Raw genomic sequence first — 72,089 nt, forward strand, 5'->3', positions numbered from 1 at the left:
GTTTCAATAATCAATCCAACATGTCTATTCATCAATTTACAATAAGATTTTGCTGTTGATACAATCATTTTGAAAAGTGTTTATTCAAATCATAATGTATATATTCATCAAAAGTATATTAAACTCGATCTAAAATATATCTTATTTAAGGTGGGTTTAAAAAAAAAAAATCTATAATCGTATTTTTTCATAGATAAGATAACCATAACGCACTATATTTATATCTATATCTATATCTATATCTGAATGACTATATAGTTGAATACCTGTATCGAAGTTAATGGGAAATCTTATTCTGATGACGTATTTTAAAGAGCAGTTAATAACATATTGCAATATTTAATCAAAAGGAGGGATAATTGAGAGCCTTAATTCATTATCCTATTTTTTCAAATTTTAAATAAGTAAAAAATTTGAATATATATGTTGTTTTTAAAAAACAAAAAAAAGACAAAAAAATCAATATTTTCTTTATTTAAAAATGAAAAACACAATTAAAAAGATGAAATAAAATTTCAAACACTGTTCAACTGAAAAGAGTAAAACCCAGCATAATTAATAAAAAAATCCTAGTTTTGAAAATCTTAAATGATACAATCAATGAAATAACTATTGGTCTCCAATACATTATTTTCAACAATATAATACCAATTAATAAAATAACTATTTTTCTTCGATATATTAATCACCCAAATTAAATAAAAAATATCTTATTTAGATAATCTTACACTATAGCAATTAATAAAATGCAACTTTTGAAATATTTTTCAAATGCCATTAGATAGAAAATAGTTAATTCATGGATTCATAATAAATGATCTTTACAAAAATAAGGCGGAAAATGACAAAAGAAGGAAATTTTGTTTTCCAAAATTTTATGCAAGTCAATTTGTATTTATTCAAAAGTAGTATAAAATTAAAGTCTCTGCAAGAAAGAAGTGTTATAAGAAAGAAACTTCATTTGAAATTCACAACTGTATTCATCGAACCAAATTAAGAGGGGGAATTCTATATAAACAAGTGCATAATAGCAATTAACAAAATTGCAGATTTTCTAATAAATATTTACTTTATATGTCATGAAATAATGTTACTCAGTATTTATCAAAAGAAGGTAACTTCTGACTTCCTTTTATGAACTCTGAGAAAATCACAAACATAAATTTTTAGAGGCATGATATTAGTAATAGTAGTAGAATCTATTAGCAATGGCCAAAAAAATCTAAAAACAAATATGGCATTGTGATTTATGAAGGGAAAAAAATATCATCCTTATAGAAGATATGGAACTAGATTGAAAATTAAAGGGGCAAAGTCCAATTTCTAAGAAAAGAAAAAGCTGACAAATGAGAAAAAGTTAAAGGGCATTAACAAACAATTATTATTATTTATTACTTAAAAAATGTAACAAAAGCCATTAAAGTAATACACATGCAGAAACCTAAGCTATTGATGTGCGTTGATCATTCTAAAAATTTTCAGATATTCAAAAATGATTGGAAACTAAAAACACAGAACACTGGTTAGAGAGCATAAATCATTCATCAAACAAAGAGAATAGCGTGTGAGGGAGAATTAGAGAGCGCAAAGAGAAGGAGAAAAAAAGAACAACATTAGGGGGCAATGACTCGTGGTGGTGCCACGTGGCAGTGTGAGAGTGGAAGAGTGGCTTTTTGGGGTTGAACAAACAAGAATAAGAACAGCAACAACATCAACATTCAACAACTCTTTCTCTCTCTCTCTCTCTCTAAAAAAATTTTAATTTATAAAAAAAGATTCAATTTTTATCTTCTCTCTCTTCTGCCATGTCAGAGGGTAACCCCGTCCTATGACCCCGGCGAATCCGTATTTGTGTGTGTCTTTCTCTCTCTAAAATACACACACCAAAAAACACACACACTCTCTCTCTACAAAGACAACATCAACAAACAACAACAACAGCTATCTATCTTTCTCTCTCTATCTATTTATTCATTTGTCTGCCCCCATTCTCTCTCTCTCTTTCTCTCGCCTCGTATCTCTCATCTTCCTTGCTTCCCATGCCCTAATACCCCCTTTTCTGCACACCCACTTCTCTCCTTCAATCTCATGCAAATCGTGTCCCTATTGCTATTTGATCCGTCATCGAGATTGGTACGCTTCTTAATTTCTATTGTTTCTGCTCCTTTTTTTCTTATTCTGTGGCTTCTTGCTGGGAATTTTGGGTTCTTGGGGTTTTGTGGGTATGTGTTGTGTGCTTGTTCCAATTTGGTGCGGTTTGTATGTGTTGTTCCCTTGATGCTTGGGCCCATTTGGTCTGTGATTGTGATTCTTGCTGCAAAGTTTGTAAATTTCGTGTGTTTTGACACTTGGGTCTTGAACTGGTTTCTGAGCTCACTTGTTTCTTGAATGGGGATTCTGGGTCTTGGTTTGAGCTGAATGTGCATAATGCTTGACTGGTTGGAAGTAGATTGCTGAAATTTGAGTTTGTTCTTTGTGATTTTGTGGTATGCTGAAATGTGCTGTGGCTTGTTGTTCTATGTGTATGCTTTGTTAGATTCAGCACAATAATTCTTGTAAATGACACTGTCCTTTTTGGTTGCGCGTCTATGCTGTTATGGATAATCTGATCTTGCTTAGACTCTCAAATGAATGTGGCTTGTGGTTCTGTATATATGCTTCACGAAATTCAACGCATTCAATGGCTGTATGTAACGGTGTACTATTTGATTGTATATCTATGCTGGTATGGATAATCTGATCCTGCTTTGTCAATCTGTAGTATCCGAACTAATTTACCACCTGTTGTACCTGTTGTTTCCATATTCATTTATTGGGAACATTGCAAGTCTTTTTATGTCATATTCTTTGAAGTGTTATTCATTTATCATGCTGTGGCCTAACATTTGAAATTGGATCATGTAGGCAATCGATTCCTTGTTTCTTAAGAGAATGCAACGCTATTATTCATTTTAAACTCTTCTGCAATACTGACCTAGGTAATGCTATTCAAGTTCTTTCTTGAATCAAATTTGTTTGCTTCCATGTTAGGGAGATTTGATGCCTTTGGCTTTAGTATGTTTAACAGATAATGAGGAACACTTAATCTTGGAATAATGGAACCATGTATACTCTGAATAAGTTATGAGAATGCTTCATTAGTTTGGCAAACTTCTATTATTTTCTTGTAATGGTTAGTTAAACTTTACTCACATCTGTTGAGAGAAATATGCTTATGGTCAATGTTTTGATTGTTTATGTAGGAGGCATATGAATAATGAAGGAAAACAATTCATCAGCACCGACAATGATTAACAGTAAATGGGTTTTAAAGCGTAAGCGGAGAAAGCTCCCTTTAGGACAGGATCAATCCTCTGGTAAAGATGAATCCAATGGTAAAGAGCAGCCCAATTGTAAAGAGCAATCCAACGGTAAAGAACAATCAAATGGTAAAGATGACAATTCAGCCACATCTGAATCATCTAGGAGTGCTTCGGTCAAACGCATGCTAAAGACTGAAGTAGCGACTGATCAATCTTCGTCCAAGAAGAAAGGACATGACGGGGTGAGTTACTTTTTTATATATGCCTGATTTGGTGTCAATGAGTTTACTTTAAGTTAGCCCTTCACTAAGATAAGTGCTATGAGTGAGATTATTTATAATAATCGGAATACTTCACTTCTAATGTCAAGTTTTGCAAACCCAACCAGTAAAGAGCAAAGGGGAAGCATGCATATTGTTATGTAAATACATCATGGCCGTCAGGGCCATTTAATTATGTTCACATGTGCAAAATCATTTATATATTTTTTTATAATCGGAAATATGATTGATGAGGATGGAAGAATACAAGAGACAGGGCAAGATATCCTCTGAATGGAGTCAATGGACAACAAAAGGAAAGGGCAACTTGGTGCAAAGCATCCCACATTACATAGGGTCTAAGAAAGGGCTTGGGGTGCAATGTAATCAACCTAATCTGATGCAAGCATCAATGTTTTGAATCTGTGATGTCCTTGAGATCACATAGAGAAAACTCAACCATGCTCCAAGGCTCCCCCCTTTGGACAAAAGAAGAAAAAAAAAGGAATAACAAAAGATTTATAAACGAAGGAATAAGGAAAGCATAGATAATTTTTAAACCTTAGAGTGTGTCTGCCAATGGAGAACCTACATCCACTTAACTGTTGAAATCACGAGCTTGTCATGAAAACAATGAGTTTGTCCCTAAAACCCCTGGTATCCCTATCCAACAGTAGGACCCGAATAATAGCTAATATATTACCTGGCCAAGGGGTCTTCTTGCCATTTTTCCTCTGAAAATCTCTGAAATGAAATGTGAGGAAGTTCTCCAAACTTCCTTTTACGGAATACATGCCGTACATTCCTCAATAATATCTAGGAGTCTTTATGCAAATATCTGGAAGCTTGATAGTATAATGAATGCCGTCTCCTTCTGCCAATCGGAAAGGTGAAAACACATAGTTTTGTATTGGGATTTAGATAGTTGGAGGAAACTGATTGTGGGAAGGAAAAATGTACGTGATTAGTGAGGCTATATTCAGCACATCATGTTATTACTTGTTTCCTTTTCTATTTTGGTTTAGGATTGAATGGGATCATGCTAATTTATTGTTGGCATCTTTTACTTTGGGAGCTGGATTTTGCTTATTTACTAGTATAGATACTGACTGACTAGTTATAGGAAGTTGATTATGTTAACTTTAGTATTTTCTAGCATTTCTTTTATTATGTGTTGGCTGTTTGTATCTTTTACTCAAATACAATTGTTGCTAGATTTTTTCTCACTTCCGCCACATTGGTATGGAAATATGATGTGTTATACACTGTCGAAACAATAAATATCATGATAATGGTAACTTAGTGATTAGGCTGCAGCTTAGTTACATATTACCTCGTTCATTGATTGTAATTGCACAAACACAATTGAGCATTCTCTCTGTTTTCTATATGACACCTAACTGGGTGCCTTCCTTTATTACCTATCTTTGCACTATTTCACTGCCGAGTCCATGAAAACCTAGAACTCTTCTTCCATGGTGTCTGTCTCAATTTCCTGCCTTGTTGGCTTTTACTATTTTTGTCACTCTTGAATACTTTTTAATTTTCTGGTTGGTGTTTGCCTACTTTCCCTACCTGCATATTGTATGCGCTGTTTAATGGCTCTGTTTTTTCCTGTTATTAAATTCTATTTTTTACTCGCTGTTCTAACTGCCATATGATAAAACTTCTGGTCCAGTATTACTATGAATGCGTGGTCTGTGATCTTGGTGGCAACTTGTTGTGCTGTGATAGCTGTCCTCGCACTTATCATTTGCAGTGTCTTAGTCCACCTCTTAAGGTATGCTCATTTGAGCTGGTTTTGTGCTGAGTTCTTTCTAATTTTTTTAATTATTATAATTTGTATTACCAATTATGAATTATCATTCTCATTATTTGACTCTGTATCTGATAATCTGAAAATGTTATCTCCTGAAGCGCATCCCCACGGGGAAGTGGCAATGTCCAAGCTGCTTTGAAGAAAATGATCACCTAAAGCCTATGGACCATTTGGAGTCAATTTCAAAACGAGCAAGGACCAAGATAGCTAAGGACAAGCCACAAGTTGGAGTCAACTCACTTTGCCTTGAGAAAGTTTCCCGAATTTTCGGAAATAAACATGTTTCCAAGAAAAGGTCATCAAGCAAGGCAAAGCCTATTTCAAGTTTGGGGGTGAAATTCTTTGATAAGAAACCATTTTCTTCCTTAGTGGATGCAAACAAACCATGTGACCCATCTGTTGGGAGTTCCATAGAAGGAACTTCATCGTGTGCCGATGTTGATGACAAAAAATCAAGTGCTTCCCCAACAGTTTTCCTTGTGGATGAGAGGGCATCTTCACCTGCAACGGAAATTGTTTCTCCTTCTAAAGATACTAATTTAGAGTCAACTGATGAACAGTTGGAAGGAAAGCCTGATTTATCTTGTAATCAAATGCCTGTGAAAAAGACAGTTGTTCTTGCAATTGGTGTTGGTGGAGAGGAGGGGAGAAAAAGGAAGCATAAAGATGTTAATAATAATACTAGTCAAAAGAAGCGTAGGACTGAAAAGGGGAAAACTTTTGTCAATACATCTGTAAAGTGTAAGTCTGCTAATAATAAAACACCAAAGAAGCAGAAATCTGTAACTTATAGCATTTCTGCATCTGGATCAAAAGAGAAATTTGGAAAGAAAGATTCTGAAGTCCAGAAGAAAGATCAGGTAAATCTTGCTGCACTTGTTTTGTCATTAGATTTTACTGTTGGTAGGTAATTATTTTGTAGAAAGTTATTTTTTTTGCAGAGATAACACGTTTATATATTTATTACTTAATATATTTTAATGTTTATGTATTTGTCATAATTTATATTTTGATTAGATATTTATGTATTTTAATATCAAGTTATCAATATTACCACTATTGACTTGTTTATTCATGGAGCTAAAATCTTTATATATTTATTACTGAATTACTGAATATCCTTTCCAATTATATGTATTTTCTTAGTTTCTGCGCATTTGGTTAGATTTAGGAATGCCAAATTCTGTGGTTTATATAAGTACAGAAAATGTATAGTGTATATCATACTTATGATCTGGTCTTGGATTTACATCAATATACTGGCTGAAATCTAGTACATGTTCACCATTGTTGTTGAGATGCTATTGCATGTGTTTATTCTTAGTCTGTGATTGTTGTTTACTTGGATGCAGATGATCTCTCGGCTAATAAAAGACACATCAAATGATCCGGATATAGCAGGAAGGCATGTGGATGGAACTTTGATGCGTGATGATAGTGCTGTTGTTGAATCTTTGCAGGTAACCATAAGGAAGGGCTTATTATTAGATGGTTTGCATCTATTTGCTAAAGAAATTGCTTTCCTTGGTATGCTCTATGTGAATATCATGGCTTATTTTTTACTCGTATCTGACTTTCAGGTTGATCGGGTTTTAGGGTGTCGAATTCAGGGTGAGAATGCAAACACAATACAACATGGATCTTTGACCATTTCAAATGACTCACCTGGTGATCAGGCAATCTCAGAAAACCAGAATAGACTAGTGGAGGATAATTCCACCGATGATAATGATTTGGATGCTGAAACAGTTGAAAATGTTGTTGATGATCCACAAAATGATATCAAAAGTTCTGGTAAAGAAGAAACATTGACAAACTCCAATAGAGTGGAAACAATTAATGTATACAGAAGATCTACAACAAAGGAAAGTAAGAAGGGAAATTCCGCAGATTCATTGAGTAAACCTACTGATGATTTAGATTCCTGTCCCAGGGATAGTAATGATCAGGATGATTCTACCGTTTCTGCTGAAAATTTGGAAAAAGCAAGTGACAAGATGGAGGTGGAGGAGAGTATCACTGTTGCTTTAAGAAGCAATGATAACAGTGGGCTTCCAGAAAACTGTGAAATGCCGGCCACTCTTGAGACAAAACTGAAAGAAGTGGATATGGAGAAGGGAGTGAGTACCGATGTGATTGAGAATAAAGTTCTGGTTGCTAATGTGGCTGAATCTTCTTGTCTAGATGGAAAGAAAGTCTCCTATGAATTTTTAGTTAAGTGGGTAGGAAAATCTAATATTCATAATAGTTGGATTTCTGAATCCCGGTTGAAAGTTCTTGCCAAGAGAAAACTAGAAAATTACAAGGCGAAGTATGGGGTATCAATAATAAATATTTGTGAGGAGCGTTGGAGACAGCCACAGCGAGTTCTTGCACTCCGCACTTCCAAAAATGGAGCATCTGAAGCATTTGTAAAATGGACTGGACTACCTTATGATGAATGCACTTGGGAAAGTTTAGATGAACCTGTGCTTCAAAAGTCTTCTCATCTGGTTACACTTTTTCATAAGCATGAAGCCCTAACTCTTGAAAGGGATGCATCAAAGGAAAATTCAGCAAGGAAAAGCAATGAACATCGGCATGATATATTTAATCTTACGGAGCAACCTAAGGAGCTGAAAGGAGGTGCCTTGTTTCCTCATCAACTTGAGGCTCTCAACTGGTTACGTAAATGCTGGTATAAGTCCAAAAATGTGATACTTGCAGATGAGATGGGACTTGGGAAAACAGTCTCTGCTTGTGCTTTTATTTCATCGTTGTATTTTGAATTCAAAGCTAAACTTCCTTGCTTGGTCTTGGTACCCCTTTCCACAATGCCTAATTGGCTTGCTGAATTTGCGCTGTGGGCTCCGGATGTGAATGTTGTGGAATATCATGGCTGCGCAAAAGCAAGAGCCATGATTCGCCAATATGAATGGCATGCTAATGATCCAAGTGGGTTGAATAAGAAAACAGAAGCCTTTAAATTCAATGTGCTTTTAACTACGTATGAAATGATTCTGGCTGATTCTTCTCATTTGCGCGGAGTTCCTTGGGAGGTTCTTGTTGTTGATGAGGGACATCGACTGAAAAATTCTGGAAGTAAGCTTTTCAGTTTGTTGAATACCTTCTCTTTTCAACATCGTGTACTGTTGACAGGTACCCCTCTCCAGAACAACATTGGTGAGATGTACAACTTGCTCAATTTCTTACAACCGGCATCATTTCCTTCTCTGTCTTCATTTGAGGAGAAGTTTAATGATCTTACAACTGCAGAAAAGGTTGATGAATTGAAAAAACTTGTGGCTCCTCATATGCTTCGTAGGCTTAAAAAGGATGCAATGCAGAATATTCCTCCCAAGACAGAAAGAATGGTTCCTGTTGAGTTGTCATCCATCCAAGCTGAATATTACCGTGCAATGCTTACAAAGAATTATCAAATATTGCGGAATATTGGAAAAGGGGTTGCTCAACAATCTATGCTGAACATTGTTATGCAACTCAGGAAGGTCTGCAATCATCCATATCTCATACCAGGAACTGAGCCTGATTCTGGGTCTGTTGAATTTCTTCATGAAATGAGAATAAAGGCTTCAGCTAAGCTTACTCTCCTGCACTCTATGCTAAAGGTTTTACACAAGGAAGGACACAGAGTTCTTATTTTCTCGCAAATGACCAAGCTGCTCGACATCCTTGAGGACTATTTGACCATAGAGTTTGGGCCTAAAACATATGAGAGGGTGGATGGCTCTGTTGCTGTTGCTGATCGTCAGACTGCAATTGCACGCTTTAACCAAGACAAGAGTCGATTTGTTTTCTTGTTATCTACCCGTTCCTGTGGACTTGGGATAAATTTGGCGACTGCTGACACTGTCATCATCTATGACTCCGATTTCAACCCTCATGCTGATATCCAAGCCATGAATCGAGCACACAGAATTGGTCAGTCAAAGAGACTTTTGGTATACCGGCTTGTGGTTCGTGCTAGTGTTGAAGAGCGCATCTTACAACTTGCCAAGAAGAAACTGATGCTTGATCAGCTTTTTGTAAATAAGTCTGGGTCTCAAAAAGAAATAGAAGATATTTTGAAATGGGGAACTGAAGAACTCTTTAATGATTCTCCTGGCCTGAACACAACGGAAAATAACAATAGTAGCAAAGATGAGACGATAATAGATGTAGCACACAAGCAACGGAAGAGGACTGGTGGTCTGGGAGATGTTTACAAAGACAAGTGCACGGATAGCAGCAGCAAGATTGTGTGGGATGAAAATGCAATTTCTAAATTGCTTGATCGATCTGACCTTCAAGATGGTTCAACAGATATTGCTGAAGGGGATACCGAGAATGATATGCTTGGCTCAGTGAAGGTAAAATAATTCACTTGCGTCTGATACAGTCTTCTATCATTTCTTTAAATTCTGGGTAGAATTGTACTGGTAAGTTATATGATGTGTGGTGTGAATACATGAATCTTGTTTTGCATGTATATGTTTGGACGAGGACCCTCTCCCATTCTTCCACTGTAGTTTAAGTTCTTACACGATGATATTTATTTTTCTGTCGAGTAATCTTAAGAGCTTATGCAAATTTCTTTACTGTACTGTAGTAAATGGTTGTACTTGGTTCTAGAGGAGCTGTTTCAAAGCTTCATTTGTGATTAATGTGTAGAGTATCTAAAAGTTCTAAACAGAGTTTGTTGATGCTTATGTTCCCTTTGCGCTAATATTCAGCAAATTAATTCCATTTCATCCTAGTGTGATGGGAAGTTTCTCTCTCCTACAAATGTTTTGTTCTGCATCAATTGACTGGTTAATTTCTCTTTTATTTTGATTTTTTTTCTTTGAAATATTCCACTTTGCTTACATACTGTTAGATATATAAAGACAACGATGCCCCTAATCATGATTGTAATTTTTTTTATCCAGGCGGTCGAGTGGAATGATGAGCCAACTGAAGAGCATGGAGTGGATGAATCTCCTCCTCACGGAACTGATGATTTGTCTACTCAAAATTCTGAAAAGAAAGATGATATTGTTATGATTGCCAATGAAGAAAATGAATGGGACAGACTACTGCGTGTGAGGCAAGGACCTTTTACTTGCTTGTATCCTCTATTTCTGTAACATTTTACCTAAATCAAGTTGTGTGAGTGTTTACTTATGCACCTAATTACCTATTTAAAAAGAATAGAATTATCATTTTAGCTCTAAACCATATAATGGTAAAGGTGCTACAGTTATGAGATAATGGCTTTTGAAAAATCAGAACCTTTTAAATGAAACCTGGGATAGGTTATATCTCTAGAAATGATGGTTGTACAATTATCATCATCATCATCATTATTATTTGGCAGCACAATTAGCTATCTAGTGTTCTGAATGTTTCTTCTGCGTATAATCTGGTTTGTAGGTGGGAGAAATATCAAAGTGAGGAGGAAGCGGCTCTTGGTCGAGGGAAGCGCCAGAGGAAAGCTGTTTCTTATAGGGAAGCATATGCTCCGCACCCAACTGAAACAATGAGTGAGGTAATTTGGTTTCTTTCTGATTTTAAGTAAACCTACTTTTAAACAAGCTTTAGAAGACAAATGAAAAGGGTTCGCTCCTTTGGTAACATCTCAGTATCCTGAACGTTGTTTTCTTGATGTTAATGTTTTATTGATGTGCTTTTTCTACCAGAGTGGTGGTGAGGAGGAAAAAGAGCCAGAGCCAGAACCCGAACGTGAGTATACACCAGCAGGACGGGCTCTGAAGACGAAATAGTATGTTTTGTGCCTTTGAAATTTCCGAGTTTCTCTGCAGTTACTAAATATGAGTATAAGAGATAAATTTGTCCTTTATGGAGCATTTATAAAGTCCTACTTGCTGTCTGCTAAATTGTTCATGGTAGTTTGAATTCTCATACATTAATTTCAGCTAAACAAACTGGTTATATATGGTATATTTTACCTCCTTCTTGGTACTGTTTAGATTATTTCTATATTGGTCTGAATTATTCACTGTAATACTAATTCTCAAGCTAGTATTTATGTTGTGCACTCGTAATTGGTACTGTTTTCCGGAATGGTATAAGCTTCATAATTAAATGTGCTCTCAATGCTGAAAACACTTTCTATTATTGGACAGTGCTAAGCTCCGTGCTCGGCAGAAGGAGCGAATTGCTCGGAAGAAAGAAGCAGCATCACGTCCTCCTGAGGAAATCCCAGGAGTTGAGCCACTCCCACAATTTCCAACTAATACTAAGGGTGGGGACATAGGAGCTGGAGCAATGCATCCCGTTCAAGAGGTGCCTTCCGTCAACTTAGTGGACAGCAAATCTAGTCAACTTGCAGAAGCACAAGTTCAGAACAGCAACACCACAGATACCATTTCAAGGATCGACAGGCTTTCGAAACATAAAATGAGCAACCATTTTGATGCTCATTTGAATAATCCAAGCCGTACTCTACCTGACATTTTTGTCCCAAATCACCATAGTAAGGGCGGACCAAGTACCTCAAACTCTATGCCCCCCAACAATTTGTTGCCTGTCCTGGGACTTTGTGCTCCTAATGCTAACCAGATGGAATCATCAGAAAGTAATGTTCCCAAGTTAAATTGGAGACAAAATAGACATGGAGTCAGACAAGAATTTCCATTCAATCTTGCCTCTTGCTCTGGGACATCCATGGATGCAGAGGTCAGAAGTCAGGAAATGGCACCAAATACCAAAATACCAGATGCCTCGACTGAAAATGTTAAACATAGTTTCAAAAATAGCATCCCTGATAGCAATATCCCATTTGTTCCGGTATGCTCACTTAGTATGATGAGTTTGGACTTAATTTTGGGTTGCCATTGGCTTTATGTGTGTGGTTTTAATTCATATCCATTTGCTTTTTGCAGTTCCCACCTTCTGTTAAAGGAAAGGAATCCAATGCATTTGAAAAATCAGGTGCTAGATTCTCTGCTTTCCAGGAGAAGATGGCCCTGCCAAATCTGCCATTTGATGAAAGGTTACTGGCACGATTTCCGCTTACAACGAAGAGCATGGCAAATTCACATCTGGACCTCTTACCTAATTTGTCATTAGGAGGCAGGTTTGAACCTCTGAATGGATCTGGGCAAGACCTTCCAACAATGCCAGCACTACCTACTTTCAAAAATCCCCCTGAAGACTTGTTCAGATATAATCAGCAAGACAGGGATGTTCCTCCCACCTTGGGTTTGGGACAAAGACCAACCCCATTCCCATCTTTCCCAGAAAACCATAGGAAGGTGCTTGAAAACATAATGATGCGAACCGGCTCTGGATCAAGTAGCTCGTTAAAAAAGAAGTCAAAATCAGATGGATGGTCTGAAGATGAGCTCGATTCCCTCTGGATTGGTGTCCGTAGGCATGGAAGGGGTAATTGGGATGTCATGCTCAGAGATCCCAAGTTAAAGTTTTCAAGGTATAAGACGCCTGATGATTTATCAGGGAGGTGGGAAGAGGAACAAGTAAAGGTCTTTCAGGGGCCAGCTTTTCCTGTGCCAAGATCTTCCAAGATGACAAAGTCTACCAAAGCTGCACATTTTCCAATCTCTGATGGAATGATGGAAAGAGCTTTACAAGGGAGCAAATTCATCTTGCCTCCGAAATTTCAAAACCATTTGACCGACATGAAATTAGGGATAGGTGAGTCTGTGTCTGGTCTGCCACATTTTAGGACATTGGATCGACCTAGTTTGCAAAATGATCAGTTTGTGCCAGTACCATCTTGGAGTTCTGACAAACACAGAGCAAAACTACCTGAAGATGGTTCTGCTGAAGCATCTGATAGGCCTGGGACTTCTAATGTTCTTTCTGAGCACCCATTTATGCTCAATTCTTTTGGAGCCAGTTCCTTGGGTTCTTTAGGTTTGAATTGCTCAGGTGGCCTTGATATACGGCAGAAGGAAGATGAACAAGGAAACAGGAAGCGAGGAAAGTTGCCAGAACTTCTGGATGGATCGTCCAACGATTTGCGCGATAATCGTGCAAATGTGGGAAATGGTGAATCAATGGGCTCAGGATTGGCATCTAACGCCATTAGACCTGATCTTTCACACTCAAAAGGAGATGATGTAGCTGGAAGTAGTACTTCAAAAGACAAGCTTCCACACTGGTTGCGAGAAGCCGTGAGTCCCCCTGCCAAGCATCCTGATCCTGAACTGCCACCTACAGTATCAGCAATTGCTCAATCAGTTCGCATGTTATATGGAGAAGATAAGTCAACAATTCCTCCATTTGTGATTCCTGGACCACCTCCATCCTTGCCAAAGGATCCCAGGTGTATCCTCAAGAAGAGGAAGAGGAGAAGGTCGCCTAAGTTTGATCGGGGTCTTGCAGATTTTGCAGGATCCAGCAGGGACTTCCCCAGCAACCGCGATGCTGATAATGGTGCTTCAAGCTCAACTCCATCGGGGCCACCATTTCCTCTACTTTCTCACACAGCAACTCGAGGACAGGTCGAATCCAACCTCAGCTTGCCTCTTCTAAATTTAAAAGATTCAAGTCCATCACTCTCATCCGGACTGTCTCCTTCCCCTGAAGTGCTTCAATTGGTTGCATCTTGTGTTGCTCCTGGGCCTCATCTTCCGCCAGTTTCGGGTGCTTCAAGCTTTCTTGAGGGCAAGCTCCCATTGCCAAGGCCTGTTGCCAGAGCCAAATTCAAGGACTCTGAAGGTGCCTTTGAAAACAAGAAAGCGCATCAGGTTTCACCAAAAACTTGGTGTCCACCTGAAGACGATATAGTAGAACTCCCTGACAGCGGAGATTCCAGCAAGACTCAATCGGATCCTTCCCGGGTCGAACGACCCGATGAGGTTGAGGAGGTATCATCCGAGGGAACAGTCTCGGATCATGTGGTGGGAGATCAGGAAACACAACTGTAGTTTCTTGAATTATAAATAAAAACCATATTCTTTTCTTGCTGCTTAGAGCCTTCTCACCAAGATGCTAGAATTTTTGTAGGTATGACAATGAGTGAAACTAGCAAATATAGGATTGTTGAGAACATGTGAAGGTTTTTGTCTCCAAGTGAAAATGAAATATAGTATTGCTTGCTGGGTATTTTGTTTTCTTCCATGGCATTTTTTCAGTTGGAACAAGATACATAGTGCCATGAAGCATTTGGAAACATTTGTGCTGCAGTAACAGTACATAAACATTACTACTGCAGTGACATGTTCAATTCTATCATTCTGCCTAGGAGAAAGGGTAAAGTTTCATAACTTAATGTTCTGAAGAATTTTGAAATATATTGTATTCTGGATTTTAATGATATATACAAGCTGTTTATGTATATAACTCTTTCAATTGGATGGGACCGAAATTTTTTAATTTTTTTGTTACTTCCTAGGCAAAGTGAAATTGCCCAAAGCCAAATTTAAATAGTGAATAACTACATTTCAAATATATTTTCAAATGACTGATGGATGTGCTAATTGAAATGTAGACATTTATTTCAATGTCTAAGGAATTATAACTCAAATCATATATAAAAAGTGAAGATTTTATCTAAATATAGAATTGTCTTATACTTGAATTAACAATTAACATGTGTTATTTGATCCAATTTTATAATTTTATACTTTGCATGTCAATTTGGATCTATTTAATTTTTCTAAAGTATTTAAAATTGGATTGACTAAATTCCCAAAGTGGTTATCCAGATTTGGGCTGTACACCAATTTGGCTCCTGAGATTCTAATTGCACTATTTTGGACCCCAAAATTGCGCTCTGGGCTACATACTGGCCCTTCACGCCAATTCCGACATGAGTCAGCAACTGGTTTGCTGATGTGGCACAACCACTGCCACCTAGGATGAGCATAATAACTAGATGGCACGGATAGGAGTGTACAATTCCCCAATTTAGTCCCTGTTCCCTTTATAAACCCTAAAGCTTCTTCTTCCTCCTCTCATTCTGGTTTTCTCCATCCATCTCCTATTCTTCATCTTCTGTCAATAGAAATAATCATCGCCCATGATAGGCACTGGGAGCCACATTACAGGAAGCTCGAACCGGTCATTTATCATAACAGTCTCTAAGTTTATTGCTCATTCACCATAATAATCCTTCTCATTTACCATCGTGTATCTAAATTAGTCCTAGCATCAAACATTACAATAATTTTATACCAATCATGTCCAGATTAACGTGAAATGAAGTAAAGTTACAGGAGTACTTTTTGCATAAGCTCCATCCATGTGTCTTATAGTCACTAAGATCTACATGTAGCAACGCTAGGAACCACTTCTAGTTATCCTTATTCTCCACTTCCATAATTGTCCATGCAATGACGTATATATGGTGGTTAGCATCATGTCCAACAGCCAATAGGATTTATCTTGCTTGACTCAAGTTTTCACTTTCTTACTTTACTTATGGATAAAATGGAATATATCTTACCCTACTTCATATGAATAGGAATAGAGGAGAGGGATGTTCTAACTCGACCCATAAGAGGAAGGGTAGAGATAGATTAGGGGAGGAAGCTAGTATAAGTCTTTATACTTGTATCATTGTCCTCCGAACATAGTCTTCAAGAAGGCACCTTCAAGTCCAATTAGTGGATGACACTCAGCCTTAAAACCATTCTTGCATCTACTCAAACAAGCGCACATCTTCTCAAAAATTACCTCACCACTTGGCAAAAGCTTTGTGCATATCTAAATTCTGGAACATGGGTTGGTCTTCAGCAGAGTTTCACCATAATTCCTTATCAAGGCATATTGCGCCTTCGCATCACCATAAACTACATTCCTAGCATAATAAAATGCCCGTGAGATTGAATTTCTATTAAGTGACAAATTGTATTTGATCTTAAAGAATGTTGTAGCCTTACAATGCCAAATTGAGATATTTTCTCACTTTTTTCACCAACTTACAAGCCACCCAATTTTTATTTGCTGCCCTATTCTTATTCTCTCTTGGACAAGTATGATCATCTAGGAAGGTCTTAACTTGCCAACAACTGTCCTCATGGTCCCTTGAATTATAGACTATCCACTTGTATTCTTTCACTTTACATTGCCCTAACCCTTTTGGTATTATTCTTCTTGAACCTAATATGCCTTCGTTCTTGTATAGTAAACTCCTTCAATGCCTCTTTGAAATTTTACTTAGTGTTGAACTTTATGCTTACTTCCAAGTGCAATTTACCAAACCTAGCACTATGCCTAAACATTGGAAAAACTTCTTCTGATTTGCCCTCTTCATCCAGCTCATCCTCTGAATTCGGTAAGATTTTCATCTCCAAAAAATGACATAAATCTGCACTATCAAATTCTAAAACCCAGATCATAGGCATTATAAAGATCAGCCCTGGCACCCCTAACAAATCCAATGTCAACTTCGTCATTGAAACATCCTCCACAAATGCATCATCATCAACACAAGCATTCTCTTCCCTTTTTTCTTTCCACTACCCTACTGAACCTTCTTTCTCAAATTGTATTTTCTTTTTTTATTCTTGGAGGAAGGAATTTCGTCTCCAATACCTGATTCAGATGAACTATCTTCCAGCAGTACAAACTTATACGGCTTATTGTCAGTACTAGCTGTTATGAGAGTCTGACTCAGAAGAGAGCAATATGGCATTACCTCCATCTAACTTTGATTTTGAAACAGCTTTTCCTAAAGTCTTGGGGGTGAAAGATCTCAAACAGTATCTCCTGATGTTGGTCACTCTTTTGTGTAAATTTTAGAATTGTCTTATGTAACATCCTTACTGTTAGAATGCCACACTTTCAGCTGTGCCATTCTGATAATGAGGATATTACGATGACTTCTATATACTATAAAATAAGAGTCTTTAACTCAAAATTGTATCGCTGTTTTCTTTGAAAAATTAAAAGTTCTTTTTCTTTTTACAAACATGCTTATATAAACAAATTCAATCACAATCTTTATATATATATATGAGACTTCGCATACAAGTAACGTACAAATATTATAAACATAAATATCATTACAATTCCTATCTCTCTTTACAAAAATATAATAGCTAAGGCGAGAAAAAACTATAACTAATATATAAATATACAACACAATCAGATGCGCAGAAGAAACTCTTTAGCTCCTTATCCGTCCTAAAAAGAAAAATATGTAAGGGGTGAGAACCTAACCACACGGTCTCACTAGAGAAATTTCGGAATTGTCATAAGAGGATATATAAAAGAAAGTTGTTTTCAACCACAGTAATCATCGTTTGTCTTGTGAATCTTTTCAAAAACTAACACTTATTAAAAACCCAAATTCATATTTCCATTATAAAATCTTAAAAGTTACTTAAACTGTATGAATGACCAATCTGTTCCAAGCATAAATTCATTAAATCTATACTAAACCAGTTTGATTTTTCATATTTTACTAAACCTTAAACATAAATCAATCGTGACTTCTGACCTAAGCAAAAGCAATCAACACACAATCCACCACAAGTCAATGTGCATGTTAACCTTTACCAACTTACTAAATTACAGTCTTCAATCCAATTAGTCACGGCCTCCGGTCTAAAATAATTAAATTTCGGTTTCCGGCTCACAACAATATCAAATTTAGGCCTCCACCCCAAAATAAGCACTTACATGCTACCACAATCCAAATCAAGTTACAATCACAAACAATTAATAATTAATTAATGTCAATTAGACAAGCCAAATAATTATGAGAGTCAGGTAAATACAAACAAATACGTATGCATGGAAGATGCTTAAGCACGAATTTGATATGCGAATGCCCTAACTCGGACACGCACACACGCTTCTCTTCTTTCTTCTTCATTCTTCCCTCACCCACCCTCAACCTCCATTTCAGTTTTCACCCTTCTACTATCAGCCACCATAACCCACCACCACCGACAAACACCCTCGCTGCCGTCAACCCACCTCCGCAATCCCCTCTCCTTCCTTCTTTTCTTCCCATCCTCACACCACCACAAACGCGAACCACCCCCTGTCCGCGACCCCAGCACCCTCCTCCATTAACCACCGCCGCGACACCCTCAACGTCGCGTCCAGTATCTTTCTTCCTCTTCCCCATCTGGTGCCATTTTCCATTTCACCTCTCTCTCTCTCTCTCCACGGCAGAACACCAAAACAGAGCAGCCCCCCTGTTTTTCTCTTTCCGGCACGTCAACTGCTGCCGGCACCACTCCCAGTGGCCGACCACCACTGCTGCTGCTCAGTCCAGCAACCCTGTACCCCCTACTCTGTCTCTGTTTGCTTTACTTCCAGGTTTTTATATTTTTTATTTTATTTTTTTTCTTTTAATTTCTGTTCATTTTAGTTAATTTTGATTAGTTAGTTTGATTTGGTTAATTGGTTAGTTAGATTAATTCTCTCTGTTAGTTGATTATAGGTTAGGTTAGGTTAGGTTAATTTAGTTAGTTACTAGTTTCTGATTCTTGGCTCTATGTGTTTGGAATTGTTCTAAGTTGGTGATGTATGGTGGAGATTCACTGTTTTACTACTGTTTTTCTGAGTTTGCTGTTATATTCTGTTGAACCAGTTTGATTGATGTTTTTGTTGGATTAATGGATAGGTTGCCCATGAGCTAAATTGGTTACTTGATCTGATTGTCTGAATTCTGTTAATCCATGATATTGATTGCTGGATTCTTTGGTTTTTACTTTATTATTGCTATTTGCCACGCTGTTATGCTATCTTACATGCTGGATATGGTTTAGTGAATATGTATTATGTGCGGATGAATTGGAATTGCAATTTATTGGTTTGATCATGCCGAATTTTTGAGCTATCTTGTTGCTTTTGTGTTATTAAGGCTGAATTTGATGCATTTGTGTTGCAAAGTTTCCTTATTATTGTTATTTGGTATTGTTTCTGACTTTGCATCCCAATTATTTGCAACATACATCAAAATGCTTTTTATTGAACATTTTGGTCAATTCTTTGACATCATTGCTTATTCTCTTCCTGTTTTACCTATTTGCATTGATGGAGTTTGAATTGGTTTTAAATTGACCAAAATGTTTGCATTTGGTATGTTTGAGGTTCTTTTTGCCTAATTTTACAAGATTGACAAATTTTGGCCTATGTAAATCATTTAATTCATTTCGTTTGTCCTTAATTGGTTTTTGGATTACATTAGGCTTGGAACTTCCCGTTTTTCATATAATCTTGCGATTTTAGTGTTGGAAAGCATTTTGGTGTTTGAACTTGCTATACTTGCCTTGTTGACCATTATTCTTGTTGATTCATTCATCAATTTCTTATGCTTTATGCCTATATGTCTCATTTATGTTTTGAATTACATGTTATAGCTACCATGTAATTTGATTCATTATTTCTTGTTTTGGCATTAAGTTGAGAATATTGCTTCTGTGCCCTTGAGTGCTGCTTATGTATACCCCTTGCTTTGTTTGCCGTGTGATTACATTTCACATATACTTTTTTTTATTCTTTTACAGGATGACCGACAGAAAACAAAAGGAAAAGACAAAGGGCATAGAGCCCAGTAAGAGGGGAAGAACCCGACAAATTACTGAATCAGTGGATAAACCACAATTTGAGAGGACGATCAGTAGGAGAGGCCAGATTAATCAGAGTACACCTTCTACTGATCCGTCTAAGTTCTCCAACCTCTACTCAGAGCTCAAGTTTTCCGAATTTCAAAAGAGGAGCCTCCATGTTGAGCTAAAGCTCCAGATCCTTGCTGATGAGAAAGTTCACTGATGATTGGATTGATCAGCGGGGATGGGAATGCATCTTGGGTTCGTGAATTCTATGCCAACTACTACATGGGAGCCCTCGATGCAGTTTACCTCATAGACAAGTAGATTTTGGTGACTGACGAAGCCCTCGAGGAGATCCTTCATGTTAGAACTAAGAGACTGAGAGAGTAATTTGAAAAGTGTATTATTCAGTGTGATGAAAGGTACAATATACAGGGGGTATTTATAGGTGCTAAATGAATCAAAGTAATAAAGACATAGAATCCTACAATTAATGTACATCTATTATATAAATATAGATAATACTAATTGATCTAAATTGATTCTAATGATTATTCTAATGATTCTCTAACATTCTCCCTCAAACTCAAGTGGGAGCTAAGGAGACCAACCTGAGTTTGGATAGCAGAGTCCGAAAACGTGTCGGGTGATGAGCTTTTGTGAAGATATCAGCAGTCTGATCTAGTGTTCCAACAGCAATGAGACGAACAGCATCAATAAGAATATGTTGCCGAACAAAATGACAATCAATCTCAATGTGTTTGGTGCGTTCATGAAACACATTATTATGGGCAATCTGAATAGCACTGTGGTTATCACAAAAAACATCAGTAGGGGACGACTGAGGAGCACCCAGGTCTTCGAGAAGCCAACGAACCGATATAACCTCAGCAGTGGTGTCAGCGAGGGCACGGTATTCAGCTTCTGTGCTTGAGCGAGCAGTGAACGTTTGCTTCTTAGCACGCCAAGAAATGAGAGCGTCGCCAAGGAACAAACAGTAACCAGTAGTAGAACGGCGATTAGTGAGATCACCAGCCCAATCAGCGTCGGAGAATGCCTGAAGGGTTAAAGAGGAATGGGCAGAAAAATAAAGGCCATGATGTAATACCCGGTCTAACCGAAATTAATTAAATAGTGAGTTAAGTAGGAGCGAATATGGTTGGAAGATTTGGCGATTGGAATTTGATGATTTCAATGTGATATTTGGATTCAGTGAATTTTTCCGAGTCGGAAGACAGTTTTCTGCGTAAAAGCGCGCAGTGGAATTTTGACCGGCAGTACCGGCTGAGACCTGTCTGGTACTGCAGCTGAGAAAATTGATTATGAGTAAATAAGATTAAGAAATGAGGAATTATAATTAGGGGAGGTAGAAATATTTGAAGTGCGATTTAGAGCGCTAATCTTAAAGGTTTTGGTCCAAAATTGGGCCAACGGACAAAAATAAGTGAACTGGGCCTAAGTGGGCCCAAGACCCAACATATATAAACATTAGTTATGAGCATTTCAGCTCATTTTGCCCTAAAGAAGGGGTGTTGGGCGCTGAAATTGGGAGAGAGAAGAGAAGAGAGAAAACCCAACTCTCTTTGATCTTCAAACCACCATAACTTGAGCTACGGAGCTCCGATTGACGAGCCGTTTGCGGCCACGCGTCGCTCTTCTCATCCTCTACAATTCTATCTAAGTTTTGTGGTGAGTATTCCATTCATCTCTGTCCAGTTTTCGAAATTCCCCACGGTTACACGTTTTTGGAAAGTTAGTGTTGAAATCTTGTGATTTTGGGTGTTTAGAGATACTCCAACATGGATTCTAAGTGGGTTCTATCCCTACTTCATATGGGCTGAGGTAAGAAGTGCTCAAACCCTTGTGATTTATCATCTTTATGAGCCCTAGGTTGATGTATGTATGTAATATTGGTTATGTTAGTGCATTTGATGGTTTTGGTGCACGATTGGGAGATTGGTGTTGCTTGAGGAGCTTTGGTGAGGCTTGGAACTAAGGTTGGTGGAGACTTCTAAAGAAGAGGCTCAATTGATTTGGCTACAAGAGGTACGGTTTAAGTTTCATTTAAGTACCGTGTGGTGTGATGAGAATTCCTAGGCTAGATGCCCCTAGGATTAAGTTTGGATTGTGTAAATGGTTGGTGCTAATATGCATAGTTGGTATGTAATGTGAATTGATGATTGGGTTGAGAATTGTGTGGCCTTGTATGCTTGGTGTATTGAAAATTTGATATATTGGGTAATGAGTATTGATTTGTGGTTTATGCATTTAAATTGTGAAATTGGGCCGGAGGCCGTGAATTTTGGGCCAGAGGCCGAAAAGAGGTAAGTAAGGTAAGTTGATGTGTGCATTGTATGATGACACAAGTGATTGGATGAATTTCAGATAATGAATATATGAATGATTGGGTTGGTTATTGAATAATGAGGTTTGAGGAGTTGAAGTGTGGAAATTGGTAATTTTGGGTGAAATTGTATAGATGAGGTATGTTTGGTTTTGGTTGAGGTATGTTATGTGGTCATATATGTGATCATGATTATTGATGCCTTGATGGTATGATAATGCATGAGAGATATGTATGTTGTGATATATGTTTGAGGAATGATTGGGGTTGATTTGGGGATGAAACCACGTGATAGTGAGTATGATATTGATCATGTATAATGATGGTTGAATCGAAATAGTATTGTTGGAAATTGGGATGATGAAGGGTGTATGACATGTTGATGTGTTTGTAATTTAGTCATTTGTTTGAAATGGGTAAAAATGGTTATATGGCGGTTTTGTGAATTGTGGTAATGTGTCAATGTGTGAGTCGAGGAGGCTTGACGTTGAATTTGATACATTTCAATTGATTTCAAAGAAAAGGGATGAAATTGGCATGTTTTAATTGATTTTGAAAAGGGTTGGAAATGGTTTGTTTTGAAATGGCACTTTGTGGTTTTTATGAAAAATATGGTTTTTGGGCATACTTTGGTGAGACATAACTTGGAGTACGGATCTCTGTTTTGCGCCAAATCTGTTTAGAAATAAAATGGGATCCGGGATGTCCATGCCGTTCGAAGAACGGATGAAAAATGATTTAAAATGAGGAAGTTATGTCCATTGGAAGATTGGGGTCTAAATCTGTGAATTCTGCAGTTTTTAACTTAGAAAATTTTTAGCAGAATAACCCCTTGCGCGTGGGCGCACTTGGCGCGTACGCGCCGATCTTCCAGAAAGCGCCATCCACGCGTGCGCGTGATGTGCGCGGGCGCGCCGATAGTGCTGCACCCCAATGCCCAGCCATTTTCCAGAGAGTTGTGCCAGAACTGTGCCAGCTTTGTGCCTGGGGCACGAGAGTATCCACGCGTACGCGTGGTTGACGCGTGCGCGTCGATTTGGCAAATTTTTAATCCACGCGTTAGCGTGCATGACGCTTGCGCGTCGATGAGTTTTTAAGGCCATCCACGCGTACGCGTGGAGTACGCGTACGCGTGGCATTGTTTTCATGCCAAAGTTGATGTTTGAGTTTTAAAAGCCAAATCTCATACTTCTAAGCCTCCGATCTCACCCCTTATGTATTAAATCATTATGATATGCCTAGCAATGAGAAAAGAGTTAGGGGATGTGGTAACTTGCGAGTGAAGCAAGGGAAAAGTTATGATGATTATATGAGATATGGAGGATGACGGTAGGAGTACCGTGTATGCCATGAGCCGAAGGGCTATATCTATCGATAAATGGCTGGTTTTTGATTGAACCATGAGCCGGATGACTGAGTTATTGCCGGGTCACGGCAAAGCCATTATTGATTGTGGCTGAGTATAAATGCATATATGATTAATGAATGAATGTGTTAAATGGATAATAGTGGAAGATGTTGAAATGTGATGTGTAACCCCGGGTAGTAGGCAGTGGCGTTGTCCACTTGCTCCGGGTATGAGACGGAAAAGGATGTTTATGATAAATGAGTTAATTATGGAGTTTTGAATGAATGTATTTGTGATACCTGGGTAGTAGTAAGGGTTGTGGTTCGTCCCACTTGCTCCAGGTTAATGTTTGAGATTTGATAACAATGAGGATTGATAATATGAATTGAGATTGAATGAATATATGTTTGAGATACCTGGGCAGTAGCAAGGGTTGTGGTTCGTCCCGCTTGCTCCGAGTTAATGCTTGAAATACCTAGGCAGTAGCAAGGGTTGTGGTTCGTCCCACTTGCTCCAGGTCAGAGATTGTGACGCCTGGGTAGTAGCGGTAGTAGTGGTGAATCCACTCGCTCCAGGTTGAGCTTTTAAACACCCGCCTGGGTAGTAGCCGCAGTAGTGGTTGTTCCGCAAGGGGGTTGTAGCTCAAACCTACTTGCTCCGCAAGGGGTGTTTCTGTCCATGGTTAGCTACCAGGACGTGTCGGGTTGGCTATATAACCGACAGATGATATCATCAGCCATAGGACAGGCATACATCATTTGCATATGTTTGAATTGTTTGGGTTTGCCTATTTGTTTTGGATTTCTATATCATAAATGTTATGTTACCTGATTACGTGCTACTTGTTCTACTTGTACCTTATTTGTGTATTTCTTGTCTGTATTGCTTGTGTTTGAACAACTGAGAGATCCCTCATGATGGTGTTGGTGGATGTTGGGGGCTGTTCTTGATGAGATGAATTAATAATGCGATTGCATAATGATGATGATTTTTGAATGAGATCATTAGAGCCCCCTGGGTAGACGCAGTGATGTGATTTCACTAGCTCCAGGCGAGGGTATGATGTATTGATATAGAGTTGTTGAGACAGAACAACTGGCGATGGTTTTGCTTATGATTTTAAGTCTGATTCGTGTAAGAATCAGCGAGTTGGGAAATATGTGTAACATGAACTAGATTTAGTATCCCCTTACGACAGATGCCTATTCATGGATTAGTGAGAATCTAGGCTGGATACTTGGAGAAAAGGAGTTTAGGATGCTTAGTGAGTTTTTATTGCAGTGCATTGTATTTATTTGGCACTTTTACCGTACTGGGAACCCATGGGCCCGGGGTTCTCATTCCGTATATATCTCTTGTTTTTCAGATACAGGTCCAGGTGCTCAGAAGTGAGCTGTGGTTTGTCTGAGAGCCGGCGAAGATCTTTATTTTCTCTACTTTGTGTTTTGCTTAGAATCTCTCCACCTTTGTTTTGAAGATATTATATTATGTGTTGAACTCTTTTGGAACTTGCCTATAGAGGCTCTTATGTTTCATTTGGGAGAGATTAGGATGTTCTGTTGTCAACTACTTTCATACTGTACCCTAGCCGGCCTAAACTTCGCGGGTCGCGACTAGTGGCTATTTACTTATGTTATATATATCTATCTGTTATCTATCTCTTAATCTCCTTTATGCCTTGTCCATATATCGCTTTCGGCTTCACGTTTTATCTTTTCGTTGTCGAATCGCTCTGATACGTCTTCGCGATTTTATTTCTACTCTTTTCAGGCTTCTCAATTAATACTCCTTTCGAAATTACCTATGTTTATATATTAAAAATCCACCTGAGAGTCGTACCACCGTAATATCATTGACTTATGACTCGAGCATAAGGATTTGAATATTAGGGTGTTACACATGAAATAGAGTGCCTTTGACGTAGCGAAGAATGCGAAGAACTGCCGCATAGTGAGTAGTACGAGGAGCTGACAAAAACTGGCTAAGGACATGAACTGGATAGGCAATGCCTGGTCGGGTGACAGTCAAGTAGACGAGACCGCCAACCAACTGTCGATAGAGAGTCGGATTATCCAAAATAGTGCCATCCATAGGGGTAAATCGAACATTAGGCTCAATAGGAGTAGACTCAGTGCGACTATCTGTAATTCCAGCGCGAGCAAGAAGATCTGAAGAATATTTAGCTTGAGAGAGATAGATTCCATCATCTGTGGAGATGACCTCGAGACCAAGAAAATAGCTCAGAGAACCAAGATTTTTCATCTCAAAGGTACGGTGAAGTGAGGCCTTGAGATCAGAGATACCATCAGCATCATCGCCAGTAATGATCATATCATCAACATACAAAAGTAGAAGGACAACTCCACGTTCGCTTTTACGAATGAAGAGAGCATTCTCATGAGGACTAGAAGTAAAACCAAGACTACATATGGTAATGCTGAACTTGTCAAACCATTCACGAGGAGCTTGCTTAAGTCCATAAAGTGCCTTGCGAAGGAGACAAACCTTACGAGAAGGACAAGGATATCCCGGAGGTGGTTTCATATAGACTTTCTTTTTCAAGTCCCCATTAAGAAATGCATTCTTCACATCCATCTGACCGAGAGACCATTTTTTAACCGCAGCAATGGCAAGGAGAGCTCTAACAGATGTAAGGCGAGCGACAGGAGCAAAAGTCTCTTCATAATCAATACCATACTCTTGCGTGCAACCTTGAGCAACCAAGCGTGCCTTATAACGGTCAATAGAACCATCAGAGCGAGTCTTGATCTTGTATACCCATCTACTGCCCACAACTTCCTGATCAGAAGGAGGATCAACTAAATCCCAAGTGTGTGCTTTTTCAAGTGCCTGTATTTCTTCCTGCATTGCTCTTTGCCAATTTGGATTTGTGGAGGCTTCTCTAAATGACTTAGGTTCATGTTGATGAAGATAGTAGAAAAGGAATGATAATCAAGAAGATGAGGAGGTGGATTCCTTACCCGAGAAGAACGAGTGGGAAGAGGAGGCATGACGGTAGGAGCGGGATCGCTGTCCGGACTGGAATCATCGGGAGATGGAGAAGGCGGAGGAGCAGGAGCCTCGAGGGGTGGACTTGGAGTAGACCTTGTAGTATCATCACTAGGAAAGAGATCAACATTTGAGTTAGTAAAAAATGGTGATGGAGTAGAAGGAATGGACTCAAAAAAGGAAAAACTAGAGAACATGTGATGCTCCCAGAAGACAACATGACGAGATATACGAATACGACGAGAGATAGAATCCCAACAATGATAACCCTTATGTTCAGAAGCATAACCAAGAAAACAACACATGCGAGCCCGAGGTTCAAGCTTATTGTGTTCATGAGGCTGAAGAAAAACAAAGCAGACACAACCAAAAACATGGAGGGAACTGTAATCGGGAGAAGTACGATAAAGACGTTCAAAGGGAGTAGTGTTACCAAGAACAGAAGAATGGAGTCTATTAATAGCATGAACAGCAGTGAGAACAGCTTCACCCCAAGCACGCTCAGGACAGGAAGAGGAAATAAGCATCGCACGGACAGAGTCAAGAATATGACGGTGTTTACGCTCAGCTCTGCCATTTTGTTGAGAGGTACCAGGACAAGAAAACTCGGACAAAGTTTCCTGCTCAGCGAGAAAATTTAAAAGTTTGGAGTCATGATATTCCATAGCATTATCACGTCAGAAAACTTTAATGACCTTTGAAAACTGAGTTCGAACAATAGTGGCAAAGTTAATGTAAATCTGAGGCAACTCACAACGATTAGTCATCAAATAAACCCAAGTAAAACGTGAATAATCATCAATAAAGACGACAAAATATCGAGCCCCTCCCATAGAAGCGGTGGGAGCGGCGCCCCAAACATCAGAATGAATAAGATTAAAAGGAGAGCATGCAATAGAGGAATTATTACTAAAGGATAAGGCAAGTTGTTTTGCAGTGCGACAAAAAATGCAATCTAAAGACTTATTTGGAACTTGACTTAAAACAACTGTAGATATAAGAGGACGCAATTTCCCTAAGGAGCTATGGGCAAGACGACGGTGCAACAAGTGAAGAGTAGATGGAGAGGAAGCAGCACAGAGATTTGTAGAGGGAACATGAAGGTTCTCGAGCTCAAATAAGCGTCCGACCTTACAACCAGTCCCGATGATCTTTTTCATTCGACGATCCTGCACACGACAACCAGAAATAGAAAAAATGACATCAAAACTAAGTTCAACAAGCTGACCGACAGAGAGAAGATTAAAATTCAATTTTGGAATAAAATAAGCATTAGAAATATGAATATTGGACTGTGAAATAATCCCATGATGTGTTGCATGCAAGAGGGAACCATTAGCAGTGTTGACAGAAGGTGCATTTATAGTGGGAGACAACGACGAAAAAAGATGACGCTGAGGAGACATATAATTGAAACAACCAGAGTCAAAATACCATTTAGAATTACCTGGAATGGTGGAAAGAGTAGTGGGGGTATTACCAGAAAAATAGAGAAGTTGCTTAAGAAGGGTTTCAATATCTGATGGAGAGACAAAAGGTGTGTTGAGAGATGTGGAAGAGGTGGACTCAGTAGCAGCAGCAGTAGAGGCAGGCACATGCGTAGAGTTGTTGGGACGATGTTGATACTTGTTCTGATCTGAACGTGGTGGTCGAGTAGGACAGGTAGCAATCAAGTGACCCGAGAGCTTACAATAATGGCAGAACAGTTTCGGGCAGTTGGAACCAATGTGGCCTTTTTGTTTGCACTTACGACATTCAATAGAAGGATAGTCAGAGAAGGAATGCTCAGGCCGGTTATAGTTACGACATATTTTGCCCTTTCTGTCGGTGGCAGCAAAGACAGTTTCACTTTTGGAACGAAGCAATCCCAAGCGCGTTTCTTCAGACTTGAGATGAGGAAGAGCATCTTCAAGACTAAGCAAGGGATTCTGATGAAGAAGAGAAGCCCTGACCGGCTCATAGTCATCAGTAAGTGCCATCAGAAATTGGATGAGACGTGTCCGGTTCCGATAATCCTCATATGCCTTAGCATCAGTGGGATCTTGAAGAACAGGCTCACAAGAGGTCAACTGATCCCAAATAATCTCCATCTGAGCAAGAAAATCAAAAACTGCTTGGCCACGTTCTTGCTTAAGGCTATGAAGTTCCTTAAGCAGTTGGTACTGATGAGAGAGATCAGAAATAGTGTAACGTTTCGCCAAATGATCCCATACCTCTTTAGCAGTTTCAAAACGCCCAAACTGTAAATGAATGCCAGGAGTAGAAGTGTTGCGAAACCAAGTGATAATCTGATGATTTTTACTATCCCAATCTTTCAATTTCTCTGCATATTCCTTCTCCTTCTCAGCATCCTCCTTGGATTTGGAGGCACCATCTTTGGATTGGTCAGTCACAGTTGGCTTAACAGGATAGGCAATATCACCAGTCACATATCGCCATAATTTTTGCCCTTTAAGAAATTCTCGCATAGCTTCAACCCATTGTGCATAGTTGGAGCCATTAAGGATAACAGAGATAGGCTGAAAGACATCTGGCTTTTCCATAGTAATAGAAGAAATAGCAAAGGGAAGAAGAAAAATTGCAAATTTGGGGCAGAAAATGAAAAAACGGAGCGCGAAAATGGAAAGAGCTCACCAAAAAACCTTAGGGAGGGTCCCACTTGTCCGCCACATCAGCGCCACGTCAGCCAGACGATGACACGTGGCGGCACCTGAGAGGAGGGAGAGAGCCACGCTGGCGGGGAGGTGCAGCGCGGGTCAGGAGCAGGTCAGGTCGAGCCGTGCGCGGGTCGGTGGATCCAAGGAGAGCTTCCTTGCGACACGTAGCAGAACGAGAAGCGTACGATCGGAACCAAGATCAACGGCTGCTGAAAACTGGAGGGCGAGGAAGGCTGGCGTCGCGACACGTGGTAGCACCAGGAACGTCCGATCGGCGCCGAGATCTACGGCTGCTGAAGCTTCTGGAAGGAGAAACACTAATGACGGGCAGCAACTTTTCGACGGCGCGTGAGGGAGCGTCTGGTGGCTGACGGCGGCGATCTTGGCGGCGTTAGAAAGCTGACGACAAGAGGAACATGATGATGCCGGAGGTGACAAACCAAAGCGTCGAAAACAGATCGAAAAACAAGGGAAAAGAGGCACGGTCGGAGGGAAAAAAAACAAGGCTATGAACAAAAATTCATGGAAAAAAAAACTTTAGGCTCTTGATACCATGTTAGAACCAAGAGACTGAGAGAGTAATCTGAAAAGTGTATTATTCAATGTGATGAAAGGTACAATATACAGGGGGTATTTATAGGTGCTAAATGAATCAAAGTAATAAAGACATAGAATCCTACAATTAATGTACAGATATACTATATAAATATAGATGATACTAATTGATCTAAATTGATTCTAATGATTATTCTAATGATTCTCTAACACTTCACATCCCACCTAAGCTTGAAGGCCAGGATGATTATGAGAGGGCGGAGAAGGATCGACTCATTTTGACCTTTGATTGGGACAAGGTCCTGGAGGTGATAGCCCAGTCGGACAGCACATGGATTTATGGTACTCAAAAATTGGGCCCAAATCTATTGCCATCAAGTACCTAACTATTGAGGCCCGAGTATGGCATCAGATCCTCTCTAACTATTTGATGCCAAGTACCTATGAGACCGAGATCACAGCAGATATGGCGGTTTTTATCTGGTGTGTTTTGGAGGGTAAACAGATGTACCTTCCAAGACTCGTCAGGAAGTACATTGGACTAGCTCACATTATGGGCAACCTAACCTTCCCTTGCTTGAACAGTCGGTTAGCTCTGAGGGCCGAGGTTGTTTGGGAGGACGCTGATGAGAGACCTACAGTCGCCGGAAGCAAGAAGATCATACCTGATGGCGACTGGTACAAATCTTAGCTATCCACCAGATGCAGAGGGTGCAGCCAGGGATCCACTTCAGCACCAGCACCTAAGCAGTCACAACCAGCAGCAGCACCACCATCACCATCATCACAGCCGATCCATCATCTTGTCCAGAGACTCTTCGAGGAGATAACCCGCTTGGAGCGTCGCTGGAAGTGGCGCTATGGGAATATCAAGCGTTAGAACTGGAATTAGGACCTGATGATCAAGGAATTAGACACCCCCTCAGAGCATTGCGGTGAAAAGGAGCAGAATCCACCAGTTGAAGGTGGAGACGAGTAAAGCTCCAACTTGTTTTGTTTGCACAAAGGACCATGCATATTTTTAAGTGTGGGGAGGTCGAGCGACAAGATCGGCTGTTGGGTGATAATTTTTCCTTCCAAACACTTGTTTTTTTATTTTCATTATACTTTTTGGTGATAATTTTTCCTTCCAAACACTTGTTATTTTATTTTCATTATACTTTTTAGTTATTTGCTAGTATTTTGATACTTTGAGTACCTTTTAAATTATTGCACTTTTTATTTTGATTTGTATATATTTTAAATATCTTTCCAAGTTTTAGCATATTTTTCTTCTTGCATATGGTATATATATATAGCATTGTACCATTACACACACATAATAACTTTAGTCAAAATAATTAATTTTCAAAACATTTATTTAAAGGCATTCCATTGATTTGAGTTAAAAAATTTTATTGAACTTGCTTGAAAATTATTGTGGAACATAAATGATTGTTAGAACACACAACCAAGTGATATTTGAGCTTTTATGTGTGGTTGAATTATATTAACCACTATTTTTATTTTTGTGCGTTATTCTCTTTCTATGATTGTAATATTTGACTTGTTTAATTTTTTATGTCAAATATTTTGTGTATGAATGCATTTACATTATTGAGGCCTTTATTTTATTTAGCTCACTTATCCAAATGGCTTTACCCTTTTATCTACCATTGTTAGCCAATATTGAGCTTATTTAATACTCTTTTGTTCTTAATTTTAGCACAATACTACTTCTAAGTAAAAAACAATAATTGTTCTTAGTTTAGATCTTTGTTTGGACTAGTGAGAGTGTGCATCATCTAAAGTGTGAAAAATTTTGAAAATATTGGTTAAGAAAAACGGGTATTTTGCATTTTTTGTTGAAAATCTTGAAAATTGAGTACATACTCATGCATTGAATGTTGAACCATATGCATTAATCTTTATATATATATATATATATATATATATATATATATATATATTATCTTATTGAAAAAAAGAGAGTTTGAAAAAAAGACAAAAAGAAAAAGAAAAAGAAAAATGAGAAAACAATAAAAAAGGGGACAAATGTTATCCCAAAAAAAGTTTGAGAAATAACTGCATATGTGATATGAATTAAAAGAATGCATGAGTGTGAAAAAAAGGAATAATAGGTAGTTAGATTTTGCATTTGAGTTGAATAGGTTGTCATAGATTAGGTGGGAGTTTAAGTTAATCAAAAACTCAATTTCAAGCCACTTAGACAAATACAATTTTACCATGACTCTAACCCATTACAACCATTTAAAAGTCCTCATGATACTTATATGTATGCATTGAATAATTGTTGATTATTAGATGAAAAATAAGTCTTCGAAAGTAAGATTAGAAGAGAATTGACTGAATCAACCGTATACACTTGAGCGATTAGAGAGTATACACATCCGGCGAGAGATTTAATTGCTCAATTCTATATTTTTACCTTTTATTATCTATTATCTTGCAAGTTATTATATCTTTTAGAACTTAAATTGATTTATGAGGATTGCATTGATTGCTATATTGAGTTAGCCCCTATACATATGTTTTTTTGAAAATTGATTTGTTTTGATCAAGTAGATACTAATAGATACAAGTAGATAGATAGATAGACAGATATAGATAGAATAGATATAGATAGCTTGCTTTTAATAAGTGTGAATATCCCTTGATCTTGTCTTTTTTTATGTTTAGCATGAGAAGATGCTATTATTTAAGTACAGAGAGGTTACTGAATCCATATTTTATGATGAATTTTGGATTGAAAATAGTAGAATTTATCAACTTATCTTGCATTTATTCATTGAAATTGCATGTTTTTGTGAATTTCTCTTAATTGTGCTTAATTATGAAAAAAATAATTTATGCTTTAAAATTGCTAAATTTAATTCACTTTTATCTCATTTGATGCCTTAATATGTTTGTTTAAATGATTTAAGGTTTAGAAGGCAAGAATGATTTGAAGAAATGGAGAAAAGGCATGTAAAAGTGGAGGAATTATGAAAAATTGAAGTTTTGAAAATTTGTCCAGTTGTGCGTATTAGCAGCACATGATTTACTTAAGTAAACACGTGGATCGCGATTTCAGGCCCATTTTTTGTCTAATCCAACTTATTTCTTATGCATATGGAGGCAAGATTCAAGGAGGATCAAGCAAGTAGTGTAAGTAGTATAGTAGTAGTTTAGGACGATGTTTTAGGTAGAATTCTAGAGAGAGACTCCAACTTCTCTCTAGAATTTAGAGTTTTTTAGTTTAATTTCTTCTTAGTTTTAGATTTTGATAATTGTTTTAGTTAATTTTCTTTATATTTTCATGCTCTAATATTTTAATTCTCTTAGTTTTATTTGTTAGCTTCTCAATTTTGATTAATTTTAGTTATTGAACACTTATTGAATTTTTGTTTTCTTTAATGTAATTTTGATGTTTTTCATATTATTGTTGCTTAATTGAATTATTATTATTGCTTTCTTATTTTGGTATTTATAGATTTTATAATTCATGCAATTTACCATACTTTTTTTATGCATTCCAAGTATTTGTTAAAATTTCTTTCTTAGTTTTAGAGTAAATTTTTGCAATCTTGATTTGGAATTGAAGATTTAGGTGACCTTGAGTTATTGATGTCCAATATTGATTGGTAATTTAGGGTTGTTAGTTAGTTTTATTTCTATTAACACTAGTCTTTCAATAAGTTTAATTAGTGAGTTGGCTAGGACTTGTAGATTAAAATTAATTATGCATATTTGACTTTCAACAAGATGCCTTTTAGCATTTAAAATCTGTTTGCTCTTTATTTTCTTCTAATTTAATTTCTTGTCAATTACTTTTAAAACCTCTTTTTCTCATAACCAATGATGTGCACACTCACTACAATTCTTTTGAGAGACGATCCAGGATTTAAAACTTCCGATTTTATTGAATTGAATTTGTGACAAATAAACTAAACTCTGATTTGGATTAGGGGTGGCAATGGGGCGGGTAGGGGTGGATTTTCGCCCTATCCGAACCCGCCCCGCTTCTACCCGTAGGTAGTAAAAAGTTAAATTCTAATCTGCTCTTGCGGTACAGCCCCGCCCCTACTTGTCCCTATAATTATTAAAATCCAACAAATAAAATTAAATTTTAAAATTTATATAACCATCATTACATACATAATATAAATTAAAGTGAAAATTTAAATACGATACAATATTATTAATTATTTTATATATATTACATATAATATATATTAAAAATATATATATACCGGGGTAGGTCTAACCTAAACCCCGCCCCGCCCAAGAACCCGTCCCGTTAAAAAATCTGCCACCCCTGGTCATTTGTTAGTTTGAAACTATACTATTGACGAGATTCTTTTTGAGAAATTCTGAACCGATGTTTGACCCGTGTCAAACAAGTATGACAAGTAGTACAATTAGCAATTAACAGGATGTCAATTAGGCAAGCCAAATAATTATGCAGACCCAAGCAAATACAAACAAATATAATATGATGCATGCCTGTCGTACTAACCGTGAGCTCATATGTCGGTTAAATTGTCAGAACTCGACACATCCGGTAGCTAACCCAGACATTATCTCTCAATACAAAGAAAATCCTCAACCTTCCAATCAGAGAGAGACTGTGACGTAAAGATAGGGAATCATTAACCTAACTCGTTCATACCACAACCAGAAATTGAATCGGAGGAAATTCTCAACCTTCTCCATTCAATTCCCCGATGTAACAATAAAGGAAATCCTTAACTCCACTTGTCCACCGCAACAAGAGAGAGAATCATCAACCTCAACTTATCTATAGCAGCAAAAGAGAGAATCCTCAACCTCAACTTGCCTATTCGTGAGCGGGACAAAGTCACCGTCCTCACAACATCAATCAAATTCTCATTTCAAATCGTAATCAAGATCAAAGTCAAAACCGCAATTATATATAATCATATTTCAATCAAACCTCATCATAATCAGAATTCATCATGTTCACATATATAGATGTATAACCAGAGGGAATCTTCAACCTCCCCACCAATTCATTATCAATGTATCATACTTAGATTCATTAACCCTAATTCCTTATTAACTTATCAATTCCATCTTTTTATGAGCAGGGTAACACCACCGTCTTCACTGTAGGCGGGAAGAACCACTATTCCCGTAGCAATTTCATCGATTAACCAAGTGTTTATCTGGGAATAATTCGATTTAATTTATTATATTTTTTTCTAGTGTATTCAAAGCTTAATTATTAGTTATTAGACTTCACACGGGGTTAAACATGGGTTATAAACATGTTGAGAAGATTAAATAGTTCAAAAATAGTATTTTGGCCAAAATTTAGTTATGCGTACGCATGTCTTGTGCGTACGCACAAATCCGAAATCATGCATATGCATCCATGATGCGTACATGCAAAATCCACCACTTTTCAATTCTATTTTCCATTTCATGCGTATGCATGACCCATGTGAATGTACAAGATTCAGTTATCCTAAAAAATACCACTCTGCCTAATTTAGTTTTCACCCCTTTTTCAAATATAAAAAATTTTTGCTACAAAATTTTATTTTTATCCATTCTTATATGGTTATAAAGCTCTCATTATTATCTTTAATTCAAGACAAGTTTCATCAAATTTTAAACTCCAAGCGCCAAGTTATTCCCCATCAAAATTGGTCAAAGGCTCATTTTTACCAAAATCTGCATAATGTCATTTTAACCAAATTCACTAATTTACTTTATTCCAAACTACCACAACCCATCACTAAATACTATCAACACACATTTATCAATACTCAATCACCTTCTAATCATTCAAGCTCAATTAACCCAATTCCCTCTCATATAGCATAAACCATCAAAATGCACATTCACAACAACAATCACAACTCATCAATTATCAATCCAAACTCATTATCTCAACTATAATTAGCCACACGGCACTTATACACTTATCATAACTTACCAAATAAGAAATACCTCACTCTATCACAGTCTTAGTCCCAAACTCTCACATCAATAATCATAATAGGCAATTAAATCACACCATTATAATTATGCACACATACATATACATATATTCATAGCATAATTCAAACTATCATCCAATCAATTAATCACTACAACAATCAAATATACCAATTTATGAGACTTACTTGATCACCCAAAAATATAATTTTCATATTGATATCGATTTATAATAATTTTTGGTAATAAAATAGTTTTAAGAAAAACTCTTACCTTGTTGACGGTAGTTTCCAACCTTTGAATTTCGTTTACAATCCAACCCAAGCCTCAATTAAAGTTCCACATGCCAAACTAAGCATTCAATTCCGCACCAAATCAATCCAAGCACTCAAGCAACACTAATTACATCAAATGTATCATTAGAGATATCCTAGCAGCATGGAAACACATAACTAGAGCATGCGATAAAGCATGGTCAGTCCATCCCCAGGCTCTACCAAGGACGAACTGCTCTGATACCATTTGTAACAACCCAACTTCTAGCACGTCATGACTAATGCTAGCCACCAGGCGTTACTACACGGCTTTCCCTAAAGACTCTAGACTTTATATTATATATATATATATACATATGAGCTTGTAGCGCTAATCGAGATCGCGTGTCAGAAGGCTCATTTAGTAAAATACTAGAAAATATAGTAATATCATACATATATGCTCGAAGGCTCATTTAGTACATCATAATTCACACCAAATTACATCGTTGCTTATTCATGAAAATATTTACAGATTCCATATTTATAATAAGAGGCCTCGACTCACAAGATTCACTGTAGTCTGGGACCCATTCTAACTTGTTTATATAGGTATTTATAAAAGCACCTAACCCTCTAAAAGTCTATACAAAGCGAGGGCAAAGACAACTACTACCACTGCTACTATTATAACTACTGCTGGTCATTGATCCCTGGTAGCTGAAGAAACACGGAAGTGCTATGTGAAAGTAAAAGAAGTCGTTCTAACCCTCCGGTAATGCTACTGCTACTCGCTAGTCCCAAAACTGGAAACTCAAAGAAGATCTCGCCGGTTTGCATCTGCGAAATGGGAAAGTAAGGACTGAGAACCTAAGGTTCCCAGCAGGGTACTTCACAAGAAAATCTAAGGGGTTCCACAGCCTAAGTCTAAGACTTTGCGCAGTTAGGTCGGTAAGTTACATAAACAATCACAGAATAGTAACCAAACACGGAATACAAGAAGCAGAGACAAAATACAATCACAGATACAACTAAGCAATCACAAACATAGAGAATGCAGCCAACAAGTATGATGCATGCTTGGTCCTATGCAGGCCATGAGCTCATGTGTCGGTTGACTACCCGCAACCCGACGTTACCTAGGAACTAGTCCTAGATATGGTTTCCCAATTGCGTCCGTCCTTGTATACGTGTCGATGTGGTTAAGCATACCACCAGTCTGTGACAACAGGCAATCGTCGCAAAGCTTGACGCCATAATATACGCACAAAGGGGAAACATAGTTTTAGCAGTCTGTGGTTAATACCCGCCTCCAAATAACCTCTAGCACCTTGGGATTTACGGTTCTTTTTTCGCAGCACATCTCAATAAACTTTATCTCTAAGGGACTTCTCTGCCCTTCTTTTTAAATAAAATTTGTGCCCGGTCTTTTCTTAAAATTTCTCAGCCTTGTCACATATTTTAACATTTTGTTCATGAAATTTTTGTACATTTCCAATTTTACCTTTTTTTTGTATATAACTTCATTTTTCTAGTTTTCTTTAAGTTTTTAGTGACGCTTTCACCACTAGAGTTATTACTTGACCATTTTATTCTCATATATATTTTTTTCTAATAGACATTTTCTCTTTCATTGAGTTAATTAATTATTTTTAATTTGACTTTATGCCTAAAATTACTAATATGCTCCTAAGTACTCTAATTTTACCATTTAACCATATTTAGCATCAAAATATTATCAAGTTAATCCTAATATTTTTCTATGACCAAATTATTCATAATATTTTTAATTAATATCAATTCTACCCTTAGGGACCTAAAAGATCATTTTACCCTTTATTAATTTATTTACTTATTCTAGTTACCACTTTTTACCCTTTTTTTTAAATAACTCATTTTAATTTTCAAAAATTTGAGATTTTACAATTTAGGCTTAAGCTTCAGTTTCGAATTAAAATTGATAGGCCTTGGTATTATTTCTTTAGCTTGAGGAGTATTAGTCACTGTGGGGTTAGGATCATCAGTTGCTTTGCTCACACTGTGATATTTGACTTTGTTTACTCTCCAAAATCGCTTATTCGGTCATCAAGGTACACCATAACCTCCTACCCTTCTAATATCTCAGGTGATAAAATTTTATGTTCAATGTAAACATCAATAACACTATCATTTTTTTTCACCAAAAAATACATCTCCTTCAACTCATTATCAGAGTTTAAACGTCTCAATCCCACTTTCAGACTCCTTTCTGTCACAAGCCACCACACTTCCTTCACTTTATCATAATCTAATTCATTGACATAGTTTCTCAGATAGAACACATCCAACATGTCCACATCAACCTCATCCAAAGAGTGCTTGTCAAGAGAATAAACCAACCTTCCATCATTACTCTTTTCAAAATTTTTTCATGATAAAACATTATATATAAAACTACATCCATGTGCATCATAACAAAACAAGAAAAAACTTAAAACACATGCAACTAACAAACAAAAATAAATACATTACACCATCAGAAATAACTCCTATTTCATTCAACAAAAATAGAGCATTCAAACCCTGTTCGAACATATCAAATCATGAACAACAAAAACTCAACAATATATTATTCCCAAAAAATTCTAAATGCAAACGAAAAGAATAACTTAAACAACCCCTCAATGGAAGAGTGATAAATGAGCCAAAAAAATATTGACCTTGAAGATAGCTTAAATAGCTTCCCGCCCTTTGCTTCAATAGCTCTCCAGGAGACTTCCTTCAACTTTCGCGCAAAGAAACGGAAGAAATTGATGACGAAGCAGCGCTGGCCTAATCTATCGCCATTGTCTCTGGCTATGGAGGTGACGAAACGTTGATGTCAGAGAGAACATAAGAAAAAGATGTAGTGAATGATCAACCCTTCACCCAAATAACTATTTTATTCCACTAAGACCAAAACGGCGACGTTTTAATTTCAAAACGCTTCAGCCGTAAAATGACGTCATCCCACTCATCCTAGGTGATAGTAAATGTGCTACATCAGCAAGTCAGTTGTTAACTCACGCCGAATTAGCGTGAAAGGCCAGTATGTTGTCTAGAACATAATTTTGGAGTCTAAAATAGTGTAATTATAATTTTAGAGGCTAAATTAATGTACAGTCTAAATATGAAGAACCATTTTGAAAATTTAATTAAATTTAGTCACTACAATACGAGTGTGACCTCATTGGTTGCAAAAAAAACATTTTTGGTCAAAACATGGTGGACCATTGGTGCTCCTTAAATACAATTTTGGTGCGACATAATTTAACCGCAAGAAGAAATTGCGCATTAGATCATGTAGAACCACATAGTGGTGAACATAAGTACCTATTATTGTTGGTTTATTTTATTTTATACTAAGACGCTTGATATGAACTATAATTATGGCTTTTCCAATGAAAACTGTGTTATAAAGTGAAGGTTTCTTTGGTGGGAAGCGTGCTGATAGATATAGATAGATGGATCTGAATAACTGAGTGACCACGCAGACGCGGTTTTGTGCTTTTAAACTTTTTTGGTCACTTCAACAGTTCAACTTTTCTTCCTATTCCTCTTTCAGAATCACACATTTAACCTTACAAAACCATAAAAATAATTTTTGGTGTATCCAAAATCAATTTATCGATTGAAAAATAGTTTGATATTGATGCACATTTTGCAAAATCATCTTCTTATATATATTTTTCAAAGCATCGTTCACATCATTAATATAAAAAATAATTATTTTTATTAATATTAGTCAAGTACAACATTTTATGTTATTTTTAAATATTAAAAATAAAATATATATTTTATTTTTTCCAAAAATAAAATAATAAAAAAATACATTGGTTGCAATTTACATACATTTTATAGAATTTATTTTTCATATAGATGGTAAATTGATGTATTTATCGAATATTAACAATTAAGATATTTTGTACATTTGTGGATAAACTAAATACATAAGAAACATGTAGCATAGCGCCCTTAGCGTTTATCAAAAGTTCGTCGGAAACGTAAAAGCTCCCCAGTAACACGCAGAAGTGTGCTGCGGCAAAAATTCCAACCAGTTTTCGCAAAGATTTACGCAGACAACTCCCAAGCAACACGCAAGAGCGGTGTGTTGCAGCAGATAGAGATTTCAACCAACTTTCGCAGAGATTCGTCACATGTTTTTAAGGAGTTACAAAAAAATTTTCAACACTGAGAGAACATGTTAGACTTGTGTCTGCATACAGGGACAACTCCTATCTCCGAGAACAAGTAACGCAAAGTTGAAGCTCTTTAAATTAAGCTTAACCCCCCTGTTGCATTGCAGAGTGAAAATTCAAAGTGGGAGAAGAGAGAGATTTTTAGAGGGGAGTTCTACGACAGCAAAGAAGAGATTAGTAGTTTTTTGAAAAAAAAATAATTATAGATAAAAAATTATAAATTTGTATTAATAAAAAATTGTAGATAATTGTACGGTACTCAGAGAACATATTATCAATTATTTGGATCATTAGGTATATGTATGTCGATAAATTCAACTTTTTTGTATTTAAATTTTTTAATTTTAGTATTGTTATGTTATTTAAATTTGTAATTATTAAATTTAATAAGTAATATAAATATTAAACTATTTTCAGATAATATTTTTATTTTTTCGGTATAATATTATTTTATTTTATATTTGTAATTAATAAACAAAGAAGTATAATTAATAAATAATTATTTTTTATAATCTTCATTCATTTAAACTAATATGTATATTTAACGAATAAATATATTTTTGTTATACCAACCCAACAGAAATCTTATGGTTTGTAAACTTGATCCAACGGAGACGTGAAATCCGATGGTAGAAGATGCCTTACGAGTAACAAGATTCTACTATGTTTCGAGAATTGGGGTGATCAGAGGATATTACCCCTTACTATCAGCTCTCGTGGAAAGGTGGAGACCGGAGGCTCACACCCCTTTGTTTTAGCGGTGGGTGAGGTTACCGTTATATTGGAGGACGTGACTCATATATTTGGCTTACCGATTAATGGAGAGGTTGTGAGCGATTGAACAAATAGCAGTCATGACCTTTTGCAGAGCCATAGCATCGCGATTTTTCAGCAGCGAATCTGCTGTGAATAGTTCCTCTAAATCTTATATAAAGGTGCAATGGGTTCGCCATATCAGAGATGCAAAGCCGTTGGACACTTTGGAATCTATTCAGAGATATGTAAGATGCCAGATTTTCTGTTTGTTGGGTTTGACCCTATTCATGGATAAGTCGACGGCCTATGTCCACCCGAAGTATCTACCGTTACTCCACGAGTTTCAGCGGATCCACACTACAGTTGGGGGCATCATGTCTTGCGCATCTTTACAGTGCATTGTGCCGTGAATCATGGAATGATTGCAAGGAGATAGATGACCCTCTTAATCTTTTGTTTGTTTGGACATGGGAGCGAATGTCGTGTATTACGCCTATTCCGAGATAGCACCTTTCAGCAGCTGACGTACAAGTTGCTCGGAGGTAACAATTCCTATTTTAGTTGTGTATTCTATTGACGATGCATATTTGATTGACGGCACAATTTTTATTTTTTTAATGTTATGTGTTGCAGGTGGAGTCATTCCTCAGGATCCACAGCATGGTTATCAAAGACCACAGCGATATTTAGGCAAAAAATAGACTACATGGATGAAGTTAATGGTTTTGCTTTGTGTGTGTTAATATCCAACATGAATATTAAGTTTCTAATTTTCTAATAATATATTGCAGTTTGTCTGGCGATTGTACAAAAGATTGATCATACCTGACGAGCTACATGGACACCTTGAGGTGTGTGACACCGTTGCTCTGTTATTGTCGTTCGAGTGTATTGAGTGGCACCCTATGAACTGAGTGATACGTCAGTTCGAATTTGCACAACCCACCCCAGAGCTAGCGAAAGTCATTAGACCGAAAGAGCATTGCATCACTCTTCGCAGAGTGTAACTTCATGACCGAAAAATTTTACATGTGACATGGATAGAGGAATGAGGTAACCGCCGTAACACTCGGTTGCGAGATCTGCACCCACTTTCGACTTGGGATTTTAGACCATCGGCTGAGTACCATGATTGGTATGTGGTTCGTTCGGAGTAATGCTGAGATTGTCGGAGCAAGTTTCTCAGTCACCAACACCTTAGTCACTAGCATAGTTATCAGAATCGAACCGATAATTAACCTGGTCAGACTACTGGATCACCAGATCACTAGTTCAACCGTTAGGTTATAAGTTGAACCGGTTGATCCAGTCATAATTAAATAATTATATAAAATTTATTTTTTTATAATAATTTTTTATATTAAATTAACTTATTTTAAGATTTCAATAATTCATTAATTAATTATATTAATAAAATATATATTGAAAAAAATTAATATTTATAAATATTATATAATTATCAATAATAAAAATATGATATGATTAAAAATATTTTTGTTTATCTTTTTAATTTAGTGATATTTAACAACATTTAATGTTTTCTTTTAATAATTATGTAAAATTAAAAAAATAATTAATTTAAGTGAGTAAATATAAAATAAAAGATTCAATTAAATTAAATTAAATATATACACTACTCATCAGGATAAAAAGACAAAAGGATAAAAAAAATTTAAATTTTGCTTGACTAAAAAGAATTAATAAGATGAAGTTATTAATTAGGATATGTCTAATAAGTTACAATATATTTATAAAAAGGCACATATATAACTAAGGAATATCTTAACCTGGTGGTTGCAAGGACTTTTATGTCCTGGTAGTCCCAGCAGGGTTTAGAAATTAAGTTTTGTAATTATTATTTTAGATTTAAGTTAATGTAATTTTTAATTGATCTTTTTGTAAGTTTATTGTATCAAATTTTAATTATGGTTTGTCGTCATGTGACCCAATTAATGTCCTTCGTCAAATGCTAATACCCAATTCCTAACTCCAATAGCATCGTACCACCGGGTATATGCCTCGCCTCGCTCTTGCAACCTCTTATAGTTGATGTTATACTCCTCGACCGTCCTTAAATATCCTATGTTGACAAGTTTTTGCAAGTGTAGGATTTTGAATACCCTTAAAAAGTTACTACTGATGTGCTTAATACTTTCCACCATGTTTTTGGAGGTTGCCAATCACCTCTGGAACGATTTACTGCTGCCTGGATTGACACATGTCGATCTGAGATTATATCCGCCCTATCTCTTCTAACAACATGCCTTCGTAAATTATTGAGGAAAAAGTATCACACATCAGCGGTCTCCCCCTCCACGAAGGCAAAAGCGATAAGCACAATATTCTGGTTCCCATCTTATGAAACAACAACCAAAAGTGCACTTTTGTATTTTTCATAAAGGTGTGTGTCGTCAACCTGAACCAGAGGCTTGCAGTGTTTGAACGCTCTAATGCATGGATTAAAACTCTAAAATATGCGGTGAAATATCCTGACACCGTTTGTCTCCTTACTCCCGTTATACAGGGGTCATGTTTCTATTTGGACAATTGAGTCAGGCATCTTCTGAACCATGACCGAGAACTACCACGGTAAAATTTGGTAAGAATCTTTCCACCCACCGAAGATTTTGGCTATGGACTTCTACTTTGCTAACCAAACTTTTCGGTAACTGATGGTGTAGTTGAACTTTGACTGGACTTCCGCAATTATAGATTTCACCTTCCTGGATGGGTTGGTCTCAATCAATGGCCTTATAGCCTCAACAACTGTGTCAGAGTCCAACTTGGAATGATCATGTGAAATCATTCTCATGGTGCATGTGTGTCTACCATTGTATCTCCGTATCTCCTAATAACCTTTTTTCCGTATAAATCTGGCTCAGATAAGTCAGTCGCACCCACGATCATACGTCTTGCATTTTGCATAAAACATTTGTGGCTCGGACTCATAAACATTTTAGTCGACCCCTCTAGAGATAGTATAACTTCTAATTGCTGCGACATTGACTTTCTAGAACTATATTCTATTCTGATCCTGAACTCCCAATCCTCAGGATTAGCAGCACCTACATAAAAAAGAAATAGTCAATCATTAATTCATCCAAAATATAAATTAAGAAAAACGTATTATTCACTATTCACGTACCTATGTTTGCATATTCGAAAAATTCTGGTGCATACATGGTGTTAAGATCCAAGCTACGCATAAAAGGTGAAACTTTCATCGGTTTGCTGACTGCGGGAGGAACCACTACATTTTTCACTGTTGCCTCACCTCCCACATTGCCATCCTCATCTTCGTCGCTGGCTTCATAAGTAGCTTCGAAGTTCTCTTCGCTATTACTATTCATTCATTCGTACACTTCAACTCTATCATCTTCAATATCTGAATCAAGTTGAATGCTATCTTCCTCTATATTTTCAAACTCAACATACAACTCGGTCATTGGTTATCACACCTGAGTCTGCCGGTTAATATGGAACATATTCTGCATACTTGCTTTGTCAATGATCAACATAATATCAAATTGTATAGATCACCAAATACTATAACGGGATTCCGATACAGAATATTGTTCACTCTCCTTAATAAATCGTTCTCCATGCTTTGACAGAGACCGTTTAAAGCTCTATAAACGTCATGGTGCATGAAACCACAAACAAAAATGGATTCTCACATGCAAAGCTCACTCTCTCATGAGTATTTCGTATAATCTCATCATTGTGATACACCTCCAAATTTGCGGTACCTTCCATTACATCAGAAACACACTCAAACAACTCTTCTCTTCGCAATGAAATGATACCAAACTTTGCATTATATAGTGAGAACACTCAACACGCAGACCACATGTTACATCGCCAACAAATTAGAGTGCGACACATAAGCAACACGCCCCACGTGTTGAGACAACATGCGCCCACATACTGAGTCAGCATGCCCTCCACGTATTGCAGCTACCTAAACTAACACGTCCACTGAATTATATACCAAATAGTTTCATTTCTAACAAAAACACCAATAATATTTTCATATTATCAAAAATAACCTACATCCTACATCTACGGAATAAGGAAATTATATATCTAATAATTACCTTGTTTAGGAAAACATTTACCATAATTATCAATAATACTTTTTTTAACAATTTTATTCTTTACTTACTTAAAAAAATGGTTTCAAAAAGTATAAATATTTTAAGTAAAAATAAGACCACGCTTTATCCTATAATAATGTGATGAATTAAAGGTGAAAACTCGGGTGCAGTCGACTTCATGTGAAGTTGATAGTCGAGAGCGGTTAGATGAAAATTTAGTCAAATCAGTCAAATCATCTAACGACTCTCGGTTATCAACTTCACGTAAAGTCGACTACACATGAGTTTTCACCTAAATTAAAGTAAGTAATTATTTTTAACTATGAAAAATTCAGATACGAGTATATAATCCACATCCTCCCAAACATACCTTAACCCACAAACTAAAACAAAATCGAGGACTATGACTAGGAAAAGTGGAAAACTATTTCATGTGCTCCAAAACTAAAATTAGTGAACAAAATAATTAATTTGGATGCTTTTGGATTTTGTTGTCACCTATGTCTGTGTCTGTTAGCATGGAATCATTAGATAGATATATTCACTCCAAAATTGAATATAGACACAAATTCTTTATGAGCATTATATATATTACCTAATTAATGAAAGCATATGTGTACAATATAATGTTTGGTGTGTTATAATAGAGTTGTTGACCGTTTGTTATAGGACCTATATTATATTACAGAGAAAAGAACTTAACAGCTGTATTATTATACTAGTTAAACCTAAACCATGTGTGTTTGGGGGGTTGATTTTGTGAGCATTATTTGCGGAATTTGGTCTCAAAATACAATATATATAGGCTTGGAGAAAGGAGTTGACATGCACATGGCTTCTCACTATTCAAGAAGCAGCTTCCTCTATTTCTCACATATACACCCCCTCGGTTTTTAAAAATGTAAAGTAAAAAATTAACTTTAGTCACGTTAATGATATTTCTTTATGTATATACCGCGCACACATTCAACCTAGAATAACGCATCACTATGCTGGACGGTGCTAAGTGGTTAACTTTCTCTGTGACCAGATCGATTCATTTTATTTCCATTGCTTCTACCATGTTAATTTAAATAAATTTTAAATTATTAGTTTAATTATTTTTTATTCAAAAAAAGATAACGCAATACATATCATATTCCACTTTTTTATTTTTAATATTAGATTAATAATGGTATTTTTTTAATTGTGATCAACTGTGGTATTTTTTTAAAATGTGGGATGATTTAATGTTCGAAATACAAATCGGACCGTCCGATTTGTGTTGAAAAATTAAAAAAGATTTGGAGTACACAAATTAGACGGTCTGATTTGTAGAGGTACAGAAATCGGACCGTCCGATTTCTGTTTAAAAAGATAAAAAAATTTAAGATACAGAAATCGGGCCCTCAGATTTGTGTATTTCCACAAATTTAATAGAGCAATGCTATGGGGCCAGCAACTTTTGTGATTGGTAGCCAGCAAATAGCCATCAATGATAATTTAATGGTGTGAGATTGGTGTGAGATTTCATCCAATGACTCACATTTCTCTACTGGTTACATGTTGACCAAAATTCAACAAAACTACTAGCCTCCTAGACTTTTCCAATTTAAAAAACACAAAAAATTACAATGTTAAAATATATCACCACTTCTACTTTCATAACAAAAAAATTAGCCATTCCACTCATATTGTTTAATTATAATACTTTATTCAAAATATTTTTATTTCACCTCAGCATCCACGGTTCATAGATTATTGAATTGAACTCCCAAATATTATACTAAACGTTTAAATACTTAATAATATTAATTAGAGTAAATTTTTAAAGTAATTTTTGAGTATGCGATCATCTAATATAGTATTTGATATCTCAATTTTAAAATTGTAGTCTTCATAGAGTTTCAGATATATCTTAAAACTATAATGATAAAATTAGGATTTTTAACACCATATTAGATCATTGCATGAATCTCAAGAATAACTGTATATAAAAATTTACTCCATTAATTAACTAAATACCTACATAATTAATAAAGATAAATAATTTTAAAAAGATAATATTTAAAATGATCTTATATAATATAATATTTATAATTTTATATATAATATCTGTAATTATATATTTATTATATATATTTAAAATTATATAATTATTTAATAATAATTAATAAATATTAAATAAAATAATTTTAAATTATTTAGCTTATTTTTTGTTGTTTATCAAATATTATTATATATCTAAATGGCACTGGTGACCAACATTATCGTTTGCGTATGAGTTTATTCCAAACCACCAAAAATAGAATAAAGAATTATTAGTTAGTTAACTGAGCCAAGTTTGTTTAAATTAGCGTATCACACGACACGAGGTTCTATGTCTTGGTCTTACTAGATACTCTATTGGTTTTTGGTTTTGATTATCTGTGGACATTTCAAACACAGTTGAAAAACTGAGGAAGAAGAAATAAATCAACATTTGAAATGGGTTTAGTTAGACTAAGGTTGCTGCAATTTTTATTTTTTAAAAATAGTTTATAAAAATTAATTTTTAAAAGATAGTTTTTTAAAAAGTATAGTATTTATGTTTGGTAAATTAAATTAAAAATGACTTTTAATAAATACAAGTAGTAACAATTATGTTTGATAAAATAGTTTTTAAAATTTAAAAATACTATAAAAGACATAAATTTAAGCATTAAATTTAAAAATTAGTTAATATATGAGATTATATTAGACTTTTAAATTTTGAAAAGCACAAGGTAATTTTGAAAAACTCCACCTTAATTACTTTTAAAAGTTATAAACACAACCACATGATTTTTTTATTTACCAAACATAAAATGAGGAGTTTGTGCTTTTAAAAAGCACAGAAATCTCTTTAAAAAATTTTATCAAACCAAATCTTAATTTGATAAAAAATTTTAAAATAAGTCTATGTGCATTTTAAAAAAAATAAGTAATTTTATAATTGATAAATTAAAAAAATGATGTATTTGTATTTTTAATTTTGAAACTTTAGGAGAATTTTAAAAATACACGGAGATCTTTTAAATTTTTTTTTTTGTAAATTTTTTAAAGTATAATATAATATTCTTTACTGATAAAGAAAACTGCTATTTAGATTATGTTATTTTAAATTTAGGATTTGTTATTTTTTTTAGATTGTTTTGTTTTAAATTTAAATGTAGTTATTTTTAAAAAGATTGATTTTGTTATATGATGTTTCTTGTATTCATTTTTTAAATAAAAATTGACCTCTGCTTAGAAACACAGTATCCATACACAAGTGCAGAGAACAAATTAAGGTTACACCAACTTGCCATTTAATTAATTAATATATGTTAAGCAACATGCTCTTACACATACATTAGATCCCTAAACCTACTTAGTAATACGAAAATCTTTGGATCATACCCATATCTATCATCTCTTTACCGCACTAATCATAATAAGGAGCTGACACCAACGAACTATAACTCAAATGACATAATATTTTCATTTTCATATAGAAGCCACAAGTTCAAATCTCACTCCTATCTTAAAAAAAAAAAATAGAGCTGAGTTATTATTTCTCTAACGGGAGTGGATGAGTTGAAGAAATAGTAGTAGCAGTTGTTTTTGTTGATGATGATGATGGATTAGCGAGGAAGCGAGAAGAGAAAGCAGAGAACTTGTAACAATCTTGTTCTTCGAAGTTGAGTGAGTAGCTTAATGGATCATAGCGGCATTGGAATGAACTCTGTCTACTTGTTGTTCTTCTTCTGCTCCTGTTAACGCTCTTGACGAGTAGTTTCGTCATGAACTTGGTGACCACACAGCAACAATGGCAGCTGCTGTTCATGGATTTGGTGGGTGTGTTTGCTGCAATGGCGGTGGCAGAAGAAGAAGAAGAATTCATGATGTTTTGATTTGGAGAGGGTAAAGGGCACACTATTATTCTTATTCTTTTGTGTGTCATATATGTATGTAATGTGATGGTGACAGTGATGAGTGATGAGAATTCAGAATATTAATAAGATTCTGGTGTGACTCTGAGATGCACAATTTTGACCACTATATATAAACGCGCCTCCCCTCACTCATTCATAATTCAATCCCCCAAATTTTTGTAATGGTAAAAATATTCGTATAAAATAAAATAAAATCTCTCCCTAGATCTGAGATGAAAGTACAAAAAAAGTAATAAAGAAGGGTAAATATAATAATAATAATAATAATAATAATAATAATAATAAGTATAGGTAAATAACATGAACAATAGATATATCGGATGTTCATTTCATTAGATGTATGGATAGTTATTTTAATATTAAAATTTAAATAGATAATTTAGAGGTATAGTGTGTTTTTATTTGATTGATGGTTGTTCATGTTGTTTAAAATGGTCATTATTTATCTAATACTCCCCTAATAATAATCTAATTCTAATATGCTGTTAATGCTTTTAATTATATAATATTATATTAATAAAAATAATTATTTTTTAATATTAAAATAGTTATTTTAGTTGATTTGACTAAAATATAATTAATTATTTAAAAGATATGATTAAACGACATTAATTATTTTTTATATGATGTATAAAGTTGTGTAATATATTAATAGGAATCTAAATTGGTGTATTTTATAAGTATGATGTATAACATAAATCATGAGTGCCAATTTATATAATAAAAAAATCGTGATTTATAATTTTATAAATTATAATTCTTTTAAATTAAAAATTGAAATTATTATTCATGATTTTTGATTATTTTTAAAAAAAATTTACAAATCTAAAGATCAAATTTATATTCTAACACTAAAAAATATTTTAAACTTGCAATTTGAATTCGATTTGGCTTTTCTAATTTTTTTAACCTAAAATCAATCCTCATTTTTCTATTTCACCTAAAATTGACCCTCAATTTTTTATGTCTATCTAAATCTGAGACTCATTTTTAATTTAAAAAAAATTTGTCTCTTTATCTATAAAAAATATATTAATTCTCTATAATTATGCATAACACACTCTTTTAATCTATTAAAAAAAATTAACCAGAAGCCACAAAAATCATCAATAAAATTTCAATATTAAAAAAACCGTTAAAACTATTATGCAAAATATTTTATAGGGCAATTTACTTAAATAAATAGAATAAAAAAAATATTTACCAAATGTGCAAAACTGATTCTTGTTACCTGTATGTGCAAAAAGTCATTTCTATGTAATCCGTGGCAACCCACCACGGTTTCAAAACGTGCATAAACCGTGGCAGGTCCTAGCGAATTATGGCCAAAAGATATAGAGTGTAAACCGTGGTAGGTCACCACGGTTTACTAAGGAGAGATGGCGTGCATAAACCGTGGAGAGTCACCACGGTTTATGAAGAAACTTGTTTGCACATAAAACCTTGTGGGTCACCACGGTTTATGTGTGGTAAATAATGGCCAGAAAACCTTGTTAATTTTATGTCCAATAGAAAATGAATTTATTAGCACAATAAATTTATTAGCAGAATCTTAAATTATGTCTTACCAACAACAGCTTTTTATAATAGAAAGAGTACAATAAAAAAAATCAGATAATACTAAGAAAATGTTTTTTATAGTGCTTAAAAAATTGATGTCTATTTACTAAAAAATAAAAAATTAATATTTAATTTAAAATAATGAAATTTAATAAATTAAAAATATTTAAAATTTGTTATGTAAAATAAATTAGAAAAAAATTAGACTCCAATAATAAACACCATGAAATTTTTGGATTTTTTTTCTATTATAAAATAAAAAAATATTTTTAAAAATAAATTACACTAACATTAATGTTTGGAATCTGTGTTTTTATTTTTTATTTTGAGTTTTTATGAAGTTTTCAAAATCTTAGGCGAACTTATAAAAACTACTCAAAAGTTTGTTTAAGCTTAAGGTGACCTCTCTCATTATATTCATCTTTATTTTTTCATTTATAAAATAAAGATTTATTACACTATAACATATTAATGAGTACAATAAAATAATTACTTGTTAATATTGGTATATTAATATTCATTAACATGCTTATTGATTAAATCTTTTATATAGATTTAATAAATTCACATATAAGTGTATATTGATACATTAGTATTTGTTAAATTTAAAATAAAAAATATTTATTATATTATAAGAATATTAATGAGTACTCTAAAAAATATTAATAAGTAATTATTTTATTATGTTCATTAATATTTTTTATAGTATAATAAATATTTAAATATAGTGTAAAATGAAAAATAGGGATAAACATAATGAAAAACTAATTGATAATACATGTAAAAATTTTATAGTATATATTAGTCAATAATACATAAAGAGAACGAAAAATTTTTATTATAAATATTCAATAGAAATAGATGATTTTTTTTTCTTTATAAAATGTACTATATAGTGTGTATTTATTAGGCTGCCTTTGTTTTCAACAACAAAATAGGATAAGACACTGAAAATAGGACAGGACAAGACATTGATGGATAGAGACACAAAATTTTGTGTTCTTGTCATTCTGCTTGGTGACAAACTAGAACAAATTATGAAAATCTAATTTATTCTCATTTTTTTCATTAAAAAAATTTGAGATGAAAAATATAATAATAAAAAATATAATTATAAAAAATTAACAAGAATAATAAAAAATAAATAAAAAATAAGTTGCATCTCTTGGACATAAAATTAACAAGGTTTTCTGACCATTATTTACCACACATAAACCGTGGTGACCCACAAGGTTTTATGTGCAAACAAGTTTCTTCATAAACCGTGGTGACTCTTCACGGTTTATGCACGCCATCTCTCCTTAGTAAACCGTGGTGACCTACCACGATTTACACTCTATATCTTTTGGCCATAATCCGCTAGGACCTGCCACGGTTTATGCACGTTTTGAAACCATGGTAGGTTGCCACAGATTATATAGAAATGGCTTTTTGCACATACAAATAACAAGAATTAGTTTTGCACATTTGGATAAACGTTTTCTCTATTCTATTTATTTAAGTAACTTGCCCTATTTTATAACATTAACGTATTAAAATTAAAAAATAATAATATAATATAAGTTGGCTTGATTGAAATGTACAACAGTTAGGCATGTGATGAGTGTAGTAACTGTAGATTAGTATATGATCATGATCACATGAAATTATAATAAGATATGATTTGATAACGAATAATATAATGATGAGGCTGATGTGATGATGGCAGAGCCAGAAGCTTGTCATGTCTAGTGGTTTCTTTTTCATCCAAACGGAAAACCTTTTTTCTTTTTCTTTTTTCTTTTCAATACAAATTTACAAGTGTTAAAAATTAGGTTATATTCTGCAGTATAGTCTCAGCATTCTTATATGTTCCAACTTGACATTGAATATTATATTAAGCTAAGGTGAGTCCAAATATAAATCCCAATTTTCATATTTTAACACTACAATAATACATGTGTTGTTAGTATCCATCAACTCTTCTATATCATGCGTGCCTTGGACAAAAAAAAGCCAACATTAGGGATAACTAATTTTCAGTTATTTGTTTCTGCATATTTGTTTATGAATCATCACTATATCACTACCTACCCTAGGGAATAGTACTGTTAAATTAATAGGAATAGGAGTAACCTATGGCTGATTTTTTTTTTATATAAAAATTATTGTTGTAAGATTTTTTGTTATGGAAAAGTAACGTGTTTTAGTTTAGTATGGATGTAAATCATAAATTAAAAGATTTGATTTGTATTTTAAAAAATTAAAGTTTATGGATGTAAATCATAAATTAGAGGGTTAAATTTGTATTTTAAAAAATTAAAGTTTATAAATTAAAAGGTCAGATTTATGTAAATCCACAATTTAGGAAGTTAGTTTTGTGTAAATTCACAAATTTGAGAGGGAATTATAAATTGGAGAGTTTGATTTGTGTTTTAAAAAAATAAAGTTTACAAATTGGAGGATCAGATTTATGTGGATTTAGATTATCTAAATTTTAAATTTTATTTTAGAAGGTAAAGTGTAATTTTTTATCATTTATTTTATAGGTGGGACCAAGAAAAAATATAAGAGAGAAATCGTGAAAGATCACACTTTTATCCTTTAAAGTGAAAATTCAAAATTCAGAGAATGCAAATTTGATTTATGTAAATCCATAAATTGCAGAGTTCGTTTTGTGTAAGTCCACAAATTAGATAGTTGATTTTGCATTTTAAAAATTTTAAAAAATTAAAGTTCACAATCGATTGTGTTTAAAATTTTTAAAAAAACTTTACAAATTAAAGAGTTAGATTTATAATTTTCATATAAAAAAAATATATCAAATTTTACACATTATTAAAAAATGTACTATAAATCTAATATCAAAATTAAAAAGCGATAACTTATTTCTGTAGCATTAATTTGATTTCCACATATATAACTTGATATTATTCCACCCCTAATGGTGTAAGAGTGGTCTAGTAATTTATTATCTAATCTCTTAATAAAAAAAAGTTAAGTTCAAGTCTTATATTAAACATAGAAAGTAATTTGTACCTATTCCATCGAATTACACACAATAACGATAGAGACAGGTTGAGTATAGGATAATTAAATTTCACTTGTAAATATACATGAATTTAAATCCTAAAAAATTCTATAAAGATGAACTATATAATTAACCACTTTAGAAATACTACAAATAAAATTAACTTCTTAAATTTAGTATTTTTATCTAAAATATATATGAGTTATTAAATTAATCATCATAGATTTATATATAATTAATTAATAATAAATTTATAATTTATTTTTTAATAATAAGAACAATAATAGAAAGCAAGGGGCTATGTTAAGCAAAGTAAGAAGGAAAGTACGCAAAGGCATAGCATGGTAAGAGGAATATGGGAACCCACTAGGCACAGTAGTCATTGGTCAATGTACAGACAAATTATTTGACTGCACTGCACTGCTCTGCCTCGTTTATGCAAAACTACTACTATTTATTCATTATTAACATGCCTGGGTCCCACTCACATCCCTTAACTATCAACTCCAATTTTCTTTTTTCTTATAATCTTAAAAAATAATATTATAAATAACCAGTTTTATCAATTATATAATTAAATATATTAAAGAAATTAATTTTCCTTTTAATTTTCTTAAAACAATATTCTGAAAACACCTTTTAGCAAAATCCTAATCATATATCTACTAAACTATATGATACATTTCATTAGCCTAGCTTTTTAGGTAGGTCTAACCGTCTAAGATTCAGTATTATTTAAAATTAATATAAAAAAATTGGATTGTGGGCCAAGCTTCAGCATTGCCTTTTTCGTGATCAGTATTTATATATCATTCACCAATGGGAAGACAAAAGTTAGTTCGCAAAATATTTATTTCAATTTATTATTTTGTTTTTACCAATTTTTAATAAGTTTCTTTATATTTTTAAAATAATCGTACAAATTATAATAAACTTAATTAGACTGTAAGCTAAGCAATTATTTATGTACAAATTTATATAAAATAATAATAAAAAATATTAAATAATTTAATATATTTAACTATAATACAATCTCAATTGAAAAATATTGTCAAAGAATCGGGGCAAATTTAAGGATAAATTATATAAATAAATTGATTGATAATTAATATTATATAGATGTTTTAAATTGAATTGTATTATTTGTCTGTTTCGTTTAGTAGTACTACACATACAAGTTATTAGGGTTTATAAGTCATATAAGTTGGACCAAACTACAATTGCTACTCAACGATTTTCATAGCGTGCTTCACGTTCTTCCTCCTCTTCCTCTTCCTTCTTTTTTTCTTTCTTCTTTGTATTTCTCTTCCTTTTTCTTCGTGTGTTTCATCTCCATTATTTTTTATTATTGTTGTTATTGCTGCATTTTTTTCCTTTTTCTCTTTCTATTAATTTTGCAACATTATGTATTTTTTTTCTTTGTTAGATTTTTTCTCCCAAGAAGAATTATAAGAAAACGAAATAAAAAGACGAGGAAGAAGAAGCAGTAGAAGATGAGGAAGAAGAAGAAGATTTTTGAATTATGCAGAACTTATCAAAATAAAAATACACCCAAAATTCTTAAAAATACACCCAAATATCTTCGTACTACACCCAAATTTGCTGCAAATACAGAAAAATATTTTCTCAAATGCTGTATTTTTCTTTTTCTTTTTTATTTTTTTCTTTCTTTTAGTTAAAAGAATGTAAGTTCATTCTCTTCCAAGTAATTTTGCAGCATTATGTGTTTTTTCTTCTTCTTTGTTTGATTTTTTTGTTTTTATTCTTGTTAAAAGAGTAAAACAAAAAGAAACTTGAGAATGTAAAACAAAAAGGAAAAGATGAATAAGAAAAAAAGAAAAAGCAGTGGAAGATAAGAAAGAGAAAGAGGAAAAGTTTTGAATTATGCGGAACTTATCAGAATAAAAATACACACAGAAATTCTTAAAATACATCCAAATATATTCGTGTTACACCCAAATTTACTGTAAATACAGAAAAATATTTTTTTAATGCAGAGCTTTTACATTATATTCAATTCAAACCATAAACGATGAAATATTATTCACCTACAGAATCATAAACTACTAACGAAAAAATTAACTATAAGAAATTCCAATGAAAAAAGAAGGAGGAAGAGGAGGAGGAGGAAGTGGTGGTGTTGATGACGACGATAACGAAAGAGAAGAACGTGCAGCAAGAAGAAGAAGAAGAATGTGCAGTGAAGAACATGCGGTAACGGCTCGAAGCGCGTGAATATAAATGACTTGTAAAGACTTATATGGAAAAACACTTGTATATGGAGAATTATTCATATAAATTGAATAAATTAAATTTGATTTACACTAAATACATATAAATCGAATCTAAATATATGTACTACTAGTACACTAAATACAAGTAAATCGAATCTAATTAATTCAAATGACTACTTGTGTAATATATATATATCGAACCTAGTTGATTTAATTTACTATTTGTACATGACATTTGTTATTTTTAAGTTAATGATATTAATTTTAAAATATAAATGTCAATAAAAAAATACTTTCATTTAGTTTCAAATAAAATATAAAAAAATCAAAATGAATAAGAATATAAATTCAAATTTTATTTTAGTTCAAATTCCAAAAAAAATCTACATTTATACAAACTTATAAATTCAAAAGAAACAATAAACGATTTCTAAAAATTATTAAAAATTATTCATGGACTCATTAACATCTAAAAAATTATTATCGGCACTTTTGATGATAAAAAAAATAAAATAAATGAACTCAATACAATAAGGTAGAGTAAGAAGTACAAAGCAACCAAAAACAAAAAAAACAAGTACAAAGAAACTAAAAAGTAAAAATTAAAATAACTGAATTCATAGGTATTTTCGACATTACTATCAATAACTATTGGGATCAACTCTAAACATTTTTTGTAGTTCACAAGCGACTGATCAATAACAATCATAACATGTACTTTAGTGTAAATCGAATTTAAAAACAAGACAGACATATAATATAATTCAGTTTATGACATCTTTTCAATCTATTTATCCATGTAATTTATTCCAAATTCAAGGCACATTTTTCCGTTACAGAAAGAAATTAAACAAAAACTAATATTTTAATCAAACAATAGTTAGAAAAGAGAAAAAAAATTAATTGAGTAATTATACTTCGAGAGCTATTGAGACTGAAGCTCAACCAAGTTCTGATTCAACCAAGGAGCATTATGTCACGGTCTTGGACACACTCCAACGTTACTGTGTTGATACTCAAACTTACTCAACCTCTTGAGCTAAAACCAAGTCAGCCTAACCCTCAATATTTAGTAAAAAAATTGAAAACACAAGAGAACACAATAGAAGAAAAGTTTCAGTGAAAATAACACTTTATTACTCAATTGTTTGTTACAAATGACTTACACTCAAACTCTAACTCTCACATCCTGTTTATAGTCATCCACCTCCTTAATGGATTGTTAGGATTAAATCTAATCAACGGTCCAGATTAATCATCCAGAACATTCATTACAAATATCTATCCTACTACAACTTTCTAAATACTTTTAGATTATTCCATACTACTCTTCATACTTCTATATACATCAAGACTCTTCTAGAATACTCTATGACCTTCTAGAGTCTTTTAGAACTTTTTAAGGCATTTCGAAACCTTCTAGGATATTCTAGAATATTCTGGAACCATCTAGAACATTCTCAAACACTCCAGAAAACTATACAAATACCGTTAAATCTAACCTTCTAAAATTTACCATGACATTCTCTCCCACATAATATGCAGACATTCTTGTCGCGTTCTGTTCATGATAGTACTCTAGGTGTTCTCGGAATTGCCACAAGTATTCATGAGCTTCCCAGCTAGTTTCGGTTATCGGAAGTCCTTTCCACTTTATCAAGTATTGGATAGTTGGTGATACTCTTCTTCGTCGCACGACGCGATTAGTTAAGATCTCTTTGATTTCTTTATCAAAGGATCTAATCACCACAGGCGGAGCATGACTCGAGTCACCTCTACTCGGTTCATATTGGTCTTCATGATATGGTTTAAGCATACTCACATGAAAGACCGGGTGAATCTTCATTGAGGGAGGGAGTTATACTTTGTACCCCCAACACGTCCAATGATCTCAAATGGCCCTTCGTATTGATGGATTAAGACCTTATGAACCTTGCGAAAGGTTTTGAATTGTTGTGAAATAAGTTTAATCATTATATTGTCTCCCACTTGATAGCTTGCATGCCTCCTCTTCTTATCTGCTCATTTCTTCATCCTCTTTGCAGTTTTGTCGAGGTAAGAACGAGTGACATTTGTTTGTTCTTCCCATGACTTAATCATATGATAAGCTCCAAGGCTCTTCCTTGAGTAAGAGGAAAAAAGAGAGTGTAGTGTAAGCGGCTGTTATCCAGTCACAATCTTGAATGGACTCTTCCCTGTGGACTCACTCTTTTGTAAATTGTATGAAGGCTGAGCATAGTCTAGGAGTTTTGTCCAATTATTATTATTAGCACTTACAAAATGCCTCAAGTAACACTCGAGTAAGGCATTCACTCTCTCAGTCTGCCCATCGATTTAAGGATGGAAGCTTGTTGAAAAATGAAGCTCCGACCCAAGGAGTTTGAACAGTTCTGTCCATAGTCGTCCTGTAAAGCGTGGATCTCGATCACTAATGATACTCTTAGGCAATCCCAGTACTTCACCACATTCTTGAAGAATAGTCATGCTGCTTTCTCTGCATTGCAGTTAGTAGGAGCAGGTATAAAGGTAGCATATTTCGAAAATCGATCCACTACCACAAGAATAGATTCAAACCCCTCGGACTTTGGTAAGGCAGAGATGAAATCTAAAGACACACATTCTCACGGTCGCTCTGGCGGCGACAGAGGTTCCAACAATCCACTTAGTGTATTGCTTTCAATCTTATCTTGTTGGCACACAATAGAAGTCTTCAGATAACTCTTTACTCTATCCCTCATTTGAGGCCAATAATAAGAAGATTTAATAAGTGCCAAAGTCCTTCGTTGGCCTTGATAACCAGCCCATTTGGTGTCGTGGCATTCCTTCACTTTGTGATATCCTGACCTCAAATCCAGCTTGTTAAATGCTCGATAGTTGATTTATAGTCTCCACGAATCATCATGCTTCTTTTGGAACAAGACTGGTGCGCCATAAGGTGCCTTCGATGAACGGATGAATCTAGTATCTAACAAATCCTTTAGTTGCTTCTTCAACTCTTCAAGTTCTGGCGGTGCCATCCTATAAGGTGCTGAGGCAGGCGGATTTACTTCTGATTCCAATTCAATTTTTGGTCCATCTTCCTCCTAGGTGGTAGTTATTTTGGCAACTCGGGAGGTATCACATCCTTATTTTTTTCAAGGACTTCCTTGATTTTGGGAGGAATATCTTCTCTATCATATGTTAATTCCTTTTGTAATAAAGCCAAATATGTAATCTCTCTCTTCTTGAACCCTTTTTTGAGTTGCATAGCAAAAAGCATCGGTAGTCCTTAAGCTTTAGACACTGTAGGGACTATGCGTGAAGAACCTTTTTTCATGACGCATACTATGTCATAGTATGGCATAGGTATTATATTTGCCTTTCTTTGCAAATCGAGCCCGGTGACCATTTTAAAATCGTCCATGGGTGCTACTGAGAAATTCACAAGGCCCTTCCAAGAACCAAGAGTCATCTCAACCCATTTTGCTACTCCTTTAAGGGGTTCACACCCTTGGTATTCACGGGTTTAAACTAGCCATTCTTTTCTGTGATCTTCAACCCAAGCCTCTTTGCTTCATCAGACGTGATAAAGTTGTGTGTAACACCAGTGTTGATTGTTGGCCATGTGTGCATCAATTGTCCCGTGGCGGAGGCTATGTGGGCCAAGTCACAATCGAATGTCGTGGGCGCTTGTGTTGCTGAATGTACTATAAGGCTAGGGTATGCGCTTCTTCTAACACCAATTGGTTTTAGTCGAGCTGGTAGCGCCTGAGGTCCTACAAGTGGTATCAGAGCCAAGGTCACGAGTTCGATTCCCAGCGGGAGCAATTGCTGAGGGGGAGATTGTTGGCCATGTGTGCATCAATTGTCCCGTGGCGGAGGCTATGTGGGCCAAGTCACAATCGAATGTCGTGGGCGCTTGTGTTGCTGAATGTACTATAAGGCTAGGGTATGCGCTTCTTCTAACACCAATTGGTTTTAGTCGAGCTGGTAGCGCCTGAGGTCCTACATTGATCATAGCCATGACGGATTTTTCATTGATAAAGGCTTTGACATACATCAAGCATTTTATTTCTGTAGTGCTTGCCTCTTTGCCCTTCACAGAATTCATGAGTTGAATAGATTCAACACACTCAATTACTTGAGATTGAGCCTCTCATTTCTCGGTGATAGATGTCAGAGTCCCTAGTTTAGAACAATCCTTCATTTGGTGTGGTCCCTTGCACAAGAAGCATCCTCCTTTATGTACAAAAGTCTTCTTCTTTTTCTTGTACTCTTTTTTTTAAGAGTATTTTTCTTCTTTCTTGGTTGAGAAACTCTTTCTCTTGTCTCCCCCACCTTTAGTAGAACTATATTTAGAGGAAAACTTGGGTTTAGAGTCTCCCCTATGATACTCAGTGAGTGATTCGGCCACCACGATGACCTCATTGACATCCTTAACATTCCTTCTTTGTGTTCTTGCTTTTCCCAAAGTTGAAATCCATCAATAAAGAATAATAATGCATCCTCTGATGCTAAGTTGGGGATTGGAAGCGTAAGAGTAGTGAACTCCCTTATGTAGTCGCTAATCATACTCTGGTGCTTCAATTCCCTCAACTTCTTCCTTGCTTCATAAATCACATTCTCATGGAAGAATTATCTTTTCAACTCCCTTTTGAAATCTTTCCATGTGGCTATGTTGCAAGTACCTTTTTCCATATCTGCACACTTTTTTCTCCACCACAAAGTAGAATTATCAGAAAGGTGGAGAGCTGTAGTGCGTACCTTTATTGCTTCTTCGACCACCTCTTGGCCTTCAAAGTACCTCTCCATTTGCCATAGGAAGTTTTCCACCTGTCGAGCATCCCTCATGCCCTTAAACTCCTTTGAATTTGGGAGACCAGTCTTTGTCGTCTCCTTTATAATGGTTGGTCGAGATTTTACCTCCTCAAACTTTCTCAAATAGCCTCAAGGAATTCTCAAGCTTCTCTTTGATTTGGAGCATGATTTCTTTGAAAGCATCTAGTTCTCCTAACACGTGAGTCTCGAGGGTCTCCTTGTCATGTTCTATCCTTTGGAAGCACTTATCCATAGATGATAGAACATTCTCCAACATAGAAACTCTCTCTTCTAAGAAGTTAGAGTCCTTACCTCTAGGATCACTTGAAGAATGAGCCTTCTTGCCTCCCTATTGAGAAGGAATAGCATTCCTTCCCCTTTGAGACTTAACATGCTCCATGGTTACATTAGAAGTCTTATCCACAAACCACTTGTGCTCCCTCTCGAACTTTGCTCTAATACCAAATTATCACGACTTTGGACACACTTTAACGTTGCCGTGCTGGCACTTGGACTTACCTATTCTCTTGAGTTAAGACCAAGTCAGTCTAACCCTTAATATTTAGTAAGAAAGTTAAAAAACAAGAGAATACAAGAGAATGAAAGTTTTGGTGGAAATAACTCTTTATTACTCAAGTGTTTGTTACAAATGACTCACACACTCAAATTCTAACTCTCACCTCCTATTTATAGCTATCTACCTCCTTAATGGATGGTTAGAATTAAATCTAATCAACGGTCCAGATTAATCATCTAGAACTTTCATTACAAATATCTATCCTACCACAACTTTCTAAATACTTTTAGATTATTTCATACTACTCTTCATACTTTTATATACATCAAGACTCTTCTAGAATACTTTATGACCTTCGACAGTCTTCTAGAACTTTCTACGGTATTCCGAGACCTTCTAGGACATTCTAGAACATTTTAGAACCATCTAAAATATTCTCAAACACTACAAAAAACTATACAAATATTATTAAATCTAACCTTCTAAAATTTATTGTAACAATTAGCTTGTAAAGGAGAAAAAAAAACTAACAACGTTCGATTTCATAGTAGATACGAAGTGTCTATTGTGTAACGAAATTTTGATTTTCAAAATTTCAGTATTCAACTATTTTTCCTCTGTTTTTTAAAAATATATAAAAAATTAATTATTAAATTATTTATTTTTATAAAATATATATTAAAATATAAAATATATATAAAAAATATATAGATTAGATAACGTATAAATTTATACACAAATATGTATTAATTTTTTTTATATGTACATAATATATATATTTTTTTTCTCTCAAAGGATTGCCAAGTTCGATTCCGACAATAAGATCTAGCCGTGGGTATTATTATTATTATTATTATTATTATTATTATTATTATTATTATTATTATTATTATTATTATTATTATTATTATCTAAGTTTTATTATTTATTTTGTGGGTTTAGGATAGTTTAGAGTGTTAATAATTTTTTATAATCTAAAATTATTTTAGAAATATAAAAAAAATTATTAAAAATGAATAAATACAATACAATAATAATATACCGACTTGTATTACACGCATATAAAAGTTGATGATGATGGAAGAGATCAATCAGGAAATCTTGAGAAAGCTTTTATTTTATTTATTTATATTTCTTTATCTTCTTTTTATTTATAATTTCGTAACTATAATACCTACCTAAGAATTTTTATTGTTAAACATGTATTAATCAAATTAATGTTGACTTGGTTGAATTGAAAGATGTGACTAATAATTGATAGCATGGCTGTAACAAACTGACAATAATCAGGACAAGGAAACTGAGCATCCATCCTTGTCTATTTCCCCGACGTCAAAGGTAATTCAATATTAATTAACATTTTTTCAATAGATATATTTCATATTTATGAAGATTTTTTTTTGAAAAAAAAAAAGAAAATATCTTAGATCACTTAATAGCAAATCTAAAAATAAATTATAAATATAACAACCGAGCACTTCTCATTTTTTTTCAAAGGAAAACATTATGTAAAAAAATTTTAGTTATAAAATCGTTCAATCATATGTTGTTCTAAATTGTAAAAATTTATTCAATACCAAGTAAAAATGTATTATAAAAAAAGATTTATATTTCTATAAATAAATTTGATTATTAATTTATTACAATACAAATTTAATTATTCTATTATAAAAATTTAATTATTTTAATGAATAATTATTTAATTAAAAAATATGTACAATATATATAAATATATACATAAAAAAAAGTTTACTTGATTTTTTGTATAATAATTGATCGAAGAAAGCCACTCGGATAAAGACGCTTAAAACGTCTTTTTTTAAAGACGTTTTTTAATCATTAAAATTCAACATATATAATCGATTAAATTGTATTATTTTTGTCGATTTGGCCAAAAAACTGATAAACCAAACTTTGAACCGATATAAATTAATATTTTTTTATAAAAAATGACTGTAATATTCTTATTATAAAAAATGATTAAAATGTTCTTATTATATATATTAATTTTGAAAATTCTAATATATATATATATATATATATATAGAAGTATTTTAATCATTTTTATAATAGAGATATTGCAGTTATATTTTATAAAAAAAAAGTATTAATTTAGACTAGTTTAAAATTTGGTTTACCGATTTTTTAATCAAATCAATTTATCTAGTCTAATTTTAACAAAAATAATACGATTTAATCGATTACATATATTAAATTTTAATTACTAAAAAATATCTTTAAAAAATATTTTAAGTGTCTTTATGTGACTTCTTTCTTCAAAAGCTCCCTCCAACAACCATTTTGAGCATTTCCGGTGAAGCAACAGCATTGCAAACAATTTATGACCGAATTACTACTTCACGTTATCATTAATCAACACTATTAGTTCCATGCAATTAAAAAAAAAAAAGTTTTTAAATTTGACTTGTTTATCTGGTTCTATTTATAAGTTACAAGATTAAGTTAACCCACTAGACCACCTATGTCATGTATTATGCATGTTAAAAGAACATTTATATATTCTACTAAACCTTTAATTTCTATAGTTTAGACCCAAATATTCATTTATCCTATCTCAAATATTTAGACAGCATGAAATCAAAGAGAAGCAACCTAAATTCATGAAAAGAAACTAGTCAACTTATTTCAACATGATTGCCACCCAAAAAAACAAAAAAGTCTGAGTGAGTGACTTGCTTTAAAATTGCATCATAGGTTATACCTTGATAAGATAGAGTAAGCAATGTTGGGGCTATACATAGAAAATCTGACCCACATTTAAGAGACTTTCATGGGGAACATTGAAGATCACACTATTTTCCCTGCATATCTTCCTAAGGAATGCATATATATAATCAACTGCTATTTTCTTGTAGAACCTTGAATCTCTCCTTGCCCTCACCACAGTGTTCCCTAGTATGTGAACCACCCCGGCATCCCTGTTGTTATTCAAGAACTCGAGTTCGTCGACCTCGGTCTGGCTGCTTGTTTGACCGGAGGATTTCACATGCGGTGGAGATTTAGCCGGTTCTATTGAATCTAGTGAGGAAACTGATATATCCATATTGGATGATGCAGTTCTTGTGTTTCCATTGTTACTCAACATGCCATCCATGGACTGCACTGTTTTCTGTCCACATAAGCTGTATTCGTCCGAATCCGAACACCCTTCCATCATAGATTCGAGCCGAACAAACATGAAAAGGTTATCAAAGAGCTTTTTCTCAAAACTCTCATCTTTCTTATGCAGGTCTTTGTATCCATATCGTGCCACACATCGAAACATGTGGAAATTCTTAGGTCCAATCCTCTTGACAAGGAATCTCTCTTCTTCTGGGACTGTGTAGACAGGAAGATACTTGACACATACGAAAACTACAACTGAATGGATTGCTGGGAGGTTGGTGATGAAATGAGAAAAGATGTGGGGTACTCCACTTGCAAGCTCTGTGTAGACTAGTCCAATTCCCGGGACTCGAACCAGCCCCAAACTGGGGCCAAGGCCTAGAATCCATGCCATTGAGACCTTACTATGCATTTCAAACTCATAGCGCTTCACCGTGCCATAGTGCCAAACATACATGATAACAAGAAATGCTCCAGCAATTACCAAGGGAACCCATCCACCTTGATCAATTTTGAACAGTACAGAGGAAAAATATGTGCATTCGACGATTAACGATAAGCCGGTGAAGATGAGAACAAGAATCCAATGGCAGCGCCACACTAATATCATGATCATAATCATAAGGAATGTTGTAACCAGCATGACTATCACCACTGCAGTACCTGCCATGTCAATGATAATTTTACAATTAAAAGAAGGATGAGCTGAAAAAATCTATTAAGACAAAAAAAAAACTAGTTTACTCAAGTTCAGCTAAAATGAAAAACAAAGCATGATCGTAACTCTTGGGGGCTAGCAATTTTTAGTACTTTTGGCCATCATTTGACCAGCACAAATATTAAATTATCTTTAACAAATAAATTTTACTAATTCATGTGTGCAAACTCCGAGAAAATGTGAGTGCAAACTGTATTGATTCATGTGTGCAAGTAAATATAGATGCAAACTATATGCTTCTTGTGTGCAAAATCCCTGTAAATATGGAAGCAAATTATTATTGGTCATGTAGCATTGCTCTTTTTACATTTCATGTGACATTTTGTTAATATAATTGAGCATCAGAAATGTCTTCCAATGGCACGAAAAATACTCATAATAGTGAACTAAGGGAAAAAACTTACCATATGCATTACCAATCTGGTTTTGATTTTCAAACCCAGCAGTAACAGAAATGCAAAGAATCATAAGGATCCAATTGATGTCCGGAATATATATCTGGCCAAGGAATGTCTTTGATGTATATACAACTTTAACTCTTGGGAAACATCCATGAGCAAGAGCTTGCTTAATAATTGAAAAGGTTGCTGTTATTGTGGCCTGGCTTGCAACTATAGCCGCTGTGGTTGCAACGACAAACACTGGCCAGTATATTCTATCTGCAGAATTAAAGGATAATCGTCTTAAGAAACAAACAATTCCAAGTAATAGGAAAAAGCTACTGTGGAAATTTGACTAATATATGTACCATAGGAATATGTGTAAGTTGATTCAAGTAGGGAGAAAGGAACAAAAAGTTTGGCACCAAAAAATAGAAGAATAGACTATGTACTAAGAATTTGGAAATGAAAAAATTGTGAGTCAGTACATAGAGATTTATAATTTGGAAGACAAATCATCTTTCAATTTAACATGATTATGCCAGTATAACAAACGAACCTGGAATAGAACGATAGAAAACATCTTGCGAATGATCCAAGTTATTCATAAGGTAAGCAGCTTGACCGGAATAGGCTAAAAGAAGGCAAGGAAACACAATTAATGTAAATGCAAGCTGTACAGCTGAGACTGGAAAATGAGCTAAGTCGGCAAAAAGAGCCTCCGTCCCTGAGAAAAAAATCATCACAAATTGTCAAGTTCAAGAGCAACTATTAATAGAATAAGGAAATAAGAGTTTAAATTACCTGTTATACTGAGCATGATACCACCCAGGGAAGTCCAGCCTTCCTGTCCTCCTCTTTTGAAATAGCGATATATATACACCGGCGAGAATGCTTTTAGAACACTGCTTCCATGTTTCCAGATGTTAAATATACCTATGCCTCCAATTAGGAGAAACCAAAGGAGGACAATTGGAGCAAAGAGCCAACTAACTCTATCTGTACCATAATGTTGCATGCTGAAAAACCCGACCAATATTACGACAGCAACCAGGACAACCACACCTGTAACCCAGGCAGAAAAAATGTCTTCAACACTGATGAACTAAAGATTTGAAAACTATAAGCACTTATACATAAGTGGTAGGTGGAGAACCATACCATTACTCATATGTGGCTTATTTACCTTGATGCCACCAGCTGCTGACAAAACTGCAACAGAAGATATGGCAATGAATCTCTCAAAATATATTGGAAATGTATTAAGAATAAGATTATAAGGGGGAAAACCAGAGAGAAACAAATGTGTGTTGGGGGGAATAGTTGCAGAAAAGTAGATTGATCTTGACAACCTTCGTCACTACAATACATATAAAAGAAAAACTTAGAAAAGAATAGAATTCAACACAAATTCCTAGTGTGTTGGTTTTTTTGTTTGGGTGGGGGTTCTTATAAGGCATTGGCCTTTCTCATTGCCCTTGTATCAGAAGCTTCCACCATGTTTTGGATGCAACTGAGTGGCGCGAGCGTTGATATCAGCATTGTAATACTCACCCAAGACTAGTCAAGGGGCTAGTGCACAATGAGCCCGACGAGGCTGGTGGAAGAGGGTAGAATGTTAGGATCCAATTGTAAGATATACCATCGCATACAAGATTTCTTCCATTTCTTTTATTTCCAATTCAAGTCAGCCTATGTTAAAATAAATGAGAGTTTACATAACTAGTCCCAAACTCGGATAAAAGGGGAAAGTTGTCTCATGCCATTGAAAGTTAAAATAGAACTTTGTCAAATCTTTATGACATGGATCAATAGACAACCTCACCTAGTGGGACAAATCTTGCTGTTGCCATCATCTTTTATTTCCAAATCATTTCATCAACCTTAGTATAACGAAAGAAGTTCATTGATCATTGAACAAACCAGAAAACACTCATTAAAAATCATGCTTAAGATTGGAACGACATCCTGCCAAATGCCCAGCCCACCACTTACTCAAATAGTAATATCAATAGGCTGGTTTATCGGTTGTAGCATATTTTTAAGAGAAAACACCATGGCCTTACAAGTTTCAGTTGAATTGCATTCACATGACAACCAATCTAAGTCTTCTCAAGATCCTTACATAAAACTACACGATGTGAGAAACAAATAAAATATGAATATGGCATGGTTTTCTTCTCCATCATGATGAATGGCACAGGGTATTGTGTGCACCCCACCAAATTATATGGGAGAAATATCAGAAACTGGACCAGGTACATGCTTTAACAGAGATAATCTAGAGAAGAAAATAAGTCATACCGGATATAGCTGGGGTCAGAATCCCATCTCCAATCACCATGCAGGTGCCAACAAGGACAAGAATAAGAATGGCACTCCTCCTAGTTGCCTGTTCCTCTAACCATCTCTTAGTTTTTGCAGCAAATGACTTTTCATGGAAGGTTGACCGACTATACGTTGTAAGCTCTTCATCGGTGCGATGCTGGTTTGGAATGGTTTTAATCTTGGCATGCCGGCAAAGCAAGGAATAAAGCGCAAATGTTCCCCCTGCTCCACAAATGTTAGTTTGGAAAAAACTTCATTGCAGCTCAGCAGTCTAAATCTGGCATACTTACAAATCCTATGTAAAACTAGTGCATTTTACTTACAATTATGAAAGAATCCAATTAGTTAATCTATCAACACTTATTCATGAGATGTCTGACCTTATCCATTCAATAAAAACATACATAGAAAAGACTATACAATAATAAAAAACATGCCTTTCCACTAAGTGGTGTTAATTACATAAATCAAACTTTAGTATTGCATTGGAAACTAACACATACCATTCAATCCTAAATATTTTCTTGATGGTTTCACCCATTGTTTTTCTTAATCTCCATCTACCTCTATGTATTACTATTGAGGTTGTGGACTATTGAAACTAATTTTTCTCTCTCCTCCCTTAACAAGAAACCCTTTCATGACTGATTAGCCTAGCATTTCTTGCCAATTGGCCAATTGATTTTTATGCCACTAGAACTACTCTATAATCTAATATGATAAAGTACGGTACGGAAGACAAAGGCACAAAGCACCTATCCCTATTTATAACAATGTGAAAACCTTAAACCTTAGTCTATCATCTTTTCTACGATAGTTGCTATCCCAACTTTCTCACTTACATTCATTTCTAATCTATATTGTCTAGTAAATCCACTCATTTAACGTAAATTCTAGATGAATTTTGTTGAAAGATCATTAAAGATTAAGAAAGGGAGGGTCCGCTATCAATCTTTGAAGTTATAATACAGTACTATTTATTTTCTTTATGCAATTTTAAAGCCAAAAATTAACGAAAGAAACTATACCTTGGCCATTGTCATTTGCTCTTAATACAACAAAAACATATTTGAGGAGCGGCACCAAAGTAAGAGAGTAGATAATCAAGGAAAGAGCTCCGATTACATCTTCTGGATCTTTCACTCCATGAGGAAATGTGTTGTAGAAAACATACAAGGGCGAAGTGCCCAAATCTCCATATACCACACCAAGACTCTGGAATGCAAGCCGAAGAAGCAGCACTGCAGAAAATTTCTGAACAAATGAAAACTTCATCAAAAACAGAATTATACACATACACCAAATTCCATTAGCTAAGATAGTAACCTATAATTGTATTTGTATAGTGAACGATGAATATCCTGTCAGACTCAGACACTTCAAATAACTTCAAGTAGACATAACCATCTAGATCTCTCAACCAAATTAAAAGATAACAAGCATTCATTTTAATTCCAAAACTACAAATAGTCTCATTATTAAGTCTGGCCACTATAAACAACTTTCCGAGATAAGTACATTAATTGAACAATTTAATGTTGATTGTTGAAATCATTGTTACAAATATTCATTCCTATAAGAAGAAAAAATGACAAAAGATAGGTTAGGTTTAATATATCGAATTTCCTCAACCCAATAAAAAGAAGGAAAGTAATCTAGCAACAAGAGAAATAGAAAGAATGTGAAAACAATTTGCAATGCTGCATCATACTTTTTCTCTGTACATGTTCTTGAGCCTTCCTGCCTCTTCATCCATAGGCTGGTCAAGCTTCTGATCCAAATCCCACATACTACCTTTGTTATCTCCATCTTCATCACTCTCTACCCTCGAAGCCATTTCAGCACAGTTCAATGATTTCACACTAATAACACCTATGCAATCTTGGGTCCCTCTTCCTCAGTAAACACTGGAATTTCCAACAACTTGGCATTCAAATTCGAGCACACTTGGTATTCATGCCCATTCCAACAACGGATCCAAACCAACCTATAGAATCTGGAAAACAAAGCAACACTGCAGATTTTAACAACTGGTTCACGGAAAAAACAATGACAACCCAATTTCAATAATCAACATACATAAAATTATTCGAATCCTTATACTGATCCAGCAATAAAATGAACTACCTACAAAAAAAAAAGCTCAGCACAACCAGAACAAAAATGTTGGAGCTTTTTGCCAGAGATTATGCATGGATAAGCATAACAGAACTTAAATCAAGACGCAATAAAACTAGCATCAACTACCAAAGACCCACCACCAAAAAACAAAAACTTAGAATTGAAATTCTTTCTTCTTTTTTGAAAAAAAAAATGCAAATTTGATAAAAGTAAGCATACCCCACTTAATGGAAAAGCCTTATTTGTAGCTGCAAGCAGCACCAAGCCTCACCGGTAGTTGCACAATCAGCTACTTCTCACTGGGAATGGCCAAACATTCAGCTAAGAAAAAGGTTAACTTTTTCTTCTTCTTCTTTGTTATATCTCAGTGGCACAGGATCAAGAACAAAAACCCATCAAGCTTCACATGTGCAAAGCATAAAAAGACGAGAGGAAGAGGAACAAGTCAAGTTTTTTTGGTTTCCTTTTATGGAGGAATTGAAGGAGTGTAAAGAAGAGGTTTTGTTGTTACTTCTTCTTCTTCTTCTCGTTTTTAGAACGGGTACAGTACAGAGCAACCTCTTGGCTCTTGCCTCTTGCAAGGAACCAGACAAATAATCTCTGGAGAGAGAAAGAGAAAGAAACAGAGAAGCTATTCATAATCTAGAGAGAGAGAGACTCTGTATTTGTATGGTGGAGCTCGTGGAAGAGAGAGATTGAGCTATGCAGGTGGGGACCACTCTGTAATTTCTAACTCTTTTTTTTTTTTCAAAATAGAAAAATTTTTCACCATCTTCTCTTGCCTAATCAGGATATCTAATCAATTCATCTAGCATTTACAGTTTACCCATATGTGGAACGTGGAATCTGCCATTAAAATTTAGATTCGGAAATTATTAAATCTCTTTCTTATTTTTTGTAATATTATTCCATAAATATTTTTTTTCATTTTACATAGTTCTGTAAAAGATAATATTATTATTAAAATAGGAGAGATAATTTTTAGTCACTTTAGAATTTTGTTAATGCTTTTTAAGTATATTTGTTAAATTTACTAAAAAAGAAATAAAAAAAGTAAATTTTACATTTATTATATGTATTATTAGAAGTTAGAATTTTAATATTTTAGTGCAAGAATTCTAATTTTATAATGTTAAAGAGTATCTTTAAAGAGTATCTAACATAATGCATTTGATGATATTTTTTTTTACGGTCAACAAAAATTAATTTTATTAATGAAAGCATGTTTATAAATTTTAATTTTTTGGCTATGAATGTGAATATTTATATCTTTTTTTCATATTTTTTTTCTTTTTTTTCTTTATGTTTTTTTTGTCATTTTTTATTGTTATGTTTTTTTTTCTTTTTTTGATAATTTTGTAGCATTATGTATTTTTTTATTTTTATTCTTGTTAAGAGGATAAAATAAGAAGAATAATAAGAATGTAAAACAAAAAAGAAAAGATAAACAAAAACATAAAAAGATGATAATGATAATAATAAGAAGGAAGAATTGAGTTATGCAAAATTTATTAGAAAATAATTTTAAAAATTTTTAATTGTGATACTCTTAATTTTGGTACCAAAATTTTTAAATTCTGACACGAGTTCTTGTTAAGATGGTAAAGTAAGAATTATAAGAATGTGAAATAATAATAATGAATTTAATGATGATGATGAGAAAGGGAAAGAGGAGGATGATGAATTTTGAATTATGTATAATTTCTTTAATAATGTATTATTATTATTATTATTATTATTATTATTATTATTTTTATCTGTTGCTCTTATTTTTTTTAAGAGTATTACTTTTTATATTAGACTTGAAATAGTTTGTATTATTTGTATTGCAATTAAGTTCTTGTAAAAAAGGTGAAACAAAAATGATGAAAATGTGAAATGATGATGATAATAATGATGACGAAGAGTTGTTTTGAATTATGCATAATTTATTTAGTGGTATATTTTTTTTCCTTCTTATTATTAAATATTCTTCTTTCTTTCTTATTTTTATTGTTCTTACTTTTTTTTATAAGTATTACTTTTTATATTAGACTTAAAATAGTTTGTACTACACTATATGGTAATTTTATTTAGTTAAACGAATGTAAATTTATACTTATTAGAATAAATTTTTGTCAAAAATAAAAATAGTAACAAATTTATTTAAATTAATACCAAAATGCCTCCGCTCTAATATAAAATTTTTCAACTATATTTTTAGTTTGGCTAGTTATTTTGTTTGTTTGTAGAGTTTTTTTTCTTTAATTGCTTAATTCACGTATATAGTAGATGTTATTAATTTCTATTTTGAGATCAATAATGGGGTATAGTGATATTTTTAAATGTATTTTTTTGGCA

The 72,089-nt window shown here is 34.4% G+C and overlaps 4 protein-coding genes and 1 long non-coding RNA gene across 10 annotated transcripts; 2 read left to right on the forward strand and 3 right to left on the reverse strand.

Moving 5' to 3' along the window:
* The first annotated feature begins 1,723 nt into the window (after positions 1-1,723).
* Positions 1,724-14,669, forward strand: LOC112792402 (protein CHROMATIN REMODELING 4). 2 transcript variants are annotated; one of them, XM_025835631.3, is made up of 12 exons: positions 1,724-2,133; positions 2,905-2,978; positions 3,243-3,544; positions 5,241-5,342; positions 5,480-6,241; positions 6,734-6,841; positions 6,962-9,730; positions 10,289-10,446; positions 10,773-10,887; positions 11,039-11,121; positions 11,486-12,149; positions 12,245-14,669. In XM_025835631.3, the coding sequence occupies exons 3-12, from the start codon at positions 3,257-3,259 to the stop codon at positions 14,252-14,254; spliced, it is 7,059 nt and encodes a 2,352-aa protein (XP_025691416.1). In that variant the 5' UTR covers positions 1,724-2,133; positions 2,905-2,978; positions 3,243-3,256; the 3' UTR covers positions 14,255-14,669. The 2 variants fall into 2 exon arrangements, with proteins under 2 accessions (XP_025691416.1, XP_025691417.1); XM_025835632.3 differs by lacking the exon at positions 2,905-2,978 and having other exon boundaries at positions 1,796-2,133.
* Positions 14,670-18,060: 3,391 nt separating this feature from the next.
* LOC140178039 (uncharacterized) lies at positions 18,061-20,378 on the forward strand. The gene is made up of 2 exons (XR_011870084.1): positions 18,061-18,602; positions 19,796-20,378. It is a non-coding gene; the product is annotated as an uncharacterized lncRNA (long non-coding RNA).
* A 5,549-nt stretch (positions 20,379-25,927) lies between these two features.
* Positions 25,928-29,084, reverse strand: LOC112783806 (uncharacterized). Its single transcript, XM_072210954.1, has 4 exons — positions 27,516-29,084; positions 26,916-27,161; positions 26,514-26,810; positions 25,928-25,936 (listed from the first exon to the last, which is right to left on the reverse strand). The coding sequence occupies exons 1-4, from the start codon at positions 29,082-29,084 to the stop codon at positions 25,928-25,930; spliced, it is 2,121 nt and encodes a 706-aa protein (XP_072067055.1).
* Positions 29,085-48,573: 19,489 nt separating this feature from the next.
* On the reverse strand, positions 48,574-48,906 carry LOC112783817 (uncharacterized). Its single transcript, XM_025826891.1, has one exon. It carries the CDS (start codon positions 48,904-48,906, stop codon positions 48,574-48,576), a length of 333 nt encoding a protein of 110 aa, XP_025682676.1.
* A 14,863-nt stretch (positions 48,907-63,769) lies between these two features.
* On the reverse strand, positions 63,770-70,418 carry LOC112792403 (potassium transporter 10). 5 transcript variants are annotated; one of them, XM_025835634.3, is made up of 9 exons: positions 69,969-70,418; positions 69,340-69,624; positions 68,657-68,882; positions 67,605-67,850; positions 66,462-66,512; positions 66,105-66,365; positions 65,860-66,027; positions 65,325-65,579; positions 63,770-64,865 (listed from the first exon to the last, which is right to left on the reverse strand). In XM_025835634.3, exons 2-9 carry the CDS (start codon positions 69,463-69,465, stop codon positions 63,829-63,831), a joined length of 2,370 nt encoding a protein of 789 aa, XP_025691419.1. In that variant the 5' UTR covers positions 69,466-69,624; positions 69,969-70,418; the 3' UTR covers positions 63,770-63,828. The 5 variants fall into 5 exon arrangements, with proteins under 5 accessions (XP_025691419.1, XP_025691421.1, XP_025691422.1 ...); XM_025835636.3 differs by having other exon boundaries at positions 70,021-70,416; XM_025835637.3 differs by having other exon boundaries at positions 68,657-68,869; positions 69,969-70,388.
* Between the last annotated feature and the right edge of the window lie 1,671 nt (positions 70,419-72,089).

The sequence above is a fragment of the Arachis hypogaea genome, chromosome 13 (genome assembly GCF_003086295.3).
Source record: "Arachis hypogaea cultivar Tifrunner chromosome 13, arahy.Tifrunner.gnm2.J5K5, whole genome shotgun sequence".
Lineage (NCBI taxonomy): Eukaryota > Viridiplantae > Streptophyta > Magnoliopsida > Fabales > Fabaceae > Arachis > Arachis hypogaea.

Bases quoted from the DNA above. Each gene is read 5' to 3' on its own strand.
- LOC112792402 (XM_025835631.3), top strand. From the start codon at position 3,257: ATGAAGGAAAACAATTCATCAGCACCGACAATGATTAACAGTAAATGG. The intron at 9,731-10,288 runs GTAAAATAATTC...TTTTTTATCCAG, and splicing joins ATATGCTTGGCTCAGTGAAG to GCGGTCGAGTGGAATGATGA. The intron at 10,888-11,038 runs GTAATTTGGTTT...TTTTTCTACCAG, and splicing joins CAACTGAAACAATGAGTGAG to AGTGGTGGTGAGGAGGAAAA.
- LOC112783806 (XM_072210954.1), bottom strand. From the start codon at position 29,084: ATGGAAAAGCCAGATGTCTTTCAGCCTATCTCTGTTATCCTTAATGGC. The intron at 27,162-27,515 runs GTTCCAAATAAG...CTCGCTGAGCAG, and splicing joins CTACAGTTGTTTTAAGTCAA to GAAACTTTGTCCGAGTTTTC. The intron at 26,811-26,915 runs GTTTTTGGTTGT...TCTGAACATAAG, and splicing joins CCGATTACAGTTCCCTCCAT to GGTTATCATTGTTGGGATTC.
- LOC112783817 (XM_025826891.1), bottom strand. From the start codon at position 48,906: ATGAATTCTTCTTCTTCTTCTGCCACCGCCATTGCAGCAAACACACCC.
- LOC112792403 (XM_025835634.3), bottom strand. From the start codon at position 69,465: ATGGCTTCGAGGGTAGAGAGTGATGAAGATGGAGATAACAAAGGTAGT. The intron at 66,513-67,604 runs GTATGACTTATT...CTTCTGTTGCAG, and splicing joins TCTGACCCCAGCTATATCCG to TTTTGTCAGCAGCTGGTGGC. The intron at 64,866-65,324 runs GTAAGTTTTTTC...TTGACATGGCAG, and splicing joins CCAGATTGGTAATGCATATG to GTACTGCAGTGGTGATAGTC.